The following is a 72,089-nucleotide window of genomic DNA, read 5'->3' on the forward strand; positions in this document are numbered from 1 at the left end:
CTGGCCATAGCGCCCAGCACTAAAAGGTCATATGACCGGGCGGCTAGCCAGTTTTTGTCATTCAGAAAGGGGGCACGATTACCGGAGTTGTGGCCTGTTCCTGTTGAACAGTTGTTGCAATTCTGTGTGCATCAGAAACAGCGGGGTTTGTCAGTTAGGTCTATTAGAGGCCAGATGGAGGCCCTGGCTTTTATGAGTAAGGCCAGGGGGCACTGCGATGCCACTAAGGATTTTCGCATTCAGAAAATGTTTGAGGGATGGTCTCGTGAAGCTGGACCTAGAGTCGATGGGAGGCAGCCTATTTCGCCATCTATCCTGCGGGGGCTTCGTGCTTCCTGGGCCCTTGTTTGTGGGTCAGCTTATGAGGAGGCACTCTTCCACGGTGCCTCATTGACGGCCTTTTTTGGGGCCTTTAGAGTATCCGAGCTGGTTTCCCTCTCCCGCAATGATGTTTCCGCAAGGGCCCTGCAGTTTAGGGATGTTACTTTATTCAGCGACCGGGTGGTGTTTAGAGTCCGCCGTTCAAAGACAGATTAGAAGCAGCATGGCTGCACTGTTAAGATTGGAACTTGCGTTGAATGTGAGTTATGCCCAGTCACGGCAATTAAACATTATATTGAATGGCGCGGCGCATCTGACGGCCCTCTTTTCCGCCATGCTGATCAAGCCCCCTTGACGAAGTACCAATTTTGGGCCATCACCAGCCACGCCTTGCAACATTTGGGCCTTGGTGGTCAAAAATTTGGTACCCATTCCTTCAGAATCAGTGCGGCTTCCACAGCCGCAGCGCTTGGATATGGGGGAGATGATATTCGTCGAGTCGGGCGGTGGAAGTCAGGGGCCTATCGAGCTTATATTAGGCCTTTGAGGTCATAAGGCAGGTTTTGTCTACTCCCTTGTCTCAGGGAACCTTTGCTGGTGTTATGTGTTATTACTGTTCCCAGTTCTAATAGTTTTCTCTTTTAGGGGCTGTGGCTGGCGATGAGAGGAGGAGGATCCTTATATGCGGCCACAGCATTGTTTTTTGGGCGGCACACCAGGCCCGTCGGACACCGATCGGTTCTCAACTGGGCCTGAGCGACAGAGCGGTGATCACCTGGCAAGGCCGCCGTGGAATGAGGTGGCCTGGGCTCCTGCCTCTGTTGTTCAGGGAGCTGGTTGGCCCTCCTCCGCAGATTCTTGTAATTCATCTGGGTGAGAACGACTTGGGTCTGATCAAGGGCAAGGCCCTTTCGATTCAGGCCCAGCCGGACCTGGTTTTGATCAAAAAACGGTGGCCGGGCATCCTTATCTTGTGGTCGGCCATGTTGCCGTGCCGTGTTTGGCGGACGGCTTGGGACCCTGAAGGTTTGGAGCGCGCTAGAATAAAGGCCAACCGGGCATTGCGCAAGGCCTTGTATGGTGGGCTTGGGGATTACGTGCCCCATCCTTTGATTCTATCCAGTATGCCAGAATTATACCACAATGACGGGGTGCATCTGTCAGAAAAGGGCAACGAGTTGTTCTTAACCGACTTGCGGCAAGGGCTGGTTCGGGTTCTATAGTTTGGGGGTACAGCGGCCTAAGCAGAGGCTTGGCGCTGTCCTTGGCAGTTTGTGGTTGGCATTAGGTTTTGGGGATTGGTGAGCTCCCGTAGCATCGCGCCATTTGGTGCATGACTTCCTGGGGAACCGCAAGCTGTACGGCCCAAGGTTGGCTCCAGGGAGTCTGTAGGATCCCGGCACGTGGTGAGCGTCCGCATCCCAGGCTGCTGTCTGTGGGGATGGCGGAGCTCAGGTGAGCGGTGATCAAGTTGCTGGGCCGGCCGGGTCTGAGCCGTTGGGTTGGCTCACACCCGGGGCTTAAGGTGCTCGCCCAGTTTCAGGTCAAGGAGGTGGTCGGGTTGACCCCTGGCTTGTCCTGTCCCCATGTTCTGCCCTTGCCGTTAAGTTAATAAAGTGGCCCTTTTAACCCAACTTGGTGTCTGCCTCGTTATTCCGCCTGGTGGGGCAATTGAATGTTGCAATATCATTGTGCTATAGCAATCATTCACAGTTGGATTGTCCAGTGTGGACAATCCAATCCAATTGCATGTAATTGTTACATATGTGTGAGTGCATCCTGAATCTCATACAGCCAATAATGAATTCAAATTCATTATTTGAATTCTGCACTGCAGTTACCACCATTCTACCAACAAATCTCAAAGAATTTTCCCAGCCTAGAGCTGGCAACCTTAGGAAGTTGATGGATAGGACAAATTAAACAAGGTATTTAGTCATATAATTAACTTGTAGAACTCACAGCCTCAGTGATTCCAAGGAGTAGCACAATTCTAAAGAGAGTTATACCCTTCTAAACCCCGGGCTTAGAAAGTGCAAGTCTGTCTAGGACTATCTGATGAATTATGCATGCATACAAATGCTTACATTCTGAATAAAACTTTGTTGATCTTACTGGATTCCTACTTCGTTCTTTTGTCTAGGACTGTACTTTAACCTGGCTTGCTTTGGAAGATGATTGGTTGAATTTGTGGAAGATATGTCCTTCAGTAGCTATTAGCCACAATGATTAAAATCAAAACTCTACTAGTCAGAAGAGCTCTGCTGTTGATGGAGGCAACAAGGGGTGGCGGGGGGGGGGGGCTGGGCTTCTTACAGGCTTCAGGGCCACCTGATTGGCCACTGTGAAAAGCACATGTTGGACTAGACAGACAGTTTGACTGATCCACAGGGTTGGCCTTATGTTGTTCTTATGCACACGAACATAAACCAGTTCATAGATTCCAGAGAGGGCATATTAGTCCACCAGTGACTGCTTCCTCCCAGTATGCCCTTGCACTGCAGAGAGGCTTCTTGATATTGAACAGTTTTTGCATCCATTATTTCCCTTCCTTTCTGAAAATGAAAACTTGCAGGAATTCAAACACTCAATGCTTTTGTCAGTTTGGAACAGTATGCTCTCAGAACACTCATCATGCTTTCTTTGGCTTCCTCATCTGAATTTGAATTGCATATTTCCACCCCTTCAGCTTTTCTGATATTATTGCATTAAACATATGGTCTGACTCAGTTTGTCGAGATCACACATTAGAAAACGTTTTGATTAGTGCAGCTGTGCTTGCTTGCAGTGGTGTGCTAACCTTGCTAGGCTTTCATTTTCTCAGGAAAGAGATATTATTGACTATGTAGTGTACTGATAAACAATGAGAGGTGTATATGTGATTCAGTGGTTAAGTGCTCTCTTTTGTTCTATTAATACATCTGCAAATGGTGAACATGGAATTTTGTAATGTAGTGAATTAAATATACTAAAACATGAGATGAGAATAATAAACACCCCTAAAAAAAGCTGTAATGAGGAGATATCTACATGGATCTTTTATACATTATTCACTTTTTCATGTATTAGCACTGGGTAAATTATGATGCTAGTCTTTCAGTTCTACCAGCAATAAGTAATCAGTCAGTGACTAGTGTGACAGACAGTAGGCTGTCCTGCCCCTGAAAGGGAAAACAGCCACTCACTTGAGCCTATAGGAGTTCTTTTCCAGCATCCAATCAGCTTTGAGGAGGGGGGATGGAATGTTGGAGAGAAACACAGAGGAATTGAGTTCAGTTCTGCCTCACAGAGAGAGCAGTGAGGAGAAGAGTGGACAGACCGAAGGGTAGTTCTGCTTGGCAGTGTGGCAGAGTGGTTTGTTTCCACTTCTGACAGAGAATAAAGTCAGGGTTGCCAGCTCTGAGTTGGGAAATACCTGGAGATTTTGGGGGTGGAGTCTCAGGAGCAAGGAATTTGGGGCATAGCAACTTCCAAAGAGGCATTTTCTCCAGGTGGACTGATCTTTGTCATCTGGAGAGCAGTTGTAATAGCAGGAGATCTCCAGCTAATACCTGGAGGCTGGCAACCCTAACTAGAGTACCTAATTGTTAGACATTTCTCTGACAATGAGCTGACCTTGTGCCATTTAGTCTGAATCTTGGGAAAGAGCAGGCTGATGTGGGTGGAATTCTGTGTGTGCGTGTGTGTGTGTGTGTGTTAGGATCCAGCCTAATCAGTGAAAGCCTGTTTATTCTTGGAAGTAGAATTGTATCTATAAGCTGAAGTTCTTGCCTGGCTCACTGGGGCCTGAAGGACAGAGCTTGGGGGACTCAGGAACAATAGGCAGCAGGATCCAAATCCTGCTGCCCTGCTCCAATCAAGAGCCCTCGACTGATTTGAATGGTTCAGTCACAGGCAGCACAGAAACTTTGGGTGTGTATATATAGGGTGCCCTGCAGCCCTAATTTTCAGTCTTCATAGGCAGCACTATATCATGCTGTATTCAGTAAAAGAGCTATGTTCACTACCACCTCGCCTCATTAACGTATAAAACCCACTATATTATAGTGGCGACGAAGATGGGATCCCGGTAAGCGAGGCCAGCAGCTATGGGTGTTCCGCACCATGCACGCACCACCAGCGCTGACAATGGCCACTACGCCATGAAATATTCCTGAGTTCGATGTGACCAGCCCAGATGGGAGACCTGGTTGGATTGACTGGAGAACTTCATCCACTACCACATCCTTCAGGCGGAGCCGGCAGTCACGGAGGCCCGGGAATCGCCGGCTGAGAGCGATACAGTGACAGCCCCTCCACTCACTGCTGCTGCAACTGCGTCCACTCCCCCACCCCCTCTGGGGCTCAGGCAGTCCACCAGAGAACATCGCAAACCAGCTTACCTCAATGACTACGTCAGCTAGGCTTCCAAACAAAGGGGGAAGGGATGTTGTATATGTGCTTAGAATTGTATCTATAAGCTGGAGTTCTTGCCTGGCTCACTGGGGCCTGAAGGACAGAGCTTGGGGACTTGGGAACAATAGGCAGCAGGATCCAAATCCTGCTGCCCTGCTCCAATCAAGAGCCCCCGATTGGTTTGAATGGTCCAGTCACAGGCAGCACGGAAACTTTAGGTGTGTATATATAGGGGACCCTGCGGCCCTAGTTTTCAGTCTTCGTAGGCAGCACTATACCATGCTGTATTCAATAAAAGAGCTATATTCACTACCACCTCGCCTCATTAATGTATAGAACTCACTATATTATAGAAGTATTAAAGAAAATGGAAACTACTCTCTAAACTTATGTGTCTCAGCCAGGTTTCTCTTTTGTCTACCTGGAGACCTGTGCTGCTGATCTGTTCCTTGAAACCTACATGTAAATAAATAAATCTTCTCTGTTGTTTATATATAATTCCTGCCTCAGTGACCTCCATATTCTACTTGTGCGCCACAAACATACTTCACAGCAGCAAACCCAAAGCCTAGACCAGAGGTGGCCAAACTGCAGCTCAGGAACCACATGCAGCTCTTTCACACATATTGTACAGCTCCTGGAGGTCAAGGAGGAACTTAATGTCAGGGCTGAATCTACGGGGGGCAGAAGGGGTGCTTGGCCCAGGCACTGCCGGGGGGGGGGGCGCCAAATTGGGTATGGGGTCAATTCTAGTCTATGGGCCCATAAAATAAAATGGGCCCATAAAGGGGCGTCATTTTTAAATTTTGCGCCCCCTCAGAAAACATGTAGATCTAGTCCTGGTTAATGCAGGCTTATTCTTAAGTAAGCATGCTTATTATCAGGACTTCAGTCAGCTTGTGAGTGCTGATCCATTGGTAGGCAACTATTTCTGCCATGTGTGAAATGGGGAAGGAGGGGGAATAGGCAGGCTTGCAAGCTCTTCACCACAGAGGTTGCCTGGAGACCCAGAGCAGAGAAAGAGTGCAAGAGCTGAGGGAGCCACTAGAAGGAAGAACAAAATAAAAAATGGCAGTGCAGGGTTCCTCCTTTGTTTCATAGCTCTTGTAGGAGCTGTACAGACCCATAGCTAACCAGGGGCCCATGGGGCCTGGCCCCCTGAAAGTTTAGGAGGCCCATCACCCCCAGGCTTCCCCTCTCTTCTGTGCAATTTAAATTGCCCCTCCCATGCCATTTAAAGGGCCGCAAATCAGCTGATTGGTCGGGTCCAAATAGCTCAGGATGGGTGGCAGGAGCAGTCACCAGCCTCCTGAATTATTTAAATGGCTGCCTCCCCCTGCAGCCCCCCATGGCTGCCTCCCCTCATAGCCCCTAGCTACGGGGCTGGAGCTGTATTTACTAACCTTGGTGTCAAGGCAAAGAGAGATGCATAATGATGCAAATGATGGTTTGGTACATGTGATTTATATGGTACATGTGCGTTTCATTCTCCCACTGGTGCCAAAAAAATAATTCCCAATGCTGGTCTTATGGGGACTGTTATTCCCAGCTTTTAAAAAAGGTTTCCTTCTAGCATGGTCATGTTGTAAAGTGCATACATATATATTTTATCTTTCTGTGCAAAGAAGGTATTAAGAGTTTTAATAAAGATGTGCATGTAATATTTGTTCATGTCTTGTGCTGTGAAACATCTGATGTTTATTCTATGTGGCTCTCACATTAAGCAAGTTTGGCCATCCCTGGCCTAGACACTTGCTACCTTTAGAACACTTGATATTTGAGGGGAAAGTTTGTTGTTTAAAATAAACATAGTTCTCCCCCCCCCCCAAATTATAGTAGGCTGTGTGAGTCCCCTCAATTGATAGAAATGGCTTGTTCCCAGCCAATCAGTGTGGCTCTACCTAATGCTTAAGATAAAAAGGTAAAGGTAGTCCCCTGTGCAAGCACCAGTTGTTTCCAACTCTGGGGTGATGCTGCTTTCACATCGTTTTCACGGCGGAATTTTTATGGGGTGGTTTGCCATTTCCTTCCCAGTCATCTACACTTTCCCCCCAGCAAGCTGGGTACTCGTTTTACCAACCTCAGAAGGATTGAAGGCTGAGTCAACCTGCAGTTGGCTACCTGAACCCAACTTCCGCAGGATTGAACTCAGGTTGTGAGCAGGGAGCTCAGACTGTGCCATGGGGCTCTTATGCTTAAGATACTGCACTATAAACTATAGATGTTTTGAACAGGATTATAACTTTTTTTTAAAAAAAAAAAACTTTTCGCTCCTACCCTGCCTCACATAGGGTTGCCAATTCAAGAACTATCTGGGGACTTGGGGGGGGGGGGTGGAGCCAGGAGACATTAAGGGTTGAGCCAGGAACAAGGGTGTGACAAGCATAATTGAACTCCAAGGGAGTTCTGGCCATCACATTTAAAGGGACTGCACACCTTTTTAAATGTCTTCCTTCCATAGGAAATAATGAAGGATAGGGACACCTTCTTTTGGGGCTCATAGAATTGGACCCCCTGGTCCAATCGTTTTGAAACTTTGGGGGTACTTTGGGGAGAGGCACTAGATACCATACTAAGATTTTGGTGCCTCTACCTCAAAAAACAGCTCCCCCAGAGCCCCCGAAACCTCCAGATCAATTTCTCATTATACCCTATGAGAATCGATCTCTACATAGGGAATAATGAAATGCTCAGCAGACATTCCTCCCCTCTCCCCCCCGCCCCGTTTTCTGGCGACTCTGAAGTGAGGGATTGGCTTCTCTACTCACAAGTTGCAGCCAACTTCTTCCAAGTAACGCAGACACCCCATCCCAAGAGGAAGCCTTTCCAATCAGAGACTGGAGCCTTTGGAGGGAAAAAAATCACATGGTGGCTTTGGGGGTGGTGCTTTTCCCTGCCAGCCAGCTGACTGGGGGCAGGAAGGAGACTGGGAAAGCAGAAGAACCCCCACTGGGACCTGAGGATTGGCAAGCCTAGCTTCAAATGTTCATCTTTTTTAAAAAAAAAATTCAATTTTCATCGCAAAATCAAAACATAAACTAGGAAACATAAACTATACGGATTGCAACTCTTTTTTGAACGCTATGATCATGTTAATTTCCTCACCAAACTTAAAAAAAACCCTGCATGTTACACAATGGGATTTTCAGGATATGATGATTTGGGTAGCAGGGTGTTAGGCTAGGACCTAGAAGGCTTGCATTCAATTCTTAGCATAAAGCTCACTCAGTGATCTTGGGCTGGGTGACATTTTCTTTCAGCCCAACCTATCTCACCGAGATGTTGTGAAGATAAAAAATAATAATAATAAGGGAAGAAACAAGTATACTACCCTGACCTCCTTGGAGGAAAGGAGGAATAAAATGACATGAATATGCCAAAAATGGCAGCCATGCATTCAGTTCTGCTTTCTCCCTCTATAAGACTATTGTGCTGTGGGCAAGTTGGGCTTGATGGTACAGACACAAGGCTGCCATTTTCATTGGCAATCATGTATATATTGCCACCTCCATTTCTGAGTCTTTGGGATATAATGGGATGTCAGTGGGATATGGTAGCATAGAAATAGGAACAGATACACATACCTGACTTTAGAAAGCTCCTTTAAAGGGAAGCATAACAAAGGCACTGAAAATCTTTAAGAGTAAAATGTGGGCAGAGGCATGTGTGCAAAACTCCTTCCAACCATTGTAAATGGTCCTACTCAGTTATTAGTTCAGCTTTCATATGCACTGAAGCCTCATGTAACTTAATAATACAATTCCTGCCTAACTGAAAAGAGAGACATGGTAAAATGTGGTGTACATTATATTCAGTGATGTGTGGGAGGTCTGCATACAAATTTTGTTAACAAATAACAGAAGAAAACAATTTAACACTGAAGTTCATATTCACAACAATTGAACTAAAAGGGAATAGGTTTTCTGCTAGAATAGAGCGTGGTACATATTCAAATGCACTCAACTGCATTTTGTATGTGTGTGTTAATTGCCTGTTCCAACCCACAAGGCCCATCAATTATGGGTCTTTCATATTAAAAAAAGAGGGTACTTATTATAGGCACTTAGCAATGTTCAGCCAATCACTTCGCTGAAGTGACTAAACAGGCTGAACCCTGCAATTTTGTTTCCCATATGTCTCTCATAATGGTAACCATTGGCTGGACTTTGCCATATATGATTTTGTGACTTTCATAATACTGAGGCAACCTGCTATCAAGACATCCAGCATCAGGATTAACTCCATAGTGGATGCCAGATCTATTTTCCATTACAAATTCACTGGAAGAAGAGATGATGGGTACTGGGAAGGGCAACTGAGATGCTGCAAGATTAATTTCTTCTGCCATGTTCCTGTTCCCTAATGGATAAGAGATATGTTTTATGTAAGGGAGAGGGGGAAAGTGATAAATCATTTATTTGAATGAAAACTGGTGTGCATTACAAAGTTTTAGCCTTCTCACTAATTATCTCAGTAATATCAATTTTACATAGCACTGAAGCACTGCCAGTAAGATTTCTTAGTCACAAGCACATTTTCTTGTAACATGCTATATGGATATTAGTTGGTAAAATGGAAAAATATTGTACGGCTTTACTGCAACAAAGCAATAAAACAAAGTTTGAGTTCAGTGGCATCTTTAAGACAACAAAGTTTTGTTCAAGGTATAAGCTTTCATGCACACGTACATTTCTTCAGATACAATGAAATGGAAGATAATTGTTCAAACTTATCAATGGAGACTGAACAGCAAATTAGCATATAACAAACAAGATGAAGATATTTTAAGATATGCAGAGATAAAACAGAAATGACAAGTTAAGTTTATAAGGTCTACATTTGTATGAATTTAATTAAGGGTGGGGGGACAAAAAACAAAGCAAGAAAATCTATATGATGCCCTTCATTTACACAGAAGGCCTCCTACCTTCTTAAACCTCTCTCTCAGTTACAGATCACACATACTGTAGGTCAGGAAGCCTATGCTATCCTTCTTGTTTATGACCATTTCATACCTCAGGTCCTCTCCCCCACTCCAGAGACATCCACAGAAAAGGTAGTCTGGCCCCCTTTAATAACAAGCCCTCAAACAGAGTTGTTGGGGTTGAGGCTCAAATACTGTTCCAAACCTTGCTGCCACCATTTATTTATATCCAGAGAGAGAGGCATTTGTGTTTCTTTCCCTTAGACATACGGCCTATAAGGTTAAATAAAACAAGAAATTAACTTCTATTTATAATATGACTGTTACACTGAAGAAAGTAAGGTATACATAACAATGTTTTGCTTCCATTGAACTTTTGAATTAAGGACCTATTCCTGCAACTGGGGTCCTTTATGTTTTGCATTGAGTTCTGTATGGTATGCTTTGTCTGAGTTTAAGGTAGGCACCCATTGCTAACCAAGATCCTGAAGTATCCACTCTGATTAGCCATTCTCTTGGAACTGGCCAATCAGGACTTAAGGCATTTCACAAGGAAATGCAAATGAAGGATCCTGGACAGCAGAACAGGATTGGTGGATGTCTGCCTGCTGGGTGTGGTTTAGCCTTTTCCAAACTGTATATAGTTTGCCATTGTGGCCTGCTTGCTTGTGACTGTTCTTGCTAATAAAGCGTTGTGTTGAATGAGAGCAGGCCGAACTCACTATTTAACACTTTAGTTACAAACTGACTATTTTCAAGCAGCTCTAAGCAGTTGTTCTGCACAGTTCCATTCAGCCAGACATCCTCCCCTTTCCCTCTTAGCTCCCCAAAAGCCAACTATTAACGACTGTTCCTAACTGCTTTTATGACAGTTTCCCCAATGTTCCATCAGCTCTCACTGGTTGCTATTAGAGAGAGCAGGATCTACCATGTCCATCACACCCTACTATCATGCATCAGTTTTCCACAAACGTTTTGTGAAAAGGATCTTACACTGCATCTAGTTGCTTCATTTGTTTACACACACACACAATTTCCCAAGTGTGCCCCCATCTGTAGATATCTAAATTTGGATCAGGGCCACACTTGCACTTAGCAGATTTTTCTGCAAACTTGGGTGACCCCCAAACTTGGGTGACTGGAATCAGCGCTGGCCCGAGGGTGTGTGGTGCCCCAGGTAGACTGCCTGCCCACTGCCCCTGCACCGCTGCCCCCACTCACCTGCCCACCCACCCTCCCTCCCTTCATGGTGCAAAGCAGCACCATGCTCCATCGCCCCCATCAGACCGTGCAGCACCTGGGCTTTCCTCCATCAATGCGGCTGGTGGTGCAGCATCTACACCTTTGAAGAGCCCGCCAAAGGAGGCATCTCCACCCTCCTTCCAGGAACCGGAAGTGAGGGTGAGCCAGGTCTCCTCTCATGGGCTCTTCAAAGGATTAGATGCTGTGCCAGCTGCATCGAAGGCGGTAAGGCCCAGCTGCAGCGCGCTCTGAGGGAGGAGGGCGGGTGGCAGGCAGGCTCTGACACTCTGATAGTGCCAGGGGGGCAGGGAGGAGGGGAAGTGCAGGGGAAGGGAGGAGGCAGGTAGCAGTGGGGGAGGCAGGCAAACTAGGCATTTGCCATCGGCACTGGGAGGGGGGAGCCCAATTCAGCACCCTCCACCTCCTGGCATCCTAGACAACTGCCTAGTTTGCCTAGTGGGTGAGCTGGCCCTGATTGGAATCTTGGGTGACCCTGCAAACTTGAGTGACTGAAATCTTTTTTAATAAATACTAGAGAGTTTAAATTCCCCTCAAAGTGAAATAGCATTCCCTGCACAAGTGAAGAGAATGCTTTTTCCTTCCTACCTTCATTGTAGTGGAGCCTGGGGGCTGTGGCAGGCCCAGTGGTGATGAAGCAGCCCAGGGGCTTTGGTGGGCCCAGTGATAGTGGTGACAGTGAAACAGCTCAGGGGCAGGAAAGCTTGGGAGCTATGCTGGACCCAGCAAGAAAATGGAGAACTGAGTTGAGATTCCCCCTGGGAGTCTTTTGGGACCACACTTATATGGAACAAATAGGCTCAGCTCTTTTTATAGAGCAGGATCTATGCATTTTCTTTTTTAGCTACAAGTTGTCAATTAACCTACAATTAACTCTCAAATAATTTTGAAAAAAAAGTTAATTTTTTTACAGCAAAAGCAGTCTTCAAGCAGTGGTTAGACTAACATTTGTCAAGGATGCTTTAGGATAATCTTGCATTAAGCAAGGGGATGTACTAGATGTCCTGTTTGGCCCCTTCCAACTCTATGAATCTGTGTTTCAAGAAGTAGTTCAAGCTTCATTAAGAGATGGCATGAAACCGGCTGCAGAGCTACATAAGGTCCCACAGGGCACAGATGTTATTTGGCAGAGAGATCCACCAGCTGGGAGCCAGGACTGAAAAGGACTGAAACATCTTTAGGGCTAGGAATCACCAGTAGATTGTTTCCAGCAGAGTGTGAAGCTCTTCGAGGAATGTATCACAGGAGGTGATCCCAAAGATATGTAGGTCCCAGACCACTCAAGGCCTTAAAGGTCATTACCAGAACCTTGAACCTGACCTGGAACTCTACTGGAAGTCAGTGCAGCTGGTGCAGTACAGGCTGAATGTGTGTGGTTTATAGTGCCCCAGTCAGGACCTGTGCCACCATATCCTGAACCAGTTGGAGTTTCTGGATCAGTCTCAAAGGAAGGCCAGTGTAGAATGAGTGACAGTAACCCAATCTAGAGGTGACTGTTGCATGGATTACTGTGGCTAGGTCAGGGTGAGACAGGAAAGGGGTCAGCTGCCTAGCCTGGAACAGCTGGTAAAATGCTAGCTTGGCTACATTTCTGATCTGGATCTCCATAGATAAGGAGGTATCCAAGACTATGCCCAAATTCTTAATGGTTTGCCCTGGTGTAAAGGTGCACTATCAAAAGTGGGAAGCTGGGATCCCAATCCTGAGTCTCCCCCAGTCAGTCACAGAACCTCCATCTTAGCTGGATTCAGTTTCAACCGACTCTTCCTCAACCATCCCACCACAACCTCCAATCCTTCAGCCAGATTTTGTGGGGAGGAGTCTGGGCAGCTGTCCATCAGATACAGCTGGGTGTCATCAGTATACCCCAAACTCCATGTCAGCTGAGTGAGGGGGCACATATAGATGTTAACAACAGGGAGAAGATTGCCTTCTGAGAAACCCCACATATTAAGGGGAACCTAGTTGACACCCTCCATCCTAGTACCACCCTCTATTCCCGACTCCAGATAAATGAGGTAAGCCACTGTAAGATCACCCCATGAGTACTGGCAAGGCAGTGGGTCAGCTGATCATGATTGACCACGTCAAACACTCCTGTAAGATCTAACAATAACAGCAGCAGCAACTCACCTTGATACAACTCTCTACAGAGATCATCCTTGAGGGTGACCAATGCCATTTCCATCCCATGGCCAGGGCAGAAACCCAACTGGAGCAGAACAGGTGCCAATGTGTCACTCAGGAAACAGTGGAGCTGCTTGGCTACTGCCCTCTCAATTACCTTGCCCAGGAATAATAAGTTCAAAACTGGGCGATAACTGGAAGAATCAAAAGGATCCAAGGATGGCTTTTTAAAAAGCGATATTACTACAACCTCCTTTAGACCCTCCAGATAACAGGAGGCATGTGGTAGGTCTGACAGCACCAGGATCCTGTTGACATCAGTCAGCAAGAGGCAGCTGAAGGTGTCAAATATTGAATCCAAAGACAGCCAAAGTGCCTCCAGTTCACGTACTGAATCAACATTGGTCAGCAAGTCATGGTAGAGTGACATGACTTTACCCACAAAAACATTTGCAAATTACTAGTATTTTGTGTTCTCTCAGTAAAAGAGTTAAAGGTCAAATCACCCTAGTGAGAGCTAGCAGGTGCAATAGAGGCTGAATAAAATTAACTTTTTGTAGCCTTCACTGCCATCTCATAGGATTTCATAAATGTCCTTTAAGATGCTCTTGTAGTTTCATCACAAACATGCCATCAAACTTGCTTTAGTCATCCAAGTCCCCGCTTCATCCCGCTAAGTTCCACAGTATACTAGGGGGAATGAGTTTGAATGGGATGAAGAGGACATTGGGGGTGTCTTCATTGATGGCTTCAGAGAGACAAGAATTCCAGTTTTCTATCAGCGCATCTAAGGAGTCACTGGAGGGCACTGGATTCCGCAGAGCATTCTGGAATCCAATGAGATCCATTAGTCTCCATGGGCAAGCATAAATCAGCTCTCTGCCTAGTTGGGGGGCGGTAGGGATACCCATCCAGGCTTTGAGGACCAGGTGGCCACTTCTGCCTTAACAATCAGATCCAACTCCATGCCCATGCCAAAGATCAAGTCCAGGGTATGGCCTGCTTGATGTGTGGGACCCAATAAAATTTGGGAGAGCCTTTGTGTTGCCATGGAAGACACTAGGCCAATGCATGCAAGAAGACAGCAGCAACATCCTGGATGTTGAAGTCCCCAAGCACTACCAGACGGGGAAATTCCAAGGTCCAGCCAGCTACTAACTCCAGCAGGCTCTGTAGGCTGTCTGCTGGTATGCTAGGCAGCTGGTTCACCAGACATGCAGCCAAGCTCTCCTCAGTGTCCCAGACCAGACCAACACAGTCAGTCCCAGCAATCTTCAGGATTGAAGAAGAAACCCTAACGAGTATCACCGCCCCTCCTTCCACCCCTTTGTTTGAGATTGATGAAGGACCGAGAAACCTGGTAGGGCCAATTCTTTCAGGGTGACTGTTTCTGCCCTCCTGCACCCAAGTCTTAGTCACACAAGCCAGGTGCACATATTGCTCTGTGTGAGGATGTGCTTAGTTGAGGTTCATTTCATACGTCTCATCTATACTGTTTCAGCCTAAAAAAAAATCCCTATTTCAGGTTTGCTTCTATTTCTTGCAAATAAAAACCATGATTCTTTTGTACCAACTCGTTTTAACAATATTTACATGTCAGTAGATAAGTATTACAACTATATTACACATGTAAATAATGTGCACTACAGATATAAATAACATACCGTTGGGTTTGATCCAACAGAATGTTTCCATTCCTGGAAGAGTAAAGAGATTTTTGTCATTATCTCCCTTCCACATGCCCACTTCTGGGTCTCCTATGAACAAAATTTCAGGGGACATTTTGGGCTGGAAAGGGAAGGGGGAAAGGAGAAAGTTCCACTCTGCTGATGGGAATTCCTTCCGTCAGTAGAGATTTTCTATGGAATCCAAGCCAATGTCTATTAGAACCATTCAACAAATCTAAACAACACAAAACTAATAGCAATAAAATAAAATAAAAAGGTGGTGGCAGAACTCTAAAACTGTTGGCCATATATTATAATACCCAAATAATATAAAATTGAATAGGAAACATATGTTCAAGTCTAAATTTAATTAACAACCTGGCCTTTTATTCTATCTGAATTTTACTCAAAAACTCCTATTTTAGTAAAAATTTCTGGAGACCATTCAAAATTTCTGGTTTTATAGAAAGTATCCCTCCAAATGGTCCAGAAACAAGGTGGCTCGCTACCCCCCACTGGTCAGTTATCAGTAATATTCTTGGCCCTAGGATGTCCTTACCTGTTCAGTAGTGTCAAATTGCCCAAGAAGACAAGCTGTCTGTAAATACCAGTGGTTATGTCTGTGCATTACTTTTTTTCTCTATATAGAACTGCACATCTGAAATTATAGAGAGTACTGGATGTGCTTCTTACATTAGTAGAGGGCTAGCGAGACAGCAATGACAGCAGCTAAATGTTAAGGCCAGAGTATTTGTGCTGAATGGAGAAGGGTGGGGGGAGTCTATCTACCCTAATATTCTTCAGAATGCCCTCCACCTAAACAAGAGACATCAGACAGCTAGAAATGTGCTGGTCATTTTAACTAGACTTTCTCCATTATTCATAGTATCAATTTGAAAGAGGTTATTTTTCATGCTAGAGACAAAAGTCTATGGTTTTGTGCCTTGTCACAAAAAAACATTTATAGTGTTGCAGAAGAGAGACTGAGAAAAGAGAGAGATAGAAAGTTTCCAGAAAGGGTGAAGTGACAAAGGAATTCCACAATGGTTAATGGAGGAGGAATAAGTGAGGCAAAAAAATTGGAGGGAGGATGGGGGCATTACAGAAAGGGTGGTCACATGTGCATTGATAAAATAATGACCAGAAAAAGACAATCCTGATGGGATTTTATGAAGTTGTATTGTAGTTTTCTTTCTTTCTTTGTTCATTTGCAACATTTTTCCTCCACCTTTCTGCCCTCAAAAGGCCACCATGGTAGCTACCAAATAAAATATAAAAAATAAAACTATTTGAACAATACACAAATACATTACTAAACCAATTAAACCCAGAACTTAAAATAAGTACAAAAGATAAAGCAACAGTTTAAAACATTGGAAAAGGAGGAGGAATCAATGAGGGAATGCTAAGTGATTTTTTTAAAAGTATTCACCAACTGATGGAAGATGACAACAGAGGGGGACAGATGAATCTCCCAAGTTTCAGAATTTTGGTGTCACTACTTAGAAGATTCTCCATCCAAGTTGCCATCCACCTAATCTCAGAAGGAGGGGGCACCCAAAGCAGGGCCTCTGAAGATGGCTGCAGTGATCAGACAGGTTCAAAAAGGAGCAGGCAGTTCTTCAGGTATACTGCCCCCAAATCATAGAGGGTTCTAAATGTCAGCACCAGCACCTTGAATTGTGCCCAGAAACAAATTGGAAGGCAGTGAGGATGAGCCAAGACTGGAGTGATATTGTCCTCAATACTTATTTCAGTTAACATCCTGGTTGCTGCATTCTGCTGTTTCATCTTATCAAGACTAAACTTCAGTTTATTAGGCTGCATCCATTTTAAAACTGCCTCCAGGCACCAGTTTAGGGTTTCTACAGCCTTCCTGGGATCAGCCAGAAGTGAGAGATAGAGCTGTGTTATCTGCATATTGGTGACACGCCTGCCAGATCTCAAGATGCCTTCACCCAGCAGTTTCATGTAGATGTTAACATTGCCCCAGCAATTTCATGTAAATGGTTCAGGATCCCACAAGCCATAGGCCAAGGAGCTGAGTAGCCATGCCCCAGCACTACCTAATGAAATCTACCCTCCAGGTAGATTTAATTTGATTTGTTCAATGTTTAGCCCACCCTTCCCTTGAATGGGCTCTGGACCAGAAACACTGCAGAATGATTCCCCCTCAATCCCAGCACAAAAAGGTTTTCTAGAAGGATAACATGATCAATGACATCAAGAGCTGCTGAGAGGTCCCAGCGTGGTTTGACCAACATACAGGATCACACATGTGGATGACTAAACCACTGCACAGAACAAACCTTGAGGAAACCATCCTTAATGACCATAAGCAATTTGCTTTTCCTGTGTGGTTAATCTTTCATACATTGACAACATAGTGGGGGAAAGCCAGTTAAAACATAATTAAGTAATAGCAGATCATAGCACAGAGAGAAATTCTAGCTCTGTAAAGGAATAGAAATCAGGACAAGCCAGTCGTTTCTATATCCATTACAGGCATCTTCTCCTTCCTATGGCTGCCCTCCTGATGGAAGGTTCACACTCTGAGAAGTTTCATTCAGAAATGCTGTTCTGCTATTAAGAGCAAAGGGAGGAAAGGAACCCTTTGGCTAAGTCTTGGCTAACCCTTTTTCTACCTATTCTTAGTTTTCATCCTATACAATTGATCCTTACTGTGAGGAAAAAGAATTACTTTCTAATCCTGATTGTTTAGTGGGAACTCAAGACCTTCAGAGGGCACACAGCCTTCTGCTGACCTCATTCTCATCTGGATCAAGGCCAACGTTCACAACTTTCACTGGTAACACTAGGAATTTCACATTTGTAAAGACAGTAAGATAAATACAGAAAACTGAAAAAAAATGTTCAGTGGAACAGATTCCTGGAACCTTTTAAAATGAAATCCTAACCTAATAAAGTTTAAAAGGCATAAATGCAAGAGCCATTCCGAAAGTCAGATGGCGGAAGCTGAAGGACAACCTTGGGAATTAGCTGGGGTATGCATAAAAAGTAAGCTTATGTTTTAGAAGGGGTGGGAAGTATATTGATCATGAATTTGAAACCTTCAGAGGGTAATAGGATAACTCTGAGGTTGTCCACTTGGAAAAAATATGGGCGTTTCATATATAAAGAATGAAAACCATATGTTTTTTATATATTACATGTGGTATGTGTATGGTCTGTAATTAAAGAGAACAATTCTGTCAATATATGATCTCACATAAATTTAATCTATAAACCATATGCTACTTATACATGAATGCTGTATATTTTTCTGAAACTTTGTGGGTCAATGGAAAAAGGGAAATACAGTGGAATGTACAGGTAGGAAAAGGGAATTTTAGGCCTGAGCAGAAGCATAAAATGGTTTAGATGCTGTACTTTGAGAAATTATGAAAACAAGTGAGATATTGGAGGCAGAAAAGAAGGTGGATAAATTAAGGACTGGGAAAAGGGAAAAATTAAAGAGAACAACAACACCTATTTACAGTTTCTGGATTTGGAAAGTTTGGAAGAGCAAGCACACAAATGGCCTGGACTGGAAAATCAGGATAAAATAATTAGGGCTTTGTATTTTGTAATTTTGTTTCCTCATTAAAAGATGAACCTCATTTCCACCAATGCATCTCCTTCTTGTTATAACTGAAGCAGTAGCATTTAATCACAAATCCTAGTTATTTATTTGTTAACATTTCTGTCTTGCCTTACCCTGGTTATTTATTTGTTTACTTTTCTATCCTGCCTTATCTTTTTGGACTTAACATGGAACACCTTTGAAACACCCTTGACTGGCATACAGTTCAGGATAAATAAAAGGAATGCAGAATTTACATTATGAAATTCAATTCTACTAAAGATGACAATCCCTGACCTGGACAGCCCAAAAATAGCTTTTTCTCATCAGAACTCAGAAGCACGGTTAGTATTTAGATGGGGGACCTCCAAGAAAATTGGCCCCTTCCCAGCCGCACTGGCAACGCCAGTTATAGGCTGGGGGCCATGCTTTGTGCTCCTGGAAGGAGGGAGGCTGACGCTGGCTTCCCGGCCATCCGGGAGTTGGAGGAGGGGGCATGGTGTCGGGGCTTTAAAGCCCCGGCTCCCGCCCATGTTGAGCAGTTCTCTCGTGGCTCTCGGCAGGGAGAGCCACGTCTTCGGGCGTATTGTAGGGCCGAGGTTTTGAAGCACGAGGCGCAAGCAGGCGCGGCACGGGCCTTTTCAACTCAGCGGCTGGTCAGGGACGCGTGGAGCAGCTCAAGGAGGCTCGGGGCCACCGTGCGAGCGGCGGCTGCATGGCGGCATGAGTTTGGTCGGTTCGGTGCGGGGTGACTCAGAGCCGTATAGTAGGGGCGAAAGGAGCCTGAGTCAAAGGGTGTGTGTGTGTGGAGGGCTTAAAGGTGCCATTAGGTTCAAGTGTCATCATAGGGTAACTGCCTGACAAGAGGCGGGCCCAGCAACCCAGTTTGGCCCTGACCTGGATGGCCTGGTGTAGCCTAATCTTGTTAGACCTCAGAAGCTAAGCAGAGTCAGCCCTGATCAGTAGTTGGATGGGAAACACCAAGGAAGTCCAGGGTTACTAAGCGGAGGCAGCCAATGGCAAAGCACCTCTGAATGTCTAAATCCTGGGTGACATGGGCACGGAAGCCCAGCTTCGGCAGGCCATTAGGGGCCAGAGGGATGATTAGGGGAGGCCAAGGGTCGCACAAGGTGCTCCCGCATGGGAAGGCTGCCGCAGGGTAATATGCCGATCGTCCCAGATAACTTTGGAAAGGGAGGTTCTGGCTCGTCTTCCTGCATTGCAGGGCGGAGCCGGGGGCGTGGACATGCAGCAAGAATGGTGATAAAGGGGGACCTTCTGGGCCCGGGGTCATGTTTGTGCATTGCCTCAAGGCCAGAGTTGTTCGTCCGCTGTGCAGTTCCCTCCTCTGACAGTGGTTAAGGCGTCACTGCAAGGTGCTTCTGCTTCTCCAGCAGCGCCGGGCGAGCTGCCATGGCGAGGGCAACACTAGTGGTTACAGCAGAGAGAGTGGCCGGGTTATCAGTGGGGGGCATGGAATTGCCTTCTGAGTCCTTATGGGGCCGTCCCCCATGGCTTCCCATATGGTTATCTGGCATTGCCCTTGGGGGACCACTTCACAATGGCTACCTGGTATAAGATTTTGTGGGGCGAACACGTGACGTGTTCAGTCCCTCTTTGGAGAGGAGGAATAGTAGGTCAAAGGTGGACCTAGTTGACAAGGAGAATGAGAAGCTGAAACGGGGAAAGGTGGATAGGACTTGGTCCAATTGGCTGCCGGGTTTCTGGATCTATGTTGGGGTAATAGCTAGGGTACAGCCTTTAGGGGCTGCAGCCCTGTTTTAGGTGGTGATATAGTGCACCACGTATATATGGACTTCACCGGAGCGATGTGGTTGCAATACGATGAGGCCTTTAGGATCGGGGCTGCGGTCAACCCAGGGCTCCCTTGTGACCCGATTAAGCATCAGCTTTGTCTGTAGTTGATGTCCCCAGAAAAGCCCAATTCAGGTGATAGGGCCGATAGTGTGCACATAGTGCATAATCTATAATTTAGCATGGGTGCCCGCAGTGCTGCGGGCCAGGTGGGTCAGCCCCGGCTGCTATGCGGGAATTTACGACTAGGGGCATATGCTCCTGGAAGGCATGGAAAATTTAAATATGAGTGCCTGCTATGTGGGGTGTCACACGTCTCCTCAGCTTACAGTAAATCCAAAATAAGGGCTGGGTCAGGACACCTCAGGGGTGAAAGTAACCAGTAGCTGCTGGGAAAAAGGGGACTCAGCCTAATATGGCTGAAGGTACTTAGGCAGTTGTTGTACAATTACCCCCTGATGGTGGATAGGGGCTATTTGATGGACAGTTTTACCCATGGGTTTAGGATCCCGTATCAGGGACTGAGGGCCCTTGTATGTCTCCTAACCTTTGTTTGTTAGGGGGACTGAGCACGTGGTTAGGGCTAAATAACTGAGGAGTGTGCAGAGGGCGGGGTCCTCCACCAGTACCCACTTTATGGGTTCCCCCCCCTCGGGGGTGGGCACAATAAAGCACCAGGGGAATGGCGCCTGATACACCATTTGGCTTCCCAGGGGTGGAGCAGTGAATGATTCCATTTTGGAGGTGCTCGGTTCGGTCAGGTACACCTCGTTTGACCAATCAGTCAGAGTGGTTCTGGGTTGTGGTGTGTGGGCTGCAATGGCAAAATGCGACATTAAGTCAGTGTTTCGCCTTTTGCCCATACACCCAGAAGATTTCGATCTTCCGGGTTTTTGCCTTTGAAAGAAGTATTATATGAATAGGGCCCCATCCAGGGGATGCTCAGTGTCCAGAGCCGCTTGTGAGTGGTTAGTTCCTTTATGGAGTGGGCACTTCAGATCAAGTCTGGGTTGAAAGTTACTGTTCACTACGTAGATACAAACCTTCCGTTGGCCCTGTCGGTTCAGGGCAATGTGCCTAGTTGTGCAGTCATTTGAGGACCTGGCGTGGGAGATTGGGGTTCCATGGGCCCATGAAAAGGCAGAGTGCGTGCAAAGTTGTGGCTCCTGGGAGGGCCTTCTTGCAATGCCTATGTAATGCCTGAGACTACTGTGGTTCCCTCGCCTGGAGTACGAATGACCGCAGGCACACGGATGGATCTAGAGTAGCCATTTGGCTTTTGGGTGAGCAGCTGGCCATCCATACAATCCATACATCCATACAATTTCCGGTGTTACAACAGGCCTGTGGTTCATGTTACCAACTCCTGGTGATCCAGGTCGCCGGTGGCGACGAACTCGGAGCAGTCATTTATTTGCGATGCCTCTGTTGGTTTATGGCTAGGTATGTTCCAGGGGTGAGCAATGCGACGGTGGATGCTCTATCTCATCAATAGATCAAGCGTTTGGCCAGCTTGCTCTGGAAGCAGACCTGCAGCTGGTGTGAATGCCTCCGGAACTTTGGCAACTTGGGAGGCAGAAGCTGGTACGGCAATCTGACTAGCATGGGCACCAACTGCCGAAAAGCATATTAAGGGGCGGAGCTGCAGTCCCGGGTTGTTAGGAGGGCTGCAGGGCTCATGGACACCGGGCTGGCCTCAGTGGTATACATTATCCAATTTGTATCTATCAGAAGGACAGAGGGTTAGGTATTAAGTCAATTAAAGGCCAAGTGGCCGCACTGGCTTTTATTAATAAAGCATAGGACCTTTAAGAGGGCCCCGGTGATTTTAGAGGTAGGAAGATGTTGGAGGGCCAGGCACGAGAGCAGGGCCGAGGGCAGTTGCCTTTCAGCCAATACCCCCCCTCCCCCTTAGTGCTTTAGGGCTTATAGGATCTGGCCCGAGGTATGCTCATCTTCCTGTGTGGCCGCTCTGTTCACGCAGCCTCTTTGGTTGCCTTTTGTTTTAGGCACACTTCAGATCAGTGAAGTGTGCAGTTGAAGACGGACAGTTTTGACCCAGCGTTGTATGCTAGGGATGTTAAATTTGTGGGGTGACACGTGAGGCTGACTCTACAGAGGTCAGAATCGGACCAACAGCAGAGGGGCTTGGCTGTTATGACGGGTTAATGTGTAGTGGCGGAGCTGTGCCCAATCAAGGTTTGGAGCAGCAGTTACTGCTCAGGGGGGAGGGTGTTGGCCCGTTGTGTCGTTGTGACGATGCTCCCCCCCGATGAAATATCAGTTCTGGGCAGTGTCAGGTAAGGCACTGGCAGAGCGGGGATTGGGGGGAGGGGTGTAAAATTTGGAACACCTTCATTTTGAATTAGAGCCGCATCTCCGGTGGCAGCAGGGGGTACACCCCCCCCGGCCATACGTCAACTTAGATGGTGGCAGTCACTAGCCTACAGGTTAGGTTTGCACATTGGTCTTTCAGTGAGTGCGTTGGGGGCACGTGAGCAATGGGCGGCCCACGGACATGATTTTTTCTGGTTTTGGCTGTTTTTCCTGTTTTTCAGGTGCTGTGGCTCGTAGTGAGAGGTGGTGAATTCCCATCTGCGGGCACAGCATGGTTTTGGGTGGTCCACCGGGCCAGGAGATCGCCAGTGGGCACCCAGCCGGGTCCCAGCAAGTGGGCGACGGTTGAGTGGCTGGGTCTTCGTGGCCTACGCTGACCAGGGATCATGCCTCGCTATTTCATGGGAGGAAGGTGTCTCCTCCGCACATCTTGGTCATCCATCTGGGGGGTAATGACCTGGGTTGTATGAAGGGGAAGGCCCCCCCTTTTTTCTTTGCAGGCGCAGGAGGATCTGCAGGCCATTATGCAAAGATAGCCAGGAGTCATCTTGGTTTGGTGGCATTTTTGCCAATAGGGTCTGGCGGTCTGCCCTGTATCCCAGGGGGATTGAACGTGCCAGACTTAAGGCCTACCGGGCCTTAAAAAAGCCATGGGAAGGGGGTGTGTATTGGACATATTTCTTCACCACTTGGCCATACGGGTCGAGAATGCTGACCTGTATAGGTCAGATGGGTTTTCAGTTATCTGAACTGGGTACCCGGGCCTTTTTGAATGTGCTAAGGCAGGGATTGCGGTCGGCTCCGGGCCGTCCAGTGGGGCGCTAATGCCTAAGCAGAGGCTTGGCATTGGCGGTGGCAGGATGAGGTATTGGCTACAGTCTTTTCAGGGGAGCACCTATGGCTCTGCACCAGTGGGTGCAAGTGGTCTGTATGAACGGTAGATGGGCTTTACGGCTCAATGCTGGGAGTGCAGATCATGACAAAGCCTCACCGGGGTGGATCTTTCCTGAGTGATTGATGCCGACAAGGGTGGAGGTGGAGCCTGGCCACTCAGCACCAGTCAGATGATATTGGGCTCGTGCTGGGGGCAGGGTGGCTCGCCCTTCTATGACAAGGCGGGGTCAGGTGTTTTGACCCCAGGGCTTGTTCTTGTAGGCCTATACCTCTTGCCATCCTTATTTGTTCAAGTTATGTTTCAATAAAGCAGCCTGGGTTTTTATCCAACACACTGTGTCAGCCTCTTCATTCTGACTGGGGGGGGTGCAAATCGGCCCCTTCCCAGCCTCACTGGCAATGCCAGTTATAGGCTGGGGGCCGTGCTTTGCGCTCCCGGAAGGAGGGAGGCTGACACTGGCTTCCCGGCCATCTGGGAGTTGGAGGAAGGGGCGTGTTGAGCAGTTCTCTCGTGGCTCTCAGCCCACCCACCTGCCCTATGCAGTACAGGTTTTACTGGTCGCCTTATTAGGGGGCAGGTAGGAATTTTTTCATTTTCGCAGAATTGGCCTATGTGAATTTGTTTTTTGCCTACCTTGTACTGCTTGATAGTGTAGGGAGTTGGGGTGAAGTTTGGTGGATTTGGTCGCTTGGCAGGATGAGGTATTGGCTACAGTCTTTTCAGAGGAGCACCTATGGCTCTGCACCAGTGGGTGCAAGTGGTCTGTATGAATGGTAGATGGGCTTTACGGCTCAATGCTGGGAGTGCAGATCATGACAAAGCCTCAGCAGGGCGGATCTTTCCTGAGTGATTGATGCTGACAGAGGTGGAGGTGGAGTTTGGGCCTGGCCGCTCAGCACTAGTCAGATGACATTGGCCTCATGCTTGGGGCAGGGTGGCTTCATTCCGACTGGGGGGGGGGGGGTAAATACAAAATCACAACACAGAGGTAGGTAATGGCAAGCCATCACTGAATGTCTCTTGCCTTAAAACCCCCAAAGGGTTGCCATAAATCAGCAAAACAAAAAACAAAAACCACAAAATGATGGCAATAGACAGTTGCTGATATGTCTTTTTAAAACGGTTGAACATATTCATGTAAGAATATGTTCAGCCATTTAGTTCTATTGTCCCTGCATCCTTAAATTAAAACACAGCATTCCAGCATATGCATCAGAATAGGTTAATGAATGGCTAATCTTCATGAATATTAACATCCCCTCCCTTTTGGGTGGTTACAACTTGTGGTCTTTCTCCATTGGCTGCCAGCCTTTGGTCAAACCCACTATGGGTCCAAATTCAGACAGCATTGCTGCAGTCTTTGTTTATCATCCTCCTGTTCCCCACAGCATACAGCAGCTCAATTCCACTGATGCTGCTCAACACCAAAGACTTCCCTCCTCCCAACTCTTGACTGCATAGCCAAAATTAGCTGATGGTTTATTTACAATATTCCTTCAACCTTAGATTCTTAAAGGCACTTGCCAATTATACCTACCTATGTCATACCAACCCACAGCATTCTGACCATTCTTAGTAATGGCTTAAGTAATCCTTAAGGGCCTTCTTTAATTAATAATTCCACATACTGTTAAGCAGTGTAGAGCTATTGAAACATCTCCCTTCTAAGAAAAAAAGTGTCCAGTTCATGCGAAGTATCGCTTTATTCTGCTCTGGTCAGACTTCACCTAAAGTAGTGTGTTCAGTTTTGGGTACCACAATTTGAGAATGATATAGACAATGTGGGACATGTCCAGAGGAGGGCAACAAAGATGGTGAGGGATCTGGAGACCAAGTCCTATGAGGAAAGGTTGAAGGAGCTGGGTATGTTTAGCCTGGAGAGAAGATGACTAAGAGGTGATATGATTACCATCAGGTACTGGAAGGGCTGTCATATAGAGGATGTTGTGAAGTTGTTTTCTGTTGCCCCAGAAGGTTGGGCCAGAACCAACGGGTTGAAATTAAATCGAAAGAGTTTCCAGCTCAACGTTAGGAAGAACTCCTGACAGAGTGGTACCTTAGTGAAACCTCGGGAGGTGGTGGGCTCTCCTTCTTTGGAAGTTTTTAAGCAGAGGCTAGATAGCCATCTGATTCTGTAAATTAGGCAGATCATGAGAAGGAGGGCAGGAAGGATTGCACCAGTGCTTAGTTCTCATGGCCCTTTCTTACACACCCAGGGAAATGCTCTTTGCCATTTTGGGGTCAGTCAGCAATTTTTCCCCTGACCAGTTTTGCCAGAGATCCTGCAGGATTGTTATTTTAGGGGGGGGCATTTTTTGGGCATGGAGCAGGTGTCACCGGAGGTATGTGTGGGGAGGTATTTGTGAATTTTCTGCATGTTGCTGGGGGTTGGACTAGATGACCCTGGAAATCCCTTCCAACTTTATGATTCTATGAAAACCTGAAGAAAAGCCATCACACTTCTACTATCAGCCTCTTCACTTGGCTGGACCATGTAAACCACTGTGCCCAAATCTGTCCCTAAGGAGCCTCATGCTCTATTACTAATGGAGCCAAGGGCAGAATTTCTCCCCTGCATCAATACAGGTGGGGAACATATTAAGCTATGATAACTAAATGAAACTACTGAGTTCAGCAATTGTATACTTTTGAATGCCACATAATGCAGACAAAAAAGTAAGGACTGTTGCATTCATGCCCTAATTTTGGAATATACCTAGTAATTGATAGAATGCTGGGCAAGGTGAGCCTTTGGTCTTGCACAACAGGGCACTTCTGATGCATTTATGAGACAACCAAAATGATTAGATAAAAGAGTCTGGACTATAATTCACTTGCTATAAGGAAAAAGCTCCCACAATTTCTATTGACGTTATTTTCAAGAGTTCTAATTTGCCCTTAGAAATACTGTATAAACAGGTGTAAAATTTTCACTGTTTCGTTGCTGGAAAGTACACAACTTCTAAAAATTAATTTGCAGGTGAAGTTTTATTGAAAATCATTAACAGTCACATTATTGTGAAGCTGCATAGCATATCCATAAAATTCTGCATCATTTTGTGAAGCATTATATGTTTTAGGGGAGAAGTAATTAATTCACAGATTCAATGATCTTATTTTCCCAGAATAGCTTGTTCACCTTTGGCTAAGCAGTTGTGTCAAATGATGTAATGAAAATATTGTTAACAGATTTTAACCTACTTAGAAACAAGTGTGTTCATTTAAAACTGTATCTCTGTAATATATTTTATGAGCCTGAACTTATTGGCACATCTCTACTTCAGTTGGCATTTTGCCACGTCAAATCAAATTGTACTTTCAGGAAGAACTCGGCATGTACATAGCAAAGTGTATCATGATGAAGAATAAGTCAAAATAAAATTATTGCTGTTCCTCCAAAGAATTATTGATATTATAGATAAAAGGTCAACCAGCAATCCAGCAATCAAATTTGGTTCCAGCAATCAAATTTACTTGTACATACAGAGTGGATGCACATCTGAATGCAGTCAATCCTTTCTTTCCTCACTGGTTTGCTCAACTTGAAACTGACTCAGCAAAGCAGGGATTTTATCTCCAATCATTGCTAGTGCAGTACTTAAGTGGCTATTGTCCAATTTAAGAGGGCATACCTTCCCCCCTCAATAAATTAATGATGTTGAATGGATGGATATGTTAAAAAATTAACTTTAAGCAAAAGAAAGGAAAATTCTATTTATGATGACAGAAGAAGATGATGACAAATGTTCGTTAGTGGTAACTGCTAATTATAGGAAGGAACGTATCTCTTTGGTGAAGTACTAACTTCCATGAAAATAAACCAGTAAATGCAATGGTCAAGCTAATCCAAGATTAGCTAATCAACTAATGAAAAGCCACCATTGGTGTAAAATGGAATCCAGTATAAACTGATTCTGTTCAATGTACTAATGCCAATAACAGATCCAACAAAAATAATTTGGTGCAGACTTAATCTGAAACATCTGTTTATTATCTTTTTGGCAGTTAGTATGTAAGCGTACTAGTACCCATTCCTAGGTATAAGTAAATCGATGGTTATCAAGGTTATCAATGTTTGTCTTGACCATGGATTACATTCCCAACATTAAAGATATAAATTGAAATATAAAATATAATCTAACATGTTATTAATAATATAAATATTATAACATATAATTACATTAATTTGATTGTTTATAACATATTATTAATTGTATTAATTTGGAAAGGGAGTTGTGACTGAACTTTGATTAGGAAATATAGGTGACCTCAATATATGAATCATAGCTTCCCAGTGAAAGCTCAATACATTGAATTAATATAGTAACATCATACACGTAATAGACTATTATGTGTTTAGATGATATTTTCAGTGTGGGGATGTTCAGTTTCAAATCTTTAAGGAATACAAACCAGATATTATGAGCAATAGCTACGTTTCTTTATAATTTTAATAATTAATAGAATTGTTGGCACTGACTGAACAAATAGATAACTTGTGTTCTGGGTTATTGTACTCAGCATAGCATGAAACCATGACCATTGAGGTGGCTTCATATAAAGTTCATGATAAACTACAGAAGTTGATTTTTATAATCTGGCTTCTTTCTATGAGTTATTTTCCAATTTCAACATTTGTAAGAGTTGCCCAAATTATTTATGAGCAACTAAAGTGGCTAAATTTTAGTTGGCACAGTTTATATAATTTTTGAAATCAAACTGATAGAGGAAATTTCATTAGACATTAAAAATTGAGTGACACTTTATACATGTCCTCAAACCAGGAGCCCTAGAAAGTCTTGCAGGATAACCCTCCCAGATTCCACCTTGGCTGCTCAATTACAACCAAATGCTTAAAGTTCAATTCACATTCACAAGAACTCTTCAAAACCTCTATCCTTTCCCTTAGAAACTGTTTCTGAACCCTAGGCTCCTCCATCAGCTTTTCCCCAGTCCTCCATCCCATCTTTCACTTCCAAAAGCATCCTCTGTTCCAGGGAATCCCAGTTTCTGTCATAAGTCCCTTAGTCTGGTGTTCCCCCACTCCAGTCCTTACATACCTTGCATTACTACATTGGGACTTTCTTCCTCCCTGGCAGTCCAGTTTCTTGGCCCCCAGTGCACTCAGGCCTGCTTCTTTACCTCAGGTGTCTCTCACCCTCCAGTCCCTGATGTGCCTTCAGGGATTCCTACCCAGTCTTCTGCACTTCCTTCACCACATTCTCCACAGCTGAACTCATTGTGTCCTTCCCTGCTGCATCATTCATCCAGCAATTCATTGATTTACATCACTGTTTCCCATTTGCAGGGTCGGGACCCAGTACCGGGCCACGGAAACCTCACTACCAGGTCACAAGAAAAGCCAAAGCTAGCCCCACCCCCAGCAAAGCATGACCTATGCTCTGCTTCCTTCCTTCCACCATCTCTCTGTTGTTCAGAGAAAAGCTAGCCTTGAAGACTGACACAGGCTGCAAAGCCTGAGCTCCATTTGGCTTCCTTCCTTCCCCTGTCTCTGTGTTGTGCAGAGAAAAGCTAGCCTTGGACACAGGCTGCAAAGTCTGAGCTCTGTTTGGCTTCCTTCCTTCCCCCATCTCTGTGTTGTACAGAGAGGAGCTGGGCTGCCTCTCCTTCCTTCTCCCCCCTCCCAATGTTTGAGAGAAAAGCTGGTGTCCACTGGCACTTTAAATCCATAAAGTGTTCTTCAAGGTATGAGCTTTCATGTGCCTTGCAGTATGCTCTTTTGAGGAGATTTCCCGGGAGGCCTGGGCGGAAAAGAAGGGGTGTGTGTTATTTTCAGCTGGGAGGGGCAGGGAGTGGGCATTCCAGTAGCTAATTTTTTTTACCAAATGACCCCTGGGCAGAATTGTTGCTGGCTGGGGTAATCTGATGATGAGTAAGGCTTTTTTCCCCTTTGTCCCCCCCCCCTTCTTTCTTTTTCCATCTGCAAGGAATGCTCTGTCTGTATTCTTGGTGCTGGGGGTGGGGGGAAGCAACAGTGGGAGGGCTTCTAGTGCCCTGGCCCCACTGGTGGACATTCTGGTGCTTTTTGGGCATTGTATGAGAGAATGTTGGACTGGATGGTCTGATCCAACATGGCTTCTCTTATGTTCTTTCTTTCCATGTCTTTCCTTTCCTTTCCTTCCATTTCATTCTTTCCCTTTCTTTCCTTCCATTTTTACTGGATGAAACTTTTCTGTTCATAATACTTTGTTGCAGACATAGGAGCTCTGTCAATGAAAAATTGGAACCCCCAGTTGCAACCAGCTGGCCTTTCTATGAGATTTCTGTGTGAGTGAGTGAGAGTTAGAGGTGTGGGGCAGAAAGAGATTATTGGAGATTACCACTGTATATCTCAACAGCACTGGAAATGATGGTACTATGAACTTGGCACCATTTTACTGGTCCTGCTTTTAACACTCATCTGTTAAACTCCTCCTGTAGATATTAAAAAGGATGAAAGAAGTTCACTGGCTAAATATCTGCGCAACAGGTTGCTTTTAAAGGTATGGGAAACACAGCCAGTAAAAAGCTGCAAGCCCCTCATAAATATCCTTTTTGGGATAACTGCAAAAAAACTTGTATGAACTTTATATAACTTGAAATTAATTCATTAATTGCAGTACAATTCTCTGCTACCTTTCACAGCAATTTCCCAGTGTTTCAGTCAAGGAAAAGTATGAAAAATAGCTGTCAAAAGATTTTCTTGAAATCAAGCAAGCTTGGTTGTAGCTTGAGGAAGGGTTCCAGTAGTAGCAGCTGAAGCAAGGGCCTACTAAATGTGCCAGCATATTTTGAGGTATAGCAGCTGCCAGGGCCCAGTGTGGGTGGTACACAGCACTGGCATTCCTGATGGCAATGGCAACAGAACTTCCAAGTGCATACACTGGCCAGTGCTGTTGAGGAAGGGATGTGTAGGTGGTGCAGGCAACTGAACATAGGCATTAGAAGTGCTTGCAAGCTGGAGAAGAACACACAAACAGATAGGTGCATGCAGGTGTAAGGGTGGAAAGAGAGGACCCTGGGAATGTATGAAAAAGTTCCAGACCATCCACTTTCCACCCCCATTTTGACTCAGCAGGCATTTCAGAGAGATTTTTCTGAAAACGAAGTTACTTCAGAAGAAGAGGCAGGTTTGGGGGGAGTGCCCTGGAAGTGACATCACAGAAAAAGGTGGAGTTTTGGTTTTGGTGGAGTTTTGGTTCAGTGTTCCCTGGGAGTGACATCACTTGGCCCTTGACCTGGAAGTGACACCACAGGAAATGACATAATTCCTGTCTCTCGGCTCCACCCCCAAAGTCTCCTGGCTTCACCCCCAAATTTTAGTGGGTCACGAAGGAGAAGTGTAAAAATAACCGGCCACGGGAAGGAAAAGTTTGGGAAACCCTGATTTACATGGTACACAAGGGTCAGTTATATAAGAACCAGAATGTTCCAGGGACTATTTCCTGCATACTAACCAACATGCCCACCAAACAGGGCTGGCCCTTCCACTAGGCAAATTAGGCATCTGCCTAGGATGCCATCCCTGGGGGGGGGGTGCATCAAATCAGGCGCCCCCACCTAACTTTTCATTTAAAAAGTTTCCCTGCCAAGTACTAGTTAAGAATCCCCACTCAAGATGGCACCGAGGATTCCTGCTGGCGGCATCTTGAGTAGGAACTCCTAGCTAGTGCCTGCCTGCTAGTGCCTGCCCTCTTTTCTCCTTTTCCTTCCTTTGTCACCACCTTTCCCCACCTCCATTGACTCTGCCTCCAACCTTTCCTCCTTCCTGCCATTCTGGATTCACTCTCTCCCCGCCCTCTTTGCTCCATCCCGTCCTTTGTCGCCACCTCTCCCTGCCTCCATTCACTCTGCCTCCAGCATTTCCTCCTTTCCACCTCCCCCGATTCACTCTTTCCTATCCCTCTTCACTCTTTCCCCCTCCTTTCCAATCTGTGCATCTCCAGGAGCAGAGCGGTGCCACGCCCCAATCACCGGACAGAGTTTTTCTGGCCTACCTTGTTGTGTGGGCAGTGGGGCATGGCGCTGCCCTGTGGTGCAGTAGAGGGGGTGGGAGGGTGGGCGGCAAGTCTGCCTGGGGTGCCACATGCCCTAGGGCAGGCCCTGCCAGCAAATAGGTGTTTCCCCAATATGAAACACATTCTTTGTCCACACCATCCAATACAAACACCTAATGGTAAAGCAGCTAGTATTTCTAAAGGTCACCCTTCCACTACTGGAACTTTTGAGGTTGCTAATGTCATGCTAGCATTCCTTCATGAATGTCATCACAGGTTCCTCCAAGCATACAGGGACCATTCTGTTCCTCAGTGTGGCATTAATACTTCAGAGGCCCGATCAGCTCACCTCAGGTGTGATAGGTCAGGTCCAGTGTTCCCTCAAAGATGAGTTAGTGTGAGCTAGCTCACCGTTTTTTAGCCTCTAGTTCACATATTTTTGACATAGCTCAGAAAAAATGACCCCAGAGCAAACTAATTTATTCAGTAGCCAAATTGCTTGCTCACAACTTTAATGCCAGTAGCTCACAAAGTAGAATGTTTTCTCACAATATTCCACAGTTTAGAGGGAGCACTGGACAAGTCAAGTGCAAATATTATTAGGGATGCTGAAAATTTCACTGCGAACACATTTCTCTAATGAATTTATTGTGTTGGGAAGTGGAGGTCAGATGTGGATCCACCACTCACTATTTACTTTATGGTGAACAGTCATGAATTCCTGCTGAACTGATTTGCATGAGGTTTTTCCCAAATTGTGCATGTGCATGCATAAAGACACTGCCAGTTCACTCTCAATGGCAATCATTAGCATGACCAGGCCTCATTTTTGGGCAGGAGCTCACAGGAATGGAACTCTGGAACCTCTAAATTGCATTGTGCTCATTCTTTCTAACCCCCGCCCCCAAATAATTGCTCCTGGGCTCCATTGTTCAAAACCCCTGTGAGAATTTTGCTGAACGCTAAGATTTGACAAACCTTCTAATATTCTCCCCCCCCACACACACAAAAAATGGGGAAATAATCAAAACGTATAAAGCATACAGATGGAAATCTTCATCATGCCACTGTGATCACATTAGAGAAAGTAATTTAAAAAGTATGATGGGAGTAAGTTTTTATTATGACAATTATAATTCAAGAAGCATTTTAAGGTAGATGCTGAGCTGCTTTAATTTAGTACAGCTTTTGGTGATGTCAAGGGTGTGTGACATATGTAAATGATTGTGCAAATGAACTGTGATAATGAGCTCCAACACTTCTCTTTCTACAAAATGACCTCTGAGCATGACTAAGGATTATTTACACAAACACTGAAAGGTATTTATTTATTGCATTTATTGGTCATTGATATATATTATTTGTGAATGATCTATTGTCTATTTAAACATAGCAGTCATGCAGCAAGGAATTAGGGGTAAAACTCAGTCAGACTGCATGGTTAGTAATAAATACAGTGAAACAACCTGCTGAATATCCATTAATAGATCAATGAACTATCAAACCAGACATTGAAAAGGCCAAACTTGGTTAACAACTGGAGAACAGGATGTGAGCAGAACTGGTGGGTATTCAAGCATCCCTAACAATAGAAAAGAGCAAGAGTCCAGTAGCACCATAAAGACTAACAACATTTTTGGCAGGGTATGAGCTTTCATGAATCACTGCTCACTGCTTACAAATATGGTCGTCGCACCTCAAAAAGGATATTATAGCATTGGAGAAAGTCCAGAAAAGGGCAACTAGAATGATTAAAGGGCTGGAGCACTTTCCCTATGAAGAAAGGTTGAAACGCTTGGGGCTCTTTAGCTTGGAGAAACGTCGACTGCAGGGTGACATGATAGAGGTTTACAAGATAATGCATGGGATGGAGAAAGTAGAGAAAGAAGTACTTTTCTCCCTTTCTCACAATACAAGAACTCGTGGGCATTTGATGAAATTGCTGAGCAGACAGGTTAAAACGGATAAAAGGAAGTACTTCTTCACCCAAAAGGTGATTAACATGTGGAATTCACTGCCACAGGAGGTGGTGGCGGCCACAAGTATAGCCACCTTCAAGAGGGGTTTCGATAAAAATATGGAGCACAGGTCCATCAGTGGCTATTAGCCACAGTGTGTGTGTATATATACATTTTTTTGCCCACTGTGTGACACAGAGTGTTGGACTGGATGGGCCGTTGGCCTGATCCAACAGGGCTTCTCTTATGTTCTTATTGTTAGTCTTTAAGGTGCTACTGGACTCTTGCTCTTTTCTACTACTATAGACAGGCTGACATGGCTACCCATCTTGATCTGTGTCTAAAAATATTTGTTTGAATTCATATTTATTCTTGGATTGGATTTGCTGAAAAGTGCATGTTGTAATGTGTTATATAGGTGGACCAAAGGGAAGACTATATTATATAATGGAACAAGCAGGATATCTTTCATCACCCAGTATATCAGCAGCATTAAGAGTGGTGCCCAAGTCAGATTGGATGTACATGTCTACCCATACAAAATTTAGCAAATCGGGCTATCAAGGTTTATTTTACCTCATTTTAGCCAGGAAATGTTTAAAAATCCTTCACAACAGAGAAAAACTCTATGGGATCTCATTGAACATGTACACAAGTTGTGGAGAACCATTGTTTCTTCACACCACTGTGAAGGCTCTAAGATGATCATTGCTTGTACTCTGTCAGATTCTGCATGAGTTTTCCTTTGTTAAAACTCTAGCCATCATTTCAACCATTTTATTGCCTACAGCTGCTCAGTAAATCTGGGAGCCTTACAAGCTCTGCAGGTTGGGAAAAGAAATAGGAACAATCACAACAACTGCCTGAGTAGTTTCCCATCCCACAGATTGACAAAGGACTACCAGCCATTTCAGCAGGGAAACAGAAAATTGTCATGATCTATAAGCTTCTGAAGGTAGTCAATTCTGAATGGTACTCCTTATAAAGTTAAGTTTACCAGGTAGTGATTTGACAGTGATAAAAGAGCTGTAACCATATATTTCATTCTCTCTCTCTCTCTCTCAAAAAAAAAATCAGATCAGGACTGTGACCTGCAAAATGTATAGGACTAGGTAACAATTGAGACAAGACCATTAAAGCAATGGCTATGAAATCCAGAGCTATGGCAAACAGTAGAGACTTGGCACTAATCTGAAGTGACACAACTTTCTCCAGCTCAGGCAAGTCATGTTCAACTCTGTGGCCAGTACTGGGAATCAGAATACATACTCTTAGACAGGGTTCCTGTCCTTGGTCAGGGATCAAAGTAGACCAGAGTGACCCTGCACCCTCCACTGAGTTGAGGTTTCTGCTGTACCAAAGACTTATGTGGCCTGAGCTTGGAATAAATAAACTCTACAAATTTCATCTATGTGGGTTTGATAGTACAGCCAGGTTGACTTGCTCATCTAGGTTGAAATCTTGAATGGCAGTAGCTTTATAGTAATCAATCCAGCATATGATTATAAAGTACAGTGATTATTCCATGGGAATAAATGCCTAGGAGTCAAACACATTATAAATTCCATTTTCTTTGCATTTGTGGGGCATGACTTCTTATGCACTGCTCCCATGTGACTGAATAATGTTTCAATGATCAAGTTATGTGGGCATGGGAACTCCTGATTACAGAATCTGCATCCTTCTAGGTAGCATGTTGATTTCATGGGAAATATCCTGATAATTAGCCCCTGTCCATGTTATTAGGTCACTTAAATATTATTCCAGTTGTACAGGACACACTCATGAAAAAAGTGGCTCCCATATAAATATTTAAAACTCTTCCAATACAACTAAGGAAGTATCAATGGCAAGTTGCTCTGTTACACTGCTGGGGTATCTTGTTCCTTTAGAGTTGCCCAGAACATAAGTTTTGGATCATACTGTGAACCATACATCCATATCTATGGCTGGGATATTAAGCAGTGTAAGCAGAATGATCTTAGAGGGTGTCAACTTTTATGCTTCCTCCCTCTCACTGCAGCCTTCTGTGGTCCCTAAAATTGTGCTATTGTGGGTCACTGGACTCACAATACAGGAAGCAAATTGGAATATAAGAACATAAGAGAAGCCATGTTAGATCAGGCCAATGGCCCATCCCGTCCAACACTCTGTGTCACACAGTGGACAAAAAAAATTATATATATATATACACACACACATATACACACTGTGGCTAATAGCCACTGATGGACCTCTGCTCCATATTTTTATCTAACCCCCTCTTGAAGGTGGCTATACTTGTGGCCGCCACCACCTCCTGTGGCAGTGAATTCCACATGTTAATCACCCTTTGGGTGAAGAAGTACTTCCTTTTATCCGTTTTAACCTGTCTGCTCAGCAATTTCATCGAATGCCCACAAGTTCTTGTATTGTGAGAAAGGGAGAAAAGTACTTCTTTCTCTACTTTCTCCATCCCATGCATTATCTTGTAAACCTCTATCATGTCACCCCGCAGTCAACATTTCTCCAAGCTAAAGAGCCTCAAGCGTTTCAACCTTTCTTCATAGGGAAAGTGTTCCAGCTCTTTAATCATTCTAGTTGCCCTTTTCTGGACTTTCTCCAATGCTATAATAACCTTTTTGAGGGGCGGCGACCAGAACTGCACACAGTACTCCAAATGAGACTGCACCATCGATTTATACAGGGGCATTATGATACTGGCTAATTTGTTTTCAATTCCCTTCCTAATAATTCCCAGCATGGCGTTGGCCTTTTTTATTGCAAACGCACACTGTCTTGACATTTTCAGTGAGTTATCTACCATGACCCCAAAATCTCTCTCTTGGTCAGTATCTGCCAGTTCACACCCCATCAACTTGTATTTGTAGCTGGGATTCTTGGCCCCAATGTGCATTACTTTGCACCTGGCCACATTGAACCGCATCTGCCACGTTGACGTCCAATCACCCAGCCTCAACAGATCCCTTTGGAGTTCCTCACAATCCTCTCTGGTTCTCACCACCCTAAACAATTTAGTGTCATGCGCAAACTTGGCCACTTCATTGCTCACTCCCAACTCTAAATCATTTATGAACAAGTTAAAGAGCATGGGACCCAGTACCGAGCTCTGTGGCACCCCACTGCTTACCATCCTCCACTGCGAAGACTGCCCATTTATACTCACTCTCTGCTTCCTATTACTCAGCCAGTTTTTGATCCACAAGAGGACCTGTCCTTTTACTCCATGACTCTCAAGCTTTCTAAGGAGCCTTTGATGAGGAACTTTATCAAAAGCATTCTGGAAGTCAAGGTAAACAACATCTATCGGGTCTCCTTTGTCCACATGTTTGTTCACCCCCTCAAAGAAATGTAGCAGGTTAGTGAGGCAAGATCTTCCCTTACAGAACCCTTGCTGAGTCTTCCTCAATAACCCGTGTTCATCAATGTGCCTACTCATTCTGTCCTTGATAATGGTTTCTACCAACATTCCCGGTATTGAAGTCAGACTGACTGGCCTGTAATTTCCCGGATCTCCTCTGGAACCCTTTTTAAAGATGGGGGTGACATTTGCTACCTTACAGTCCTCAGGAGCGGAGGCAGATTTCAATGAAAGATTACAGATTTTTGTTAGAAGATCCACAAGTTCAACTTTGAGTTCTCGGATGTATGCCATCCGGACCCGGTGACTTATTAGATTTTATTTCAGTTGTAGGGCCTCCTTTTTTGTCACCTCAATCTGACTCAGGTCTTTCAACACCCCTTCCAAAATTAGTGGTTCTGGGGCGGGCAAAAAGTTCTCATCTTCCACAGTGAAGATGGAGGCAAAAAATGCATTCAGCTTCTCAGCCATTTCCCTATCCTCCTTCAGTAATCCTTTTACCCCATGGTCATCCAAGGGCCCCACTGCCTCCCTGACTGGTTTCCTACTTCTAATATATTTGAAGAAATTTTTATTGTTGATCTTTATGTTTTTTGCAATATGCTCCTCATAGTTCCTTTTTGCCCACCTGATCACAGTCTTGCATTTGATTTGCCACAGCCTGTGTTCCCTTTTATTAATCTCACTTGGACTGGTTTTCCACCGCTTAAAGGAGTCCTTCTTACCGTTTACAGCTTCCATTACTTTGTTTGTTAACCATGCAGGCCTTTTCTTATGCCTGTTTGTGCCTTTCCTAACTTGTGGTATGTATTTTATCTGAGCTTCTAGGATTATAGTTTTAAATAGTGTCCAAGCTTCCTCAAGGGTTTTGACCGTATTTACCTTTCCTTTCAGTTTCCTCCTCACATGCCTCCTCATCTCAGAGAATTTACCCCTTTTAAAGTTAAATGTTGTTGTGGCGGTCTTTTTGGGCAACTCCCTATTCATACATACGGTGAAATCAATAACATTATGGCCACTGCTCCCAAGTGGCGCTATCACTTTTACATCTCTCACCAAGTCTTGGGCATTACTTAGGACCAAATCCAGGATCGCCCCACCCCTGGTAGGTTCTGAGACTGTCTGCTCCATAGCACAGTCATTGAGAGCATCAAGAAACTCAATCTCTTTCTCTCGACCAGAACACATATTGACCCAATCAATTTGTGGGTAGTTAAAATCACCTATTACGACACAGTTTTTACGTTCAGCTGCTATCTTTAAGCCTACAGCAGGAAGAGGAAATTGGCAGAAATCTTCTTCCCCTCCTCTGTAGCTGGAAGTTCAATTCAATCAGAGGAGAGAGTACATCATTCACAGACTGGCATCATAGAATCCAATCCAAACAGCTGAAGAATAAATGTGATATGGAACTATACACTATTTGTTGGACATCAGTATGTCTACTTCAGATATATTGATGAAACTGTAAAGGGGCATTATTGGTAATTATTAATATATAAGTTGTGGTATTGCACAAAGTTTCATATTAATGCATTTGAAATTTAGAAATTTAAATGAGAGACTGATGCATATTAAACCTCTCTCCATCCCATTTTTTCAGCTTGGAAAGAAAGTTGGTCACTGTGATTTTGTCATTCACTCTTTTCCAACTGGTTCTGATGAATTAGACTGCAATATATTTCCTTTCATGCTAAAAATATTTTGAATATATGCTGTGAAATTCATTTCAAGAAAATGTCCACTTCACATACAGAAAATTAAGGTTCTAAAATACTTAATTTCTTTCTTAAAATCCCTATTGAGCTCAAGATAGTAAGTCAGATCTAAGAAGTAAATCAGGCAAGGTAATGGGAAGAAATCTTAGGCACATTAAAAAGTGCTGCTAAACAAGATTTTCACATTCTACTCCTGAATGTTGCCAGAATGTAATGACTACTAATGTTTCCTTTATATAAAATAATGGTACATAGATAATGGTATAATCCTAGAAAGAACATGGAATTTAGAAAATGGTAACCAGCCAAGACATAATAGCTGATAATTGTTTCTTTTGTATAGACAACAATTTCTGAAGCCTAGCTGCATGAAACTGCTATATTCCTTGTTACACCTTAATCTATTGGTACAAACTGAGAATTTCTGAGGATTTTTAAAGCATATTTATGTTTTGCACCAAGAGCTTCAAAATTGCTTGGGCTTTCAACCAAGGTCAGTTGTCATATGTAACTTCTTTTAAAGGTCAGCACCCACTATTATAAAATACAATATAGTGAAGAAATACACACGTGGAGAAGCATGCTTCTGGATAAGGAGTAATGAGTTTAAATTGGTGTTGCATGTGAAGTTACTTCCACAGAACAATGCCAGGACTATGCATGAAGAGAAGCATTTTAAAAAATAACCACACAATGATAGTTTATTAACAGTTAATACATTTGTCTTTCTATTAAGGTATTCTGGAACCAGATTTGGAAATAACCAGATTTAGAAACCAGATTCTGAGTCAGTATGGTATAGTTATTAGTGGACTCTAATATGGAAAACCAAGTTTGATTGCCTACTCCTCCACATGAGGCTTGCTGGAAGACCTCAGGGCCAGTCATAGTTCTCTCAGAACTCTCTTAGCCTCCCTACCTCACAAAGTGCCTGTTGTGGGAAAAGGAAGGGAAGGCAATCATAAACTACTTTGGGACTCCTCAAAGGTAGAGAAAAGCAGGGTATAAAAACCAACTCCTATGAAGATATTCTGGAATGCAATTTGGAAATAACTAAAGAAGCAACTGTCAGAAACTTGTGAAAGTGGCCATCTCATTCCCCCCCCCCACCTTTGCTTCCTCTCCCTCCCACTACTTCTCCACATCCTTTCTCTCCTGCCACTTCTTTTCTTACTCTTTCTTTCCTCCGTGCCTGTCACTTTCTCTCTCAGCCCCCACCCCAATTACTCATTCTTTTTCTATCTGGCCCTGACCCAATTACTCTCTCTTTCTGCCCCATCCTCCTGCCTGCTTCCTCCTCCCCTTCACAACAACAGTGATGGATGCAGACTTGATCTCCAAAGCAACCATTTACTCCAGGAAACTATGTCATCTGGAGATCAGTTATAATTCTGGGAGATCTCCAGCACTCATCTGGAGGTTGGCAGCACTAGTTCGCCATGAGGTGGAAGGTGGAGTCAATGGCATTATACCTCCTTAAACCCTCCCTTCCCAAGCTATATCACTCAAATCTCCAGGAATTTCCCAACCTGGAGCTAGCAACCTTATCTCCTTCCCACCAAACAACCAGCCTACCTTTATCTGTCACTCTGTCTTAAGCTGTCCCTCCCCACTGGCAGCCTTTACCTAGGAAAACTATGGTGCAGGTGCATGGTGCCATCCACTGGGTGAGACCCACTTGCATGGGAGGGAATCCTCAAGGTTTTGGGGGGTGGGCACCTCACTTTTCTCAATATTCCCCTCCCCACACTATTTCTTCTTTCCCTCTCCCTGGCAATCCCCATATCCTCCCCCTTTACCTGCCTTATTCTCTCTTTCTCAGCCTTCCACTAACCTACCTTTTATTTGCCTCCAATCTTCAGCTATATTTATTATATATTTATTTCATTTATACCCTACCTTTCTCCACAGTGAAGACCAAAGCAGCTTACATTATTCTCCTCTCCACTTTTTTTTCCTACACAAAAACCTGTGAGGTAGATTAAGCTGAAAGTACGTGACTGGTCCAAAACCACCCAGTGAGCTTCTGCAGCAGAGTGAATTATCAAACCTGGATCTTTTAGTCCCTACTCTGAAGCTCTAACCACTATTCCACACGGATGTTTATAGGGTTGCTGCTGTTTAACAGCAGCAAGACAACCTCAAATACAGGGGACATGTAAGTTCATAAATTGCTTATATATTAATGACTTATGAAAGCAATACATTGTTATACATTACAAAGTCTAAACCAGGGGTGTCCAACCTTTTGGCTTTCCTGGGCCACATTGGAAGAAGAAGAATTGTCTTCGGCCACACACAAAATGCACAAACACTAACGATAGCTGATGATGAGCTAAAAAAGGTCCATGCATAATTTTTGTGATATCTGCCACCACATATAAGCAGAAGGGGGGGGGGATCAGTAAAAAAACCCCCTTCCATCCCTCCCAGAAACACAGGTCCTTAATGTCCTTTCTGCTTCCAAGTGTCCTGCTGCAGATGGCCCAGAGCTGAAGCAGGAACCATGCACAAGGCCCAGATCAGGCCACAGTGAAACACAAGAAAGGGGGGATCAGTAAAAAAAATCATCCCATCCCTCCTAGAAACACAGGGCCTTAATGTCCTTTCTGCTTCCAAGTCCTGCTGCAGGTGGCCCAGAACTGAAACAGGAACCAGGCCAGACAATGCACTAAGCCAGGAGTAGGACTGGGAAAGATCTAGCCTGGGGTAGGCAGCAGCCAGCAGCAGACCACCAGGCTACCTCAGTCACCCACCACAACAATAAAAGGGGGGGAAAAGCATAACATCAGAAAATGAGCCAATATGGTGCCTACCAGAAGCAAACAAGAACCAGATTGCAGCAAGCCCCACCACAAGCCTAGACAACTATAGTGACCTCTACAACAACTTCCACAAGACCAATGCCCCCCACCCCCGCTCTCACTCTCTTACCTGGAGTCCAGAGAGGCTTACTGCAGGCTTCATACAGAAAAATAGGAGCACTGAAAATGTGGAACAGGCTCTGCTGGCCAGTGAATAAGAGAGGCTCAACCAGGCTGCAATGCTCTCACTACTGCTAGTAGTGTAGCAGGAGAAGCTCATACGTTACCAATTTCAGCCGGATCAATAACAGAGGCAGCGTGAGGCGACGTCAGGAAAAACAGCTTTATTTATTTATCGTGCACATGGGCCCTGTACACGGGCTTCAGACCCACCAGTCTGAGCAGCAACCAAGAAGGCACGCAGGCCTTATATACCCTTTAACCCAATCTGTAAACCAATCACCTTCTTTGTTTTTATTGTCCTTTATTGCATAGCCTAAAGCCTACTGATATAATACTTGCAAAGCCTGATACAATTCTTGTGAAGCCTACTGATACCTGCTTCCGTTTCCATACAATTATCTCATCTTCCTCTTTCTCTGGTCCTTTGGGTCGCTAAGCAACCCTGGGCAACCTTAACCGCATTTTTGCTACTTCCTCTTTTTGCTACTTCCTCTTTTTCTCTCTGCTTCTACTTGCACTGGTTCCTTCTAGTTCCTCTTTCTTCCATAACAAGCTTCTTATTTATCTGCTCTAATGTACTTTAGTAAAGCAACCTATAAAAGCAAGCTGATACATATTCCTATAGTCTATCAATGATTTCATCCCTCTTCCTCACTTACAATTATTTACTTCAAATATTTATCCCTTCTTTCTGCACCAATCCTTACCACAACCCTTTACTTCTGCTTTTCTGTTTCCGTTTCTCTACAGTTCTTGCTCCGCACCTGTTCCTTCTGTTTCCTGCCTTACTAGTGCAAGCTCTACTAACTCTATCTAGTCACACTGCAACAAGCTCTTATTAGTTCTTATGCCTTATTGATCCTTTATTAATATTTCTTATTGATCTGCCGTCACAGTAGAATGTAGAATCTGGGGGGCCTCTACATCAGTGTTGTGTAGAGCCCACCTACACCTAACTGCCCAATTGAGAGCCTGAACCACTACAACAGCACTTTCCCCCAACAAATGGGGTGAGATCCAGGAGGAAAATGGGGGGTCACCCACTCTGCCTTCCTCATCATGAGTGGTTATTATAAGGGAGCCCTACCTTGAATCTCCCCCTCCACCAGCATCGCCCACCTGCTGCTCAAACTCCCCCCCCACACACATACATACACTATTCTCAGGAAAATGCCTGGCTTTCTGATTCTTGTTTCCTTTAAGAATGATCTTTGAGAAATGGAGAGCAGAGCCAGGAAGGAACTTAAGTTTTAAGCACAACAAGCAAGTAACCTTTAAATGTCCTTTGCTTTCCAGAGAAAATAGGGTTTGTTTGGTTTCCTTTGCCTGATCCCAAATTCTGTAGCTGCATGCTTTTCTCTGCACTATGTTTGTTTCTTTTCAGATAGGTGAGGGTGGGCTCCTTACACAAAGTATCATTGGGCACTTTGGTTATCAGGAACAAAGGGAGGAGCAAGCTGTCCATTTGAAGGTGTGAGGCAGTCTGTGAGGGACTCAGGCTCTGCTCCTCCTTCTGTGAGAGAGCGCCCAGGAGCAAAGGAAGAGCACTCACACACACACACACTCTGAGCCAGCTTTGGTGCCCTCTCTGGTGGTAGGGGAGGAAAGCAAGCAGGAGGAAAAAGCAACCAGATGTAGCCTTGGTCCCAGGATCTGCTGCTGCTGCAGCACACAGTTCCAGGTGCTGTTTTAAGAAAGTTTATGAGTTTGTGTTGGGGCCACATTTAAAGCCATCCTGGGCTGCATGCGGTCCTTGGGCCGCAGGTTGGACAAGCTTGATCTAAACAATCATCACAAATAAATTGTAACAACAAGGAATTCCGACTCCAAAACAGACAAATACAAGTCTTTTTCTAGGAGTCCATAGGCATACAGAGTCTAGGTGTACAGAGTCTTAGCTTAGGTTGTTCAGCAGGGGAGCCCTTGTTGGTTTTTTTCTGGTTTAACAGCAGCAAGCAGCCAGGCCTAGTTGAGTCATGCAGAGTAGTATCAGGTCTAGAACTATCAACCTCCAAATGGGACCTGGAAATATATCAGAATTACACCTGAACTCCAGACAACAGAGATCTGTCTCCCCTGGAGAAAATGGCTGGTAGACTCTATGGAGTGTAGACTCTATGGCATTATATCCAGCTGTGGCCTCTCTCTTTCCCAACCCCACACAAAATCAAGAGGCCCTGACCTGGATATCCCAGGCAAGCCTAATACCATCAGATCTTAGAAGTTAAGCCCTCCTCTGGACCTGTTCCAGCTTGTCTTTATCCTTAAAATGTGGTGCCCAAAACTGAACACGATACTCCAGGTGAGGTCTTACCAGAGCAGAGTAAAGCGATACCATCACATCGCGTGATCTGGGCACTATACTTTTGTTGATTCAGTCCAAAATTGCATTTGCCTTTTTAGCCTCCGCATCACACTGTTGACTCATGTTCAGCGTAAGATCCACTAAGACCCCTAGATCCTTTTTGCACATACTACTGCTAAGACAAGTCTCCCCCATCCTATGACCATGGATAGGATTTTTCCTACATAAATGCAGAACTTTACATTTATCCCTGTTAAAATTCATTTTATTGGTTTTAGCCCAGTTTTCCAGCCTGTCAAGGTCATCCTGTATCCTGTTTCTGTCTTCTTATGTGTTTGCAATCCCTCTCAATTTAGTAACATCTGCAAATTTAATAAGCATTCACTCTATTCCTTCATCCAAAGCATTGAAAAACAGGTTCCCAGGACAGATCCTTGAGGCACTCCACTTGTCACTCCTCTCTAAGAGGATGAGGAACCATTCACAAGCACTCTTTGCGTGCGATCTGTCAACCAGTTACAGATCAACCTAATGGTAACAGGATCCAAACCACATTTTACCAACTTGTCAACAAGGATAGTATGTGGAACTTTATCAAAAGCCTTACTGAAATCAAGATAAATGATGTCTCCAACATTCCCCTGATCCAGCAAGGTAGTCACTTTCTCAAAAAAAGAGCTCAGGTTAGTCTGACATGACTTGATCTTGAGAAAACCATGTTGGCTTTTAGTAATCACATCCATTCTTTCATCCATTCAAATGTTCCAGGACCAACTGTTTGATAATTTGTTCTAAAACTTTTCCAGGTATAGACGTCAAGCTGACGGGTCGGTAGTTACCCAGATTGTCTTTTTTCCCCTTCTTAAAAATGTGGACAACATTTGCCTGCCTCCACCCTTCCGGTTAATTTTATTTATAGCATACTGAAATAAATTTCAAGGTAGTATACAACTCTTCCACAAATAATGAGAATGATGGTTCTTCTTGATTCTGTCTTCCCCATATGGGCATAATAAAATTTTTTACTAGATGCTTAAAAGCCTTGGTGGAATGTGAACTTTAGGAAGGGAACTCTGTCAGTCAAGTTCACCATTAAAAACAACCCATGTGATGTAACTGACAACCTTCCTTCAATGAGTGGTATCTGGAGAAACAGCTTTCAGTGGTCACAACTAATGGATGATGAAAATTAAGCGTCATTCTGAAGGATTAAATTCAATTTCTGCGCCTTCCATCTGAGTACATTTGTTGATTTTTAAAAAGAGGGCTGTGTTGCCTGTAGCTCCACTGCAGTGTTGAATTAGGGTCTACTTTTGGGCAGTACTGTCATTTATTTTGTGATTTTTGCCTCTGTTCTTAAATTTTATTCAAGATGCTGAATTCAGGAAGCTAAAAGCCTTCATGGCTGGGACCTACATGTTTGCAGGACTGCCTCTTTCTGTTTGAATCCATGCAGCATCTTAACTTGTCTGCTCAGTTCTCCTCCCAGCTTGGTAGGATGGCCATTGCCCAGTCTTGAGCTTTTTGGGTGATGTCCTGTTGTCCAGAGGCTGCCCTTCCACAGCCCTGGCTTCCTCTGTGCTACCACTCCTCACCTACCCAAGGGACATATGGGCTGCTGTCACTTCTTTAAGCAGCCCGATTCAGCATTCCTCACTGCTGGTGTCAGCCATGGAGATGCTAAGAATGTGACTCCAGCCAATAGGGTTGGCTGCACCAATTGGATGGCTGGAAGGACTGCATCCCACCCACCATGTTGCTCACCTCACCCTCACAGAGGCAGGAGGCTTTGAGGCCCCATGGAGGCTTGAACAGGCCCCAAGCCCAGGGGGGAGGTAGGGCCTGTGAGTCCAGGAGGCCTTGTGAGAAGAGAACTGGAGGACAGAGCCCAGGACAGCTGTTTGGTCTATATAAAACTCTGCAATAAGGTTGCCAGCCTGCAGGTGCGGCCCAGAGATCTCCCACTTTTACAACTGATGTCCAAATGTAGGGTTTCCAAGTCCAATTTGATAAATATCTGAAGACTTTGGGGGTGGAGCCAGGAGACTTTGGGGGTGGAGCCAGGAGCAAGGGTGTGACAAGCATAATTTAACCGCAAAAGGAGTTCTGACCATCGGTAACTGGAAAAGCCCACAGGAAAAAGCTCACAGGGAAAACCCACAGTCATAAATGCTCTCAGGAGAAAAGCCCACATGGAAAAATGCCCACATGGAAATAAGCCCACATGGGAAAAGGCCACACAGAAAAAAAAACATGCGGAAAGAAGTCCTCATGGAAAAATGCCATGTAAAGCACCATAGATATTTATAATTGTGAATAAGCATTCACCCCCATTTATGAGAATGAACAGACATTACCTATATTTGATGTTGTTATTGTAAGATTAAAATATGTCATATTCACATGCAACAATTTGTGTTGTGATTTTATCAAGTATAATTAAATAATAATTTTGCTAAGTTATTTGTATATTTGATGGACTGCAGAGGGGCATGGCATGCCCATGGTCAGCATGTGGGAATAGGTGAGGTAGGTGGCGGCCTGGGTGCTACCTCACCTGCAAGGTGCCACTAGGCACCCCCTCCCCCCCCTGCTGCTCTCGGCTTCACAGACCCAGGAAGCTGAGAGTGGCTGGATGGTGCATTGGCGCGGTTCTCCTCTGAGCTCGGCTTCCTTTGCAAGAGGGCCCCGCCTGGCTGCTCTCACCTGCTCTCGCACCTGCCCCCCAACCCCCGCCTGTGGTTGCCCTCTCACCACACCCCTGTCCATGGAGAGGGCAGGCACAATGGTGGGGCAGGGGAGTGCAGGGAGGACTCAGGGTGAGATGCATCCATGCTCTCGGAACAATCCAAGACTGCCCTTCTTAGGGCAGTTTGGAGTGCCTCCAAGAGCGCACTTGCAGGCATTCTCCTCTGAGCTCGGCTTCCCTTGCAAGGGAAGCTGGGCTTAGAGCAGAACGCGCCCCACCCAGCTGCTCTTGCTTTGAAGGTGAGAGCAGCCAAGCAGGGCACATTCCCTTGCAAGGGAAGCAGAGCTCAGAGAAGAATGTGGCTTGCCCTGCCCAGCTGCTTTTGCCTTTAGGCAAGAGCAGCCAAGTGATGTGCCTTCTTCTCCTTCAAGCTCGGTTTCGCTTGCAAGGGAAGCTGAACTTGGAGGAGGAGAACACACCAGGCCCTGCCTGCTCTCGCTTTCAGGGCAAGAGCAGCTGAGTGGGGTGCATTCTCTGAGCCCAGCTTCCCTTGCAAGGGAAGCTGAGCTTGGAGGAGAATGCCTACAAGTGTGCTCTTGGAGGCGCTCCAAAACTGTTCTAAGAAGGGCAGTCTTGGATTGCTTCCAAGAGCAGGGGTGCAGCTCACCCAGAGTCCTCCCTGCACTCCCCTGTCACACCACTGCGCCTGCCCTCTCCACGGGCAGGGGTGTGGTGGCGGGGCAGGTGCAGGTGAGAGTATGCATCAAACTATGGCTGTGCCACAAACTAACACCGGCTAATGCACAGGCAGGTCACCAAGAGGTGAAAAAAAGGAAATATGAGGCACTGCATGACATGGTTGCTACTTCTGTGCAGCAATATGAGCAGGCGGAAGATAAACTTAATTACTCAAGGAGACTAGCTAATCTGCAATGAAGAATTATATCTGAGCTATTATTATTGTTGTTATTGTTCTTAAATAATTGTTGCTTTTGGTCTTTTGTTGTGGTCACTGGGTGTACCACAGTGTATTTGTTAAAGTATAAGTGAAGGGAAATTGAGCAAGGAAATTGATTTATTTTAATGCTATCTTATGGTTTTGTTATCTTATGGTTTTAACTTTTATCGCATGTATAATTTTTTTTTATTTTCAAGAGGAAAAGGGGGAAATGGAAATAGAAAAGTAATAGTACATCTATCAAGAAAAAAAGAATACATTCTGCATGTCGTTATATCATTCAGATACAAAAAAGTTTCATCATGTTGTTTCACGCTTGACTTCTCATCAGAGTAATCATATAGAGTTATATTGTAAGTTCCCATTTAAGTTATCAATTTGGCTTGTATTTCAACCATATAAATTGAAAAAATATTCACCACAATTCAGATTAAAGCAGTTTAAGTGTCTAACCATGCGTATAACTTCTCCCAGTATTTTCTTGCTTCTTCTTTGGATTTCCCAGCAAGCAATAAAGATAGATAGTCCATCTCTGCTGCTTCCAGTATTTTCCCGATCAGTTCTTATTTCATAGGTAATTCTTGAAGCTTCCATTTCTGAGCAAACAAAATCCTAGCTGCAGTATTAATATGTGCCATTAGATGTCTTGTCTCTTTCGTATAGTCACTAGGATACATATTCAGCAAAAACAATTCTGGTTTAAATTGAATCTGTATCTTCAACATTTTTTGCGGTAGTTCATGCAACATCTTCCAGTAATCTTTCACCTTCTCACAAGTCCACCACATGTGATAAAATGACCCCACCTGTTTTGCACATTTCCAGCATTTGTTAGACGTATTAGGATACATTTTAGAAAGTTTTTGAGGAGTTACATACCATCTATAAAACATCTTATACACATTTTCCTTAAAAGATACTGATTTAGTTAATTTAATGTTAGATTTCCATAGGGTCTCCCATTTGTCTAGCATAATACTACGTCCTATATTCTTCACCCATTGTACCATGCACTCCTTCACAATCTCATCTTGCATCTTCATCTGTAACAGATAAGAGTATATTTTTGAAATCAATTTTTCCTGAGGGTCCAGGAAGATTTTATTAAATGGATATTGATTAGCATTAAACCCTATTGCCTTATCTTTAACATATCTGGACTCTATTTGCATTCTGAACCACCAACACATATTAATGTTCTTACTCTCTAGTTCTTCCTTAGTTTTCAATTGGTTATCTTGTTCCAATATTTCCTCATACTTCTAACATTGATTTGGTTTTATAAGATTTGGTGGTGTAATGCTTCAACAGGTGACACTCATCTTGGAATTCTTTTATAGAGGTTGAGGTGACAAAAGAGGAGGTCCTACAACTAATAGACAAATTAAAAACTAATAAGTCACCGGGTCCGGATGGCATACATCCGAGAGTTCTGAAAGAACTCAAAGTTGAACTTGTGGATCTTCTAACAAAAATCTGTAATCTTTCATTGAAATCTGCCTCCGTTCCTGAGGACTGGAAGGTAGCAAATGTCACCCCCATCTTTAAAAAGGGTTCCAGAGGAGATCCAGGAAATTACAGGCCAGTCAGTCTGACTTCAATACCGGGGAAGTTGGTAGAAACCATTACCAAGGACAGAATGAGTAGGCACATTGATGAACACGAGTTATTGAGGAAGACTCAGCATGGGTTCTGTAGGGGAAGATCATGCCTCACTAACCTGCTACATTTCTTTGAGGGGGTGAACAAACATGTGGACAAAGGAGACCCGATAGATGTTGTTTACCTTGACTTCCAGAATGCTTTTGATAAAGTTCCTCATCAAAGGCTCCTTAGAAAGCTTGAGAGTCATGGAGTAAAAGGACAGGTCCTCTTGTGGATCAAAAACTGGCTGAGTAATAGGAAGCAGAGAGTGAGTATAAATGGGCAGTCTTCGCAGTGGAGGACGGTAAGCAGTGGGGTGCCGCAGGGCTTGGTACTGGGTCCCATGCTCTTTAACTTGTTCATAAATGATTTAGAGTTGAGAGTGAGCAGTGAAGTGGCCAAGTTTGCGCATGACACTAAATTGTTCAGGGTGGTGAGAACCAGAGAGGATTGTGAGGAACTCCAAAGGGATCTGTTGAGGCTGGGTGAGTGGGCGTCAACGTGGCAGATGCGGTTCAATGTGGCCAAGTGCAAAGTAATGCACATTGGGGCCAAGAATCCCAGCTACAAATACAAGTTGATGGGGTGTGAACTGGCAGAGACTGACCATGAGAAAGATCTTGGGGTCGTGGTAGATAATTCACTGAAAATGTCAAGACAGTGTGCGTTTGCAATAAAAAAGGCCAACTCCATGCTGGGAATTATTAGGAAGGGAATTGAAAACAAATCAGCCAGTATCATAATGCCCCTGTATAAATCGATGGTGCGGTCTCATTTGGAGTACTGTGTGCAGTTCTGGTCGCCGCACCTCAAAAAGGATATTATAGCATTGGAGAAAGTCCAGAAAAGGGCAACTAGAATGATTAAAGGGCTGGAACACTTTCCCTATGAAGAAAGGTTGAAACGCTTAGGGCTCTTAAGCTTGGAGAAACGTCGACTGCGGGGTGACATGACATGATAGAGGTTTACAAGATAATGCATGGGATGGAGAAAGTAGAGAAAGAAATACTTTTCTCCTTTCTCACAATACAAGAACTCGTGGGCATTCCATGAAATTGCTGAGCAGAAAGGTTAAAACGGATAAAAGGAAGTACTTCTTCACCCAAAGGGTGATTAACATGTGGAATTCACTGTCGCAGGAGGTGGTGGCGGCCACAAGCATAGCCACCTTCAAGAGGAGGTTAGATAAAAATATGGAGCAGAGGTCCATCAGTGGCTATTAGCCACAGTGTGTGTGTGTGTGTGTGTGTGTGTGTATATATATATATTTGGCCGCTGTGTGACACAGAATGTTGGACTGGATGGGCCATTGGCCTGATCTAACATGGCTTCTCTTATGTTAGATTTTTGGTTTTAACCATACCTATGTATGATAGGTATGGCTATACTGGCGGAAGCTGGTTTCAGGTAGCCAGCTCATGTTGACTCAACCTTCCATCCTTCAGAAGTTGGTAAAATGAGTACCCAGCTTGCTGGAAGGAAAGTGTAGATGACTGGAGAAGGCAATGGCAAACCACCCTGTAAAAAAGTCTGCTGTGAAAACATTGTGAAAGCAATGTCACCCCAGAGTCGGAAATTACTGGTGCTTACACAGAGGACTACCTTTAACTTTTTTTTACCTTTATGTATGGTAGAGAGATTTCTGTAGCCAGTGGTTTTTAAAGTATGAATGTCCTAGTCTTTGATACCACAAATACACATGCCAGCCCTGGGTAAGTTCATGCCCCTCCAGAGACAGCTGTCTTCTATCTTGTAGCAAAACCCAATCTCTCAGCCAAGTCAACACCAAGGCCCTAAAGTACAGTTGGCAGTCTGGAAGGCCCAGACCCACTATTTTTTTTACAGTCTTGTAATGTTTTTAGTTTAATTCTTGGCTTTTTCTTCTGCTAAATGTATACAGATATCATTGTTTAACTCTTGAAAAAAAAGCATTAGTTAAGAGTATCGGGACTGAAATAAAAATAGCAATCTTGGCAGTATATTCATTTTTATTGAGGCTGTTTTGCCCATTAATGATATATTCAAATCCTGATATTTTTTCAAATTTCTTTTGATTTCTCTAAGTAGTTTGTCATAGCTGTCCACCTTTAGAGTACTACATTTATTCGAAATATAGATACCCAAATATTTCACTTTCTTCTCATCAGAAAATCTGGACTTTTCTTGAAAAGATTGAATTTGTTTTGTTGTCATATTTTTGGCCAAGAATTTTGTTTTACCATAATTTATCCTCAGCCCTGCCCAGTGACCAAATTGGTTGATCTTATTTGTCAAACAATCAATTGAATCAAGTGGTTGTTCTAGTATAAAGACCAGATCATCTGTAAATGCCCTCAGTTTATGTTGCTCACCCTTAACCAACACACCCCTGATATTTGAATCTTCTCTTATTTGTTTGTTCAAAATCTCCAAACATAAAATAAACAAAAGTGGTGACAATGGACAGCCTTTTCTTGTGCCCTTCTGAATAATAATTAATTCTGATAGTTTGCCATTCACCATCACCTTTGCACTTTGAGATGAGTATATCAACTGTATCATTTTCAAAAAGTTCTCACTGCATTCCATATCCCTCAGTTGTTGTATCATAAATTGCCAACAAATGTTGTCAAAGGCCTTCTCTGTATCTAAGCAGATTAAGGCTAACTGCTTCTCTCGGTGATTCTCATAATACTCCAGTATGTTACATATTGTCCTAACATTATCTTTCAAATATCTTCTTGGCAAAAATCCTGCTTGGTTCAGATGTATGATAGTCAGTAAAATTTTCTTCAGATGTTGCACCAGAATTGAAGCAAAAATCTTGTCCACATTCAAGAGAGAAATTGATCTAAAATTCTTTGCATCTTTCAAATCTGTGCCCTCTTTTGGAATTAGAGATATTGTAGCTTCTTGCCATGAAAGTGGGGTTTCAGCTTTCCTTTGGAACGTTTCTATAAGGTGCTTAAATGGAACCAATAGACAATCTTCAAAGGCTTTATAAAATTCTGCAGGTAGACCATCTGGACCAGGTGATTTACCATTTTTTTTGAGAGGTTATTGCTTCAGACACTTCTCTTATTGTTATTGGCTCATTTAAAGTTTTCCGCTGATCACCTGTGAATTTGTTAAGATTATTCTGCCTAAAATAGTCTTCTAGGTCTTCCTTTGAGACCTGTTTATCTTCATATAGCTTTTTGTAGAATTGTTCCACAATTTGAAGTATTTCCCGTCTTTGAAATTTCTCTTTATTGCTTTCATCTCTCAATGCTGTTATTACTCTCTTCACATTTTCTTTTCTCAATCTATACACCAACCATCTCCTGGGTTTATTGGCATGTTCAAAATAATTTTGTTTTCAAATTTTATTTTTTTTTCTCTACTTCTACCACAAGTAATAGGTTAGCTGGTGTTGCATTTTTTTTATTTTATCCGGAAACTCTTGTTTTGTTGGTTGTAATTTTAGGTTCTCATCTGCTTGTTCTGCTTGCATCATTAACCTTTGGAAGTTCTCAGATCTTTCCTTCTTCTTTTTGGCATTAAATCTAATTGCCAGCCCCCTGAAATATGCTTTAGCTGTGTCCCATACCACTTGCATCTTTGCCTCCTGTGTTACATTTTGTTTAAAGAAAGATTTCATTGCTTCTTTTGTTTCTTGGAGAAAGTTTTTATCTTTTAGGATTTGGGTATTTAATCTCCAGTTTCTTCTTCTTTGTATTCCTTTAAACTTTATAGTTACTGGGCTATGGTCAGATACCACTCTAGGCTGAGTCTCCACCTCCGTTAATTTCTTCATCAGACATGTAGATAGCCAGAACATATCAATTCTTGACCATGACTGATGACTAGGTGAATAATATGTAAAATCTCTTGATTTGGGGCACCTTGTCCTCCATGCATCTACTAGTTCCAATTCTTCAGCTAATTTTTTTAAAAAAACCTTGTTGGTAACAGTAATCCTTTGAATTTAGTTTGTCTACACAACTTCCAATCCAGTTGTCTTCTCAAAAACCGTGTTAAAATCTCCAAGTAAAAAGCATTCTGAGCAATCTAAACTCGTTAATTTGCGATGTAATTCATTTAAAAAAAAATTCCTGATGATCATTTGGGGTATAGATGTTTGCTAACAAGATTTTTCTGCCCTCCATAGTAATTTCCACCAGTAGGATTTTTCCAACTTCCAACGCAAAGCAGAATTGTTGATTAAATTTATCATTTACATATGTTGCCATGCCCCTCTTCTTTTTATTAAAATCCATTGCAACAAATAAGTTGCCATGTTTGTTGTTCTTCAACAAATGTTGATCCTTTGTCAATATATGAGTTTCTTGTAAACAAATAACATCAGCTTCCAATTTTGCTAAATATTTAAAGATTTTTCTTCTCTTTACAGGAGAATTAAGTCCATTCACATTAGTAGAGACTATTGACGCCATTATGAATCTTTCTTATCACTATCTTTTTTAAAATCTTTTTTGATCCGTAGCCATGTTTGGTATTTTTTTTTATCACTTGGGTCTTCTTCCTCTGAGCTTTCTTCTTCCCCATTATGCTTCCTTCTTCTCTCTTCTTTCTTCCCAAATTTCTCCAAAAAATGTTTCCCACCTTAAAGATTGAGTTGATCCTGTATCTTTTGCCTTGAAATGTGAAGAGCAAATCTTCTGGCATCAGCCATGTATATGGTACTTCTCTCTCCCTTAAAAAGTTTGTCAGGGTGTGGTAATCTCTCCTGTCTGATGGGCCAGGGTACCTCTTTCAAAATTCTCACTGTGTTCTCTGCTATCACCACTGGTTTATCTCTTGTCTGTTTCAGGATGTTATCTCTAGTTACTCTCTTTGTAATTTTCACGTGTATTTCACTAGGTAATTGGTTCCATTTTGTGAATCTTGATGGTACACGTTTAACTTGATCAATCTCTTCTTCCATTTTTTTCCAGTGGCACTTGTAAAATCTCTGCAAAGGTCTCACTTAACATTTTCGGTAAATCTTCAGACTTGTCTTCCAGAACATTTTGCAGTCTCAACATTTAGGCTGCTCTATCCATTTCTAGCTGAAGAAGTCTGCTGTCATACACCTTTTGATTATTTTCCAACTGTTCAACCTTTTGAGTATTACTCACCACTTGATCATCTAAGGCTTTCACTGCCTTATTAGTTTCTGCTGTTTGCTTTCTATTTTCTTGTAGTTCTTGTTTAACTTCAGCCATTTGTTCTCCTATACTATCTACCTTGTCAGTCAGTCGTGAGATGGCTGTTAATAGAGTATTTTGCATTTATTTCATGTCTTCTTGCATATTTGCAGTTGTAAATTTAGTTGGGCCACTTTAGGGGAGGCTAGGTGAGGAGGTTGTGCCCCTATTCTCTCTATTGTCTCGACTTTTGGGAGCCTCCTTGAACCCTGTTGCCATTTCTATTGTTAAATTTCCTTCAGCATATATTTCTTCTCAAATCTGATGAAGTTTAAATGTTTTGGAACACTATGTTCCAGATTTTGTCAACTAACTCAATATCAAGCAGAGGAAGTCAATATTTTGAATAGATATGGGATTGTTTAGGAACAAAACCTTCCCCTTGCATCAACAATCTAGCAAACCCAAATAACAGTAGTCAGAACTATAAACAATATCTGTTTACCATAACAGTGATTCAAATGTGCCAGAAATAAACCTCAATAAAGGGATGAAGTTACACTCACAGCAGCAAAATTATAATGTACAGCACAAATTAGTCCAGTCCAACCATCAAAGGAGGAATCCAAGAAGAAGTCCAGATAGTCCAAATGCTCCCAAATCAAAGTTATAAATTGTAATCCAAACAAGAATGTCCAATTTATATATCCTCTTCCCACAGGTCTTTATAATTCAAAGGAGAATTAAAAAAGAAAAACACACACACAAAGCCACAGAATATGACCACCAGAGATTAAAAATTCAAGAAGTAAAAGTCTTAATTATAATCCAATGGTACAGTTAAAGCCATCCACATCTCGGTAATCCATCTTTATGTTATATATTCCATCAAGAATTTTGTGGTTCAATGGCAAAAAGAAAAATCAAAAATTCAAATACTTGTAATCCAATATAGGGTTATATATCCTGTCAATGATTTTATATTCCACCAAAGAAGTATGGGATCAGAGTCTTTACAAACTTCATAGATATTTTTTCTATATTCAGCAATAGTTAGCAATGCAGCTCCCTCTTGTAATCCAATATTCAAACCAAGCTCCTCTATTTGGAATTAGCAAAATAGGTCACAAATACTAAAAGTCAGGATTTCTTTTCAGATTTCTTTCAAGCTTTGCCTCTGAAGAAATCCACCACCAAACCTGTAGATCTCAGTCAGTTCCTTTAGCTGTAATCTCCTACTAATACACCTTGTACATTGGGAGGGTTTTTTTTTTCTTAAACTCAATTCAATACACTCCCACTAAAAATTGATATTAAAAATCCGTGTGGATCAGTCATTTCTGGAATGCAGATTCTGTTAAAAGTTAGAAGCCTTGCCCTCTCTCAGTCTGTTTGAAGCCTTGAAGCAGAGGGGGGATAAGACCCCCCCCCCTCCTTCCCTTGTGAGTTCACTCCATCCCCACTCCAAACTTCGTTCCAAGCATTCAAAGAGAAAAGAGAACTTACAGTCACTATGCAGATCTTCTAATTCGCTTCAACCATGCAGCGTTCAGATCAGAAATAAAGAGAAGGTGCCAGTGTTCAACCTGAGTGCCATTTAAAAATGGCAATCGGGGCAACGGGGCTCTGCAGCGGTGGTGGGTCTGGGAACCAGCCACCATTGACATCTAGGTCCCAGCTGACAAACTGCTTGCCTGCCAAGACCCTTCCTGGGTCCTGGATGTGGGCTCCCCGTCAAGGGGAACCCCCCCAATAGCCCAATTAAAGATCGACTGTCAGGAGCGGATCCGCGGTCGGTCTTAAGAGTGGGTCGCCGAAACTGGAAGTCCTGGTTTTAACTTTTAATAACAAAATAAGTAAATAGTATTAATTATTTGAACATTTTAAGGCATATAGTTGTTCAAAAGCTGTGAATACTAGACAGTACTTTAGAAATTACTTCATACCAGCATTTAAAAGGTTGGCAATTTGTAAATTAATAAATTTAAAGTATTTAATTTTATTTTAAAATATTTCTATATAGAGTTTAATTTCTGTTATTATTATTTTTCCTTCTTAATAAAGTTCAATGATAACAAAATGGTCACTTTTATTTCCTGAATTTTTGCTTCCAAACCTTTACACTCAGGAGCATTGAAGCCCTCTTCATACAGGCCACTTTTATACAGTAATGAATTAATATTCTAATAACATAGCAAAATTATTATTTAATTATACTTGATAAAATCACAACACAAATTGTTGCATGTTAAAAACTGATAAGTCACCAGGCCCAGATGGCATACATCCAAGAGTTCTGAAAGAACTCAAAGGTGAAATTGTGGATCTCCTGACAAAAATATGTAATCTTTCATTGAAATCTGCCTCCGTTCCTGAGGACTGGAAGGTAGCAAGTGTCACCCCCATCTTTAAAAAGGGTTCCAGAGGAGATCCAGGAAACTACAGGCCAGTCAGTCCGACTTCAATACCGGGAAAGTTGGTGGAAACCATTATCAAAGAGAAAATTAGGAGGCACATTGATGAACAAAGGTTATTGGGGAAGACTCAGCATGGATTCTGTAAGGGAAGATCTTGTCTCACTAACCTGTTAGAGTTCTTTGAGGGGGTGAACAAACATGCTTTTTTTCCTGTGGGCTTTTTCATGGAACCCTGGCTATCACGACGAAGACAGAGGTCCTGTGCCTAAGTCATGGTGGTATGGGAACCGAGGTCTTGCTATCGACCTTGGATGGGGCACCACTTACACCAGTGCCCAAGGTCAAAAGCTTAGGGGTGCTCCTGGATTCCTCTTTAAATATGGAGGCCCAGGTGGCAGCAACCGCCAGATCAGCCTTCTATCATCTACGGCTGATAAGGCAGTTGGTCCCCTACCTCGAACTCAGCGACTTGGTGACAGTGATTCACGCCATGGTCACCTCAAGATTGGATTACTGCAATGCCCTCTATATGGGGCTGCCCTTGTCTCGAACCCGGAAGCTTCAATTGGTGCAGAATGCAGCAGCCAGGTTGTTAATAAGCATTCCTATACGGGAACACATTCAACCTGTGCTGAAAGTGCTGCACTGGTTGCCTACTGCATACTGGGTTCATTTCAAGGTGTTGGTTCTTACATTTAAGGCCCTATATGGCCAGGGATCTGCATACCTGAGGGACCACCTTTCCCCACATGTTCCCCGGAGAGCACTTCGGTCTGGATCACAAAATCTACTTACAATCCCCGGCCCTAAGGAGACCAGGCTCATGTCAACTAGAGCCAGAACCTTCTCTGTAGTGGAAGGAAAATGCCGAGCTGAACTGTCTCTCATAACGGGAGCAGGCTGAAACTCTTGTTCGGGGTAGTAGAAGGCAAATTAATGCCTACTGCCTACTTTTCTCAGTGAGAGAAAGGTCCAAGACTTGCACAGAAACTTTGAAAAGAGATTTACCTTGGCTGAAAAGAAGCCCTGGAGGGGGACTTCTTTGAGGCTTTGAGGGGTCTCCTGGAGTTTGCATAGCCAACGCCTGCAAGAGTTCTCAGAGTCATTGATTTGACATAAGCTTGCCAGGATCCTAACCTTCTTGGACATTTCTAAACAACTAAAGCTTTGAAAGACCAGTGGAAACTTGGATAAGTGGAGAAAAAGGTACAGAAGTTTTCTTTTCATTCCGGAGCTATTTATAGCTTAAAGGGACAAACTTAAAGATGGGGAAAAGGAAAAATAGAAAGCCTGCAAGAAGAAGAAGGAAGGGGTGAAGTTTGGACTATTTAAATATAGGGACAGTGCTAAAAACTGCTAAAAAAAAAGTGAAAAGGAATCATTGTTTAGTCTACTTGCGGTTTTGAAAAAAAAAGCAGTCACGTCCCACTGGAATACATTGGAACAGATCTGCAGCACTACTGAGCAAGACAGGAAGTACGTCAAGTATCGTGAGATCTCCATGAGAGTTGATGGTGACAGAGGCAGGAAGCAGTAAAGAAAAAAGCCTACCCTATACCATAGAGAAACATCAGCAGCCATTGCTGGGAAGTCAAATTTGAAACATTGTTTTTAAAAGAATTTGGGACTTTAAAAATTGACAGAATCAACTGGAAAAAGGGTAAGAAGACAGGAACTATTGGCTACATTATTTGTGGGCTCCTAGGGTGATTTTAAAAGGAAAAAAATTTTTTGAAGAAGGAGTAAAAAATCGCGGTTGCCATTTTGGAAATTTTAAAGACTTCTTTGTTAAATATCTTGACTTTGGGGGCTCAGAAACCAGCGAAATTGGGCTTGCTGGAAAGGGCAAGTCCTACTCTATTGAACCTGACTGTCAGATTCCAAATTGGTGAGGATAAAAATTTCGTCATTTTTTAAAGGGGAAAATTTTTAAAAAAATTTATATCTGGGCCTGGGAAGCTCAGAAGAAGATAGAATAAAGTTTAATTAAAAGAGTAAATTTAGATCTTTTGAATTTGGTAGTTAAACTTGTAATTTGTGAGACTGAAATTTTTGGTATTATTATTATTATTATTATTATTATTATTATTATTATTATTATTATTATTATTATTATTATTATTATTATTATTATTATTATTATTATTATTATTATTATTATTTATTCCTTCCATCCCTTTGGGGTTTTTTTTGCCTAAATGTCTGAGCCCAAGCAGACCCGACAAAGGGCTCTTTCACTAGAGAAAATGCAGGATCAAATGGATGCCATGGAAGTTAGAATAATAAAAGGAGTTAAGTTTAAAGCAACATATGAACCACCACCAACAATCTGCTGTATAGCAGCTGCAGAGAGGATAACTTAAGATCTGCTATACAGAGAACTATAAAATTGGAAATGTAAGGTCATGGCACCGAAACATTTTTATGTATTTTATGTGTATTTTTACTCTATGTTTTATGGTTTTAATGCTGTACTACCATGTTGAATCACGTATATGCAAGTCTGTGGGAGCCGCCCTGAGCCAGCCTCAGTGGGGAGGGTGGGATATAAGTGGAATAAAATCAATCAATCAATCAATCACATTTAAAGGGACCGCACACCTTTTAAATGCCTTCCCTCAGTTAGAAATAATGAAGGGTAGGGGCCAGTATTCCCTCTAAGCCAAGTTAGCATGACCTAGCTCACAGATTTTTAGCATCCAGCTCACATATTTTTGTCTTAGCTGAGGAAGGATGACCTCAGAGCACAGTAAGTTATGCAGTAGCTCACAGCTTTAATGCCAGTAGCTCAAAAAGTAGAATTTTTACTCATAAGATTTTGCAGCTTAGAGGGAACATTAGTAGGGGTACCTTCTTTTGGGGCTCATAGAATTGGACCCCCTGGAGGGTGTTTTGAGGAGAGTCATTGGATGCTTTGCTGAAAATTTGGTGCCTCTACCTCAAAAAACACCCCCCTCCAAGCCCCAGATACTTGCAGATCAATTCTCCATTATAGCCTATTTGAATCAGTCTCCATAGGGAATAATGGAGTGCCCAGCAGACATTTCCTTCCTCCCCTCACTTTCTGATGACTCTGAAGAGGGGGGAAGGCCTCCAAACTGGTTATCACCTGCCCCCACCTGGAGATTGTGCAAGGGGACTCTGCCCTTCAAGAAGACATGTGCTGCCTCATGGGCCAATAGTGGTTCTCGTGCCAGCTGATCCAAAGCAAGGTGCCCCCAGGACACTCAAACAGGCAGACACTGGCACCAGGCTGTACCCCAAAACTATGTTTGGACCACCCCAAGTGACACATGCCCGCGCTCAGGACACTGTCCTCTGCAAGAAGACATGCAGTACTCCCCGATCCAAACTCTGGTTCTGGCACCACAAGCTTCTATTTGGAGTGCCACCAAGCGGCCTGTATTTCAAAGGAGAGTTGAATAAGGAACTATTTTGATTGTCCTCTGTAAAGTACCAGACTTGGAGACGAGCGTCGGGCAACATAGTTTATTACATGGTACTATACAAGATGGAGAGAGCGAGCACGCGGGCCGGATCCCGCATATATACAGTTGCCGGACTATTCTCCCTGCTGGCCGGTCCAATGCCGGCCAGCCGTATTTCCCGCCACGAGCTGTGATTGGCGGATCGTTGCGCCCAGCGTGGAGGCACCTGGATGTTTCTCAGTTGCCTCCGCGGCTGATGTCATTCTGCTGTTGTGCCCCTTATGAACTGGTTGCGTTCTGCGAACGCCATACACTACACTCCTCCCCCCTTAGTTAGTGACATAGTCCTGGAGGTAGGCGAAGGTCGGCGCTCCCGTGTTGAACGCCTGGGAGTGGCTTGTGGTGCCGGGGCTACTTCCGCCTCGGGGGTTTCCCCGGGGGTTTGAGCGTTGTTGGGTTGTGGGTCGGGGTCCGAGGGTTGGTCCGCCTCTGCTGGTGTGTGTGGCCGTGGTGTTGGTGCAGGTGTCATTGGGTGCCCCTCGGACCCTGTCCCCTCCCTCGTTTCCGTGGGTACCTCCGGGAGAGTCCGGCGGCGTAACTGGTCGATGTGCCGGTGTAGGATCTGGCCCCCCTTGGTGGATACCTCATAGTGGCAGGAACCCACGACCCGTAGTACCCGCCCTGCTACCCACTCGGGGCCTGAAGCGTAGTTGCGGGCGTACACTGGGTCCCCTGCGAAGAACCCCCTAGCCGCTTCTCTGACCTCCGGTGACCCTCGCACGTCGGGGGCTCTGTCGGGGTTTAGCCGATCTAGCCTTGTGGTGAGCTTGCGCCCCATGAGGAGCTCGGCTGGGCTGACCCCGGTGACTGGGTTTGGGATGACCCGGTTGTCGAAGAGGAACGCGGCTAGCCGGTGGTCCCAATCGCCTTGCACTATCCTTCCCAGGGCCTCTTTTGTTGTTCGGACCATCCGCTCGGCCTGGCCGTTGGTGGCCGGGTGGAAGGGGGCTGACCGGATGTGTCTAATGAGGTACCTCTGGAGGAACGCCTGGAAGTCCCCCGAGGTGAACGCTGCCCCGTTGTCCGAGACTATGGTGTCCGGAATACCGTGGGTGCACAGGACCCTGCGTAATGCTCTAATGGCTGCTGCTGACGAGGTAGACCCTACGGGAACGACCTCTAACCATTTTGTGTATGCATCCACAATGATTAGGAAGATCTGTCCCTGGAACGGCCCGGCAAAATCAATGTGGAGCCGGGACCACGGCTTCCTTGTGGCCTCCCATCGTGTAGCCGGGGCGCTGGGTGGGTCCGGCCGCGACTCCTGGCATGTGCCGCATCTCCGGACCCAGTTCTCTATCTCCCCGTCCATCCCCGGCCACCATACGTAGCTCCTGGCCAGGGCCTTCATTCTCACTATGCCTGGGTGTGTTTCGTGGAGTGATTCTAAGACCCGTTTCTGTAGAGGGGGGGGAACCACTACCCTGCTCCCCCATAGTAGGCACCCTTTGTGGGCTGTGAGTTCCTCCCTTCACATTTTGTAGGGTTTCAACTCTTCCCCCATGTTCCCCTCTGGCCATCCCCTCACCACCCAGTCGAGCACCCGTGCTAGGGTTTTGTTTTTCCCGGTGGCTCTAGCCACCTCCGCCGCGTGGAGGGGCTGCTCCGGAAGCGACTCGATCGACATGACCTGGTGTGCTGGGGCTGGATCGGGGCCTGTGTCAGGGAGCGGCAACCGGCTGAGAGCGTCCGCGTGACCCATTGCCTTGCCCGCCCTGTGTACCAGCGTGTAGGTGTACGAGTTGAGGAATTGATTCCACCTCAACACCCTCTGGGACAGGATTTGGGGAGTTTGTCGGTCTGGGGCCAACAGACCCAAAAGCGGCTTATGGTCCGTCGCTATCGTGAACCGGCGCCCATACAAATAATCATTGAATTTATGGACCCCCGCTACTATGGCCAGGGCCTCCTTGTCGATTTGTGCGTAGTTCCGTTCTGCCGAGGTCAGGGTGCGTGAGTAGTATGCGACCGGAACCTCCCGGCCATCCGGTAACTGGTGCCCCAGGACTGCGCCCACCCCGTACGGCGATGCATCGCAAGCCAAGATGACCGGAAGGCGCTCGTCGAAGTGGTGCAGCACCCCGTTGGAAACCAGAACGTCTTTAACTGCCTGGAAGGCGGCGGCTTGCTTCTTCCCCCACACCCATGGAGCTTTTTTGTCCAGTAATCGGTGTAGGGGTTCGGCGAGAGCCGCCTTGTGGGGTATGAACGTGTGGTAGAAATTGAGGACCCCCAGGAAGCTCTGTAGCTCCGCTTTACACATGGGGGCTGGGGCTTGAACAATGGCCCTGGTCTTTTCCTCGGTTGGGTGGATTCCCTCTGCGTCCACTGCGAAACCCAGGAACTCCACCCGTGGCACCCCCAGCATACACTTCTCCCTCTTAACTTTTAGTCCAGCGGCTTGGAAACGGCGGAGCACCTCTCGCAGGCGGTTGCGGAATTCCTCAGGGTCCGGGGCGGCGATTAAAACATCGTCGAAAAACGGCTGGACTCCGGGGATCCCTTTAAGGAGAGCATCCATTATACTCTGGAAGATCCCCGGAGCCACGCTGACCCCAAACTGCAACCGGTTAACCCTGAACGCCCCCCTGTGGGTAACTATCGTCTGCGCCTCGGCCGTTTTAGTGTCCACTGGGAGCTGCTGGTAGGCTTGTGCCAGGTCCAGCTTCCTAAAAATCTTTGACCCCGCCAGGGCTGCCAGGACGTGGCTGACTACTGGCACCGGGTATGGGTTGTCTTGGAGCGCTTTGTTAATTGTGCACTTGTAATCGGCACATATCCGCGCGTCCCCATTTGGTTTGACCGGGGTCACTATGGGGGTCTCCCACATGGCGTAATCAACTGGCTACAGGACCCCTTGGGCTACTAGGCGGTCCAACTCTGCCTCGATCTTGGGCTTCAAGGCGAAGGGGACCCTCCTTGCCTTGAGCCGGATCGGTCTGACCGTCGGGTCGAGCGGTAGGGAGATGGCCGGGCCCTTGTAACTACCCAGCGACCCATCGAATACTTCGGGGAACTCTCCGCACACCTCCCCGAACCCTCCTGCTGTGGCTGTGCGCGCCACCTCTACTCGGATTCCCAAGGGGCCAAACCATGCAAGACCCAACAGGGTGGTAAGCGGCCGCTTGACTACCAGGATGTCTAGGGGCCCTCTGAAGGACCCCCGCTCCACCAGCACCCGTGCCCACCCCGCTATTTGGACCCGGTTTTGCTGGAAGTCCCGCAATATGAAATTTGCCGGTCGCAGCTGTAGCCCCTGGCCGGGGCGTAGCCTTCTCAGGGTCTCCTCCGCAATTATGGAGATGGAGGAGCCTGAGTCCACTTCCATGGTGCAGGGGGCCCCGTCTATGAGGACCGCCATCGTTATCTTGTTGGGGGTGGTCAGGGGTAAATTCAGCACCTGAAGTGAGGTGGAGGCTGTGGAGTGGGACTCGGCGGCCTCGTGGTGCGCGGTCGGCCGCGGGAGGTTGTGCTTGGCTCGGCAAGCTCGCGCGATATGGCCGGTCTTCCCGCAGCTCCTGCAGTCCCAGATCCGGTACTGGCAGTCCCGCCGATCGTGGGGGTCGCCGCAGCTGGCGCATTTAGCCCTTTCGCTGGTGCGCTGACTCTGCCGTTCGTGGGCTCGGGGGCGCTGTGGAGCTCGGGCGGCGGGTCCTGCGGCGCGGCGCGTCTGGAAGGCTTCTCCCTCGTCCTGGTGCTCGGGGTCCAGCTCCTCGTGGTGAGCGGTCTCGGTCTTGGCCCGGGGAAACGTCCTGGCGGTCCTCTCCCACGCTACCGCCTCGCTGAAGGCGCCCTGGAGGGTGAGCTCTTCTTTGGCGAAGAGCTTCTGCTGGAGCCTTTCATCGCGGAGGCCCCACGTGAATCGGTCGGCCAGGGTTTCCTCCAGCTGGGGAAAGTTGCAGTTCCCGGCGAGTTTGCGGAGGGCCGCCAAGTAGTCCGCTGCTGACTCTCCTGCGGTCTGGTCCCTTCTGTGGAACAGGAATCTGCGAGCCACCCGTGAGGGCTGCGGCAAGAAATGGCCCGTGAGGAGCCGGATGATCTCCTCGTAGGATTTCTCCGCCAGGCGGGCGGGCGCCGAGAAACCCTTCGCGATCTCGAACGTGGCTGGCCCGCAAACGCTCAGGAGAACATCCCTCTTTGCTCCGGCGTCGGTGATCTTGTTGGCCCGGAGGTAGAACTCGACCCGTTCCGAGTAGGACCCCCAGCCCTCTGGATTTGCGGGGTCGAAGGGCTCGAGGTAGCCGGTGATCCCGCCCTGGTTGGCCATGGTGGCGGCGGCGGTCGAGTCCGGTCGTTCGTTGCCCAAGATCTCCGTCGTAGCCGATGAGGCTAGAATCCCACCTTCGTCGCCACTGTAAAGTACCAGACTTGGAGACGAGCGTCGGGCAACATAGTTTATTACATGGTACTATACAAGATGGAGAGAGCGAGCACGCGGGCCGGATCCCGCATATATACAGTTGCCGGACTATTCTCCCTGCTGGCCGGTCCAATGCCGGCCAGCCGTATTTCCCGCCACGAGCTGTGATTGGCGGATCGTTGCGCCCAGCGCGGAGGCACCTGGATGTTTCTCAGTTGCCTCCGCGGCTGATGTCATTCTGCTGTTGTGCCCCTTATGAACTGGTTGCGTTCTGCGAACGCCATACACTACAGTCCTCCACACCCCAAAAAGCAATATGGACCACCACATGCCATACACCCCCATATTCAGGAGACTCTGCCCTTCGAGAGGACATGTGCTGGTTCCTGATCCAAAGAATGGTTCTCATGCCAGCTGCTCCAGACCAAGGTTCCCCCAGGACACTCAGAAGCAGACATTGGGGCCAGGCTGTACCCCCAAACAATGTTTGGAACATTCCAAGTGACACATCCCCATGCTCAGGGAACTATCCTCTTCAAGAAGACATGCAGAGGTGCCTGGTCCAAACATTCATTCCGGCGCCAAAAGCTTCCAATTGGGGTGCCACCTATAAGCCTGTATTTCAAAGGAGATATGAATAAGGAACTGCTTTGATTGCTTGCCCTTTGCATCCCAAAATAAAGCATGGACCATGACATGCCATACACCCCCATGTTCAGGGAACTCTGCCCTTCGAGAGGACATGTGCTCCCTGATGGTCCAATGAGCAGTTCTTGTGCCAGCTGCTCCAGAGCAAGGTGCCCCCAGGACACTCAAAGAGGCAGACACTGGGGCCAGGCTTAGGGTTGCCAAGTCCAATTAAAGAAAAATCTGGGGACTTTGAGGGTAGAGCCAGGAACAAGGGCGTGACAAGCATAATTGAACTCCAAGGGAGTTCTGGCCATCACATTGAAAGGGACAGCACACCTTTTTAAATGACTTTCTTCCATAGGAAATAATTAAGGATAGGGGCACCATCTTTTGGGGCTTTGGGGCGTTTTGAAACTTGGGGGATATTTTGGGGAGAGGCACTAGATGCTATACTAAAAATCTGGTGCCTCTACCTCAAAAAATAGCCCCCCCCCCGAGCCCCCAATACCTACAGATCAATTCCCTATTATTCCTTATGGGAATCGTTCTCCATAGGGAATAATAGAGTGCCCAGTAGACATTTCCCTCCCCCCCACACTTTCTAAAGGGGGGGGAAGGCCTCCAAACCAGGGAATCCCCTGCCCCCTCCCTCTCTTACACACACAAATACTTACTAGATCTTCTTCCTGCAGAACTTTACTGGCTGTGAAAACGAAAGCAAAAGAAAGGGAGGGGCCATTCTCCATGGAAACTATTACTGACCCTTTCCAATGAAGCCCTTCCTGTTTCCCGCGCAGCCTTAAAGGCACACATTTTACAAATGGATCAGTTTGCAGGTTTCTAAACCTGCAGGAGCTCTACAACTACATGATGACTGTGGGGGTGGGGCTTCCCCCACTGGCCAGCTGGCTGGGGGTGGGGAGAAGCCTGTAAAAATGGGGGATCCCCAGCTGGGACTTGGGGATTGGGAAGCCTACACGCATGTTCTTTTCTCTCACTGGCCCAGAGCAAGTGGCACCAAAATTTGCACTGTTTCTCCCCCCCCCCCGCTTCCGGATTTTTGGAGAGCAGGGGAGGAGGCTGCAAATTCGGGGGTTCCCTGCCAGGGTGGGGGGTTGGGAAGCCTAGCCAGGCTGTACCCTAAAACAATGTTTGGACCACCCCAAGTGACACATCCCCACACTCAGGACACCGTCCTCTTTAAGAAGACATGCTGAGGTGCCTGGTCCAAACATTCGTTCCGGCGCCAAAAGCTTCCAATTGGGGTGCCACCTATAAGCCTGTATTTCAAAGGAGATATGAATAAGGAACTGCTTTGATTGATTGCACCCCAAAATAAAGCATGGACCATGACATGCCATACAATCCCATGTTCAGGGAACTCTGCCCTTCAGGAAGACGTGTTCCCTGATGGTCCAAAGAGCGGCTCTCATGCCAGCTGCTCCATAGCAAGGCGCACCCAGGACACTGTTTTGATTGCTTCTAAAAAGCATGGCACTGCATGCTTTGTTTTGGGGGAGCACTGTAAAGGCCTGTCTTTCATAGTACATTCGATAAAGGAACCTCTCCCAGTGATGTGCCAGCTTGCAGACCCCCATAGGGTTTACGTGTGTGTCTTTTGTAAAATTGGCCAACTTCATGACATATTTGTCCTTTTACAGTGATATTAATTGTGACAGAACTCATTTCCTTTTTTGGCATATCCTTAATACTCATGTATAGCATAATGCACCAATTAAATTTGCATTTTGCTTTGCCAAACCAAAATAGGGAATTTCTTTTCCTTGAATTCTCCATTTTAATGCGGTTGTACATGAAAGTGAACACACAACATTTGTTATACTCCTTAATTTTTTCCTCCAAGACAGTTGCCCAGCCAATCTGAAATCTAGGTTGTGATTTGCCCAAGTATATTTTCTCCATTCACTTGTACACCAAGTGATGATAAATGAAGGTAAACATGTGGCTCTAAATTCCCCACTTGCAGAAACAGGTAATTCAATGTGGAGCATTCACTGCAAGGTGGAATTTCTGACCACCACCTCTCTATTGCCAAGAATCATTTCACTGTTTTCAGACACAAGTAACTGATTGCTATGACCAACAATTTCTTGCTGGTTTTTCTCATTGGAACTGAGCACATCTTTCTTTTCAGAAAACACAGACAAACATTTACTGGCACTTTCATGCTCTTTGATACTGTTATGGGAAACTACCACACTTTGAGAATCCACAGCACCACTTGCAGCAAGATTTCGTTTTGCGGCTTCAGATGTTATTGCAGGAGACAAACCCATGCATTCATCAAACATGACAAAAGGACATGAATCTTCAGGCTGCTTACAGTCACCATGGGTTTCTACAGCTTGAACCATTAAAATTGTTTTGGTTCTCAGTCCCCTTCTGTCTTCACGCCAAAAATTATATAGCCATTTCCTAAACTGCATTGTATTTGAATATAACTCACTTGCTATCCTTCCCCAAATAGAAGTAGTCCTCCGATAGCCTTCCTTCTGCAGCAAAAGACAGTGTTGTAGGAATGCACTTACGATGTTGTCCTCAAAGGCAGATCCATCTTTTCTGCCTTTCCAAGACATTTCCACAAATACATTATGATCTCACAATGATGTGAAGAGCTTACCAAATATATAAAGACAAAAATCCAGTATGCTCCTTAAATAGATATGAAAAAACTGACCTTAAACAACCACTGTGGGTTATGTTAAGTAAGTTGTTTAAGGACCAAAAGCATCCCATAGAAACTTGCACAATTCACATCTGTCTTAGTCCTAAGTCACTGATCAATCATATACAAAAACTGTCCAGGGTAACACCTTTGATATTAGATCCAAGTGGGTAGCAGTGTTGGTCTGAAGCAGTTGAACAAAGCAGGAGTCATTTTGCACCTTTTAGCTCTCGTGTGCTAAAACACACACAGTGGGCTGAAATACTTGCAGTTTGATGATGAAAAGGACCAGTTGATACAGAACTGGGATCTCAGTCTGGTGTAAGTGTGACAATTTAGAAGACCATTTGGTCTGGATAGCCGTAATTGGTAATAAAACTTGCCTGACAATTGGTGTTTCTGTGAGTCTAGGTAAATTACAAAAGGACATAGATCCAAGTGGGCAGCCGTAGTGGCCTGAAGTAATAGAACAAGACAGGAGTCAAGTAGCACCTTTAAGACCAACTTAGTTTTATGCAGAACATAAGCTTTCGTGTGCTCTCTTTGCACATCAGACGAGGAATATGGTGCAGTGAGCAGAGTCACACATAGCTGGTAGGCAATGGCTCAGAGTGCAAAATGGTAGAAATTTAAGATACAATGACAGAATAGTAAAATTCACAAACTGAGCAAAGCTTTGATCAGAGTAGCATGAGCATGTGAAAGCAATAAAACAGTAATATGTCAAAATGTGAGAATGTCTGTTCCTGGGCCAAAAAGAAGGCATTTCTATCTCAGGAGCTTTCCCATCCAACTGATATACCTTTTAACATGTAACATACATTTAGTTTGCCAATAGGAGAAAAACACATTAAAATATAGTGGGAGATGGGTTCAGTATATGTAATGGGAAAAAATCCAACATCCCTATTTGAATATGTCAATACAGCTAAAAGGGGAATACATTGGATAGTGATGTTCTTGCCATCTAATTTACTTTTTAACATATAAACATCATTCTAGTTTGCCACAGGAAAAAATATGGTGAAAATGGGTTATGTAATAAGATAAACAGCCAATATCCCTATTTTGAGTATTCCAGTACAAATTATTCTTATACACTATTCTAAGTGAGAAATACATTGGAATACTGTGGATATATAACTATACACATGTATGGCATGTGGTGGTCCATATTGCTTTTTGGAATGTAGAGGGCAATCAATCAAAATAGTTCCTTATTCAACTCTCCTTTGAAATACAGGCTGCTTGGTGGCACTCCAAATGGAAGCTTGTGGTGCCAGAACCAGAGTTTGGACCAGGCAGTACTGCATGTTTTCTTGCAGGGGACAGTGTCCTGATCGTGAGCATGTGTCACTTGGGGTGGTCCAAGTATTTTTTGGGGTACAGCCTGGCCCCAGTGTCTGCCTCTTTGAGTGTGCTGGGGGCACCTTGCTTTGGAGCAGCTGACATGAGAACCATTCTTTGGATCAGGAACCAGCACATGTCCTCTTGAAGGGCAGAGTCCCCTGAACATGGGGGGGTGTATGTCATGTGGTGGTCCATATTGCTTTTTGGGGTGTAGAGGGCAATTAATCAAAATAGTTCCTTATTTAAATCTCCAATGAAATACAGACTTCTAGGTGGCACTTCAAATAGAAGCTTGTGGTGCCAGAACCAGAGTTTGGATCGGGCAGTACTGCATGTCTTTTTGCAGGGGATAGTGTTCCAAGCATGGGGATGTGTCATTTGGGGTGGTACAAACATTTTTGGGGGGTACAGCCTGGTGCCGGTGTCTGCCTGTTTAGGTGTCCTGGGGGCACCTTGCTTTGGATCAGTTGGCACGAGAATCACGCATTGGACCTTGAGGCAGCACATGTCTTCTCAAAGGGCAGAGTCCCCTGAACAAGGGGGTGTATGATATATGGGGGTCTAGATCTTATTCTGGGGTTCAGAGTTTTCAAACTCTCTTCAGTGTTTTTGGTTGAATTCACGAATAAGGAATGAATAAGGATCTGCGAATAAGGAACCAACTTCAGCCTCCTCTCAGAGAGGGGTGTGTGCAGCCCAACAGAAGGTGAATTGAAACCCCTTCCCATATCTGAGGCCTAGCAAAGCAGCAGCTGTTTTTGATCACTTTCAATTCCTTCAAGCAGCTTTGCAGCAATCTCAGGACCTCCTTTGGAAGCCTGGCATAGGACCTATTCCCATACCTGCACCTTATGGAATGGCTTTTTTGATGGTATGCAATTGGGTGGTGTTGTCTGTGAGGGCATTTGGGTATGGAAATATTGTGTTAGGATTTTGGCTGATAATGCTGTTCTATTTAAAACTGTTGAAAGATATCTGGTTTTTAAATGTTGCTGTAACCCTCCTTGAGTCCTTCACTGGAGAAAGGTAGATTGCAAGTGCTGTAAAGAAAGTAAAGATAATGATTTTAGAGCAGAATTTGGATTCATTTGCCATTTATATGACAAATTCTGCCTAGAGCATGAAAACAATTCCCCTAGTCTCTGTTGCAACGTGGCATACTCCATATAAGCATGTGGCTGCTGGAACATGAACTCACAAGTACCAGGAGGTTTAAAGAGGGAGACTGTGTTCTGAGAATCAGACTTGCTGACTATTTCAGTTGCTGAACTTCAACTGAAAATCTTGAGTCTGATGAGCACTTACCCACATATATAAATTAGCACCAGATGACAGATCTACATGGAGAATATTCGAGTCCAATTCAAATCAAGATGTGAAACAGCTTTAGGCTGCAATTCAAAAATTGTTAAGCATAAGTTAGTAGGGAGATGAAGAGTGAAATATATTGAGACAGACAGTAAAGGGACTGGAGTATTTTTCTTTTTAAAAAATTCTTCTGCCTTTGTTATTGTATCACAGTTGATGCCTGGTGCTTCTTTGATAGTCAAAGTGAGTTAATCACATCCTCCAGATTTGCTTTTCTACCTTGGAATTGGATTATCTGGAGACACTATTCCCTTTAGATTTATCACTGATAAAAACAAATAATCTGTGAAGTGCAGACCTAAGGCATAAAGCCAAGAGAAATGTAAAACTTAAAAACACCTCCTTTCAATGGACAACAGCCTGGTCATTGCTCTGCACTGTAGCATTATATAGTAAAAGGAGCAGAAGAGTTTGCAACCATTTGTCTAAAATCAGCACACTGGAAGGTTAAAAAAGTAAAGGTAGTTCCTGGTGTAAGCACCCAGTCTTTACTGACCCACAGTGTGAAAGGTTACAAATTAACAAAATCATGTTTTAAGTATATGCATGGTCGTTCGTTGACATTAAAATCCTACCTGAATGCTTTTAGCTGGGCATGAGAAGTGTGGGAAACGTCATGAAAAGAGGAACAATTGAATCCACCTTAGGTATTCTTATGCCAGGTCATACACCCTGTACGCATGAGCATTTTCACATAATTTGAAATTTTCTCTTTCTAGGTGGACAAGAGCTATGTTTTCTCATATTGTTTCACTTCTCCCACATATGCTGCTGCCACATCCCCATCTATTGTTTGCCATGTTCTTTTAGTACACAAAACATTAAGATTTTACAGTTAGTATCTTATAGATATGAGATGCCTTCCTCTGCCTCTTATAGCTCCAAGACTCTGTTAGTGGTTAAGGCCCATAAACTGTCCAGATCGGGAACAATTTCTACATGTACCTTCTCACACTGCCTCATGGGAATTGTAGTTTTTTACCCACTCCTGTAGGTCATTTAATTGATACATCCTGCATAGACACAAAGTGAGAGTGCCCTGTAAATTATTTGTACTCATTATAATGAGTGCTGTGAATACGACCCTAACTGTTACATGCCTTCAGTGATCAAGAAGATTCTGTCTGGATACTGTATAGGAGCAAAAGCTACTGAAAGCTGCAACACAGAAGTTACAAGTGGAGCTTATTTATCAAAGCAGTGCATGCTCATCATGACTCGCTAGCACAGAAACATAGAAAGGTTATTCAAAGTGTCTATTGTGCAGCTGCAAAAAATTGTTTGATATGGTGGCATATTTGAATTAAGAGCAAACCATCAAAGTAATCCAATTTGAGGTTTAATGTGCATGTAAACATGCAGTTTCATCATAGTAAGTTACAACATCAATCTCATTTTTATGAAGGTAACAAACCCACAGCAATCTTCAGGCCCGTAGCATGAGGGGGCCTGTGGGGGCATAGCTCCCCAATTTCTTGCCAAAACCCCCTGACCAGATCCTAGCTATGGCCCTGGCAATCTTAAATCTCACAAGTCCATGTAAGAGCCCAGATGGAACATTGTGCCCAATGGATACAAAACTAAGCCACAAGAAATATGTAAGTAGTTTTCTGCAGTTTCAAGGGCTAGTGTGGAGAACATGTTAGTATGCACATCGCACAGAAAAAGTTAAATGGATATAGGCTGAAATATGGACAGAGCATCTAGGAGTATAAAATAATAAAATGGCTCATAAAATAAC

Source organism: Heteronotia binoei, chromosome 1 (assembly GCF_032191835.1).
Source record: "Heteronotia binoei isolate CCM8104 ecotype False Entrance Well chromosome 1, APGP_CSIRO_Hbin_v1, whole genome shotgun sequence".
Lineage (NCBI taxonomy): Eukaryota > Metazoa > Chordata > Lepidosauria > Squamata > Gekkonidae > Heteronotia > Heteronotia binoei.